The 71907-nt window shown below is 49.8% G+C and overlaps 2 long non-coding RNA genes and 1 other non-coding gene across 7 annotated transcripts; 2 read left to right on the plus strand and 1 right to left on the minus strand.

The window, feature by feature from the left end:
- The first annotated feature begins 3676 nt into the window (after nt 1–3676).
- On the plus strand, nt 3677–21456 carry LOC108348502 (uncharacterized). Of its 5 annotated transcripts, XR_005495872.2 has the most exons (6): nt 4852–6114; nt 10883–11086; nt 11693–11809; nt 12007–12113; nt 16949–17885; nt 18635–21456. It is a non-coding gene; the product is annotated as an uncharacterized LOC108348502 (long non-coding RNA). The 5 variants fall into 5 exon arrangements; XR_005495870.2 differs by having other exon boundaries at nt 3677–6114; nt 16949–21456; XR_005495871.2 differs by having other exon boundaries at nt 4853–5740; nt 16949–21456.
- Nucleotides 21457–50661: 29205 nt separating this feature from the next.
- On the minus strand, nt 50662–56003 carry LOC134482671 (uncharacterized). Its single transcript, XR_010059060.1, has 2 exons — nt 53345–56003; nt 50662–51919 (listed from the first exon to the last, which is right to left on the minus strand). It is a non-coding gene; the product is annotated as an uncharacterized LOC134482671 (long non-coding RNA).
- Nucleotides 55976–56081, plus strand: LOC120098049 (U6 spliceosomal RNA). The gene has a single exon (XR_005495979.1). It is a non-coding gene; the product is annotated as a U6 spliceosomal RNA (small nuclear RNA).
- Nucleotides 56082–71907: the final 15826 nt, after the last annotated feature.

Here is a 71907-nt window from a genome sequence, read left to right on the forward strand (position 1 = left end):
ATGTGTACAGGCCAGCGGGGTGGAGGTAATTCCCTAATGAGGAAATATTCCCTCTTCCCTGGGGTGTCAAGTTGACAGCAAAACTTCATCCTCACCTGGCTCCCTTGTTCCAGAGGCGGCCTCTTCAGAGTCCCAACATCACAGATGAGCTGCATCTCTGAGGCCCCATCCTTCCATTGTTCAGAATGTCCACTCACGCTGTTGCGACATGTGCAGCTTGTTCTTTCTTTCTCCTTGGTACGTAGACTCTTACTAAGTACTTACTCTATATTCCTGCTGATAACCGTTTGCTTTATCTCTAGTCCGGGGCTGTTATAAATCAGTTCACCGTAAACAACCCCCTGTGGATATTTCTTCACAGGCACCCACTTCCACATCTTTTTAGGGTGGAATCACCAAGCCACGTGATCGACAGAATATATTTGTACAGAAAAAAACATTTTCAATAAAAATTAAAGTTATATTGTTAAACAAGGAATGCCTTCATTAACTACTTTTCTATCGCTATGATAAAATTCTAAGACAAAAGCAACTTATAGAAGGATTTACTCGAGCTTATGATTCCAGAAGGATAAGAGCCCATGGTGACAGAAAGGTACAGCAGCTGACGTAATCATCACAGTAGGAAGCTGAGAACTTACCCCCTCAACTACAAGCATGACCCGGAGAGACCAAACTGGAAATGGTGGGTGATCGGAAACTCTCTAAGCCCACCCGAAGTGACATAAGTCCTCCAGTAAGGCCATACCTCCTAAATTTCCCCACATGGCACTACCAACAGCAAATGAGTGTTCAAACTCCACAGACCACGGGAGACATTCCCGAGTAGACCGCCACACTGCCAAACTGTTTTTCCGAAAATAACATTACCGCCGTACACTCTCGCTAGCAGTGCACACGAGCTCGAGACTTTGCACGTCCCCAGCACTGGGCCTTCCAGTCCCTGGTTTCAAGCAATCTGTTTCCCTGCGGCACTGAATGTAGGTTGCTGTCCACTGAGAGTGTAAAACGCGCTTCCTGTGCTTGTGGTCACATGTTGGCTTTTGTGAGGCCTGGACTTTCTTTCGTAAACCTGGCTTATTTATCTTCCAGTTTTAACCTATCAGTAGAAGTATACCAACACTTTGCCTATGACTGGACCAGTCTACCTCTTGACAGGAGAAACCACCTATGTCATACTTTCTTCAGGAGTTGGTACAAAGGGACCATAAGGAATAAGCCAGGCCTCGGGCTCCGGCTCACGGTGCATGCACCTCAAGAGATTTTTCTATCTGCGTGTGACTAGTGCGGCATTTGCTTTCTTAATGGAGTGTTGGAGTGGGTGCTTTCTGTGTCTTGCCCAAGAAAGTTCTGCTCACCCCAGGGCAGTGAGACAAGGGCAGGGTTCTCTTTGCTTGTTTTCTGGAAGCTGTTTTGTTTCTAGGTTTTCTAGTCAGACCCATGATGCACTCATACTGTTTTGTTTTTAAGCTATGGTGGTTGTCTAGCACCATAAACACTGAGGAAACACTCTGGTTCTTTGCAGGATTAGACCTGACTTCGGCCTCGGGCTAAAGATGTCATTTCAGTCCTAAGAAAGGCTCTTTGTACCATCATGGCTTCCGCCCATCCCCAGAGATAAAACCAACTGACCGCAGGCTGCAAATGGCTGGCTTCACACCCACTAGTCAAACGAAATGCTTTCACCTTTTCCCTGGATCCACCCCTTCCCTGGATCCACCCCTTCCCTGGATCCACCCCTTCCCTGGATCCACCCCTTCCCTGGATCCACCGAGAAGCACCAAAGTTTCATTCGCAGTCCAACTCTGATGAGCACAGTGTGTCCAACAGTGGCCCAGGAAGCCACGATATTAGTCCAGCTGGCTGTGTCCCAGGGTCCTCTGACAGCTGGGAAGATAGTATGGCCATGCCGCCAGATACAGACAGCTCCACGGACATCAAGGCCTAATACAGCGGGCTTAGAACTTCCACCACCAAGCTAGCAGGTGCAGAGACACAATGGTGTGGACAGAGTCAATCAATGTAAGGACGTGAGTGGGCCTCTCATGATCTCAAAAGGAAACGCCTTCTGCAAAAGCTGTGGCCCTAAGAACAAATACTGTCAACCTAGCCTGGCAGCTAGGGACCCATGAGCCATCATGTTCCTTCTACCCACACAACACTTGGAGATGGTGGTACACTTAGATTTTCCAAAACCTACTTAATAAGGGTTCTTAACCGCCTCAACCTCCCTTCTAGCCCACCTACTAGAAGTAGGGGGAAAGAAAGGTTAATAGGAAATAAGGGATGTGTGTTAGCATTCTAAGCTCCACCCCCACAGTAACCAGGCAGCAGCCAGCTGTGCCTGCACTCTAAAAGGGGCTGCTTGCCCCCTCCTCTCTTGCTTCCTCTTGCTCTCTTCCCCTCTGTCCCTTCTCTCCCTATTCCCCTCCCCACTTCTCTCCACGTGCTCATGGCCGGCCTCCATTCCTCTACTCCTCCACTCTTCTTCTTCTCTAATCCTCTCTTTTTCTCTGCCCCTACTATCCTCTTAACTCCCCTCCCCATGTCCTGAATAAACTCTATTCTATACTATACCGTCCATCGTGTGGCTGGTCCCTCAGGGGGAAGGGATGTCTCAGCATGGGCCTTCCCCCACACCTCCATTGAACATATCCCCCCTCTCTTTATCTTTTTATAAATACATCATTGTGAACCTGTTCTTTGGGGGCAATTCCAATTTTCATTGTTAGGATATCAGCAGTCCAGTCCAAAACACCAAACATGAATCAGTAGCAGGGGCTCGACTCAGGACAAACCACGAGGCTCCACTAAATGACCATGAGTCTTCGGAAGTGGCAGAAGAGGAGCTGAAATACCACAGGAAGTCCTCTGGTCTGTTTCTCTCTACGAATCCACAACAAGCAAAAGATCAGTGAAGACCAGCGGAGCATGGCAAGGTAAACCACTGAATTAGTGTGCACTCGCCCCCAGTGGGTTATATCCACACTCTTTCCAAGCATCATGTGTCCTCTCAAGCATCTGCTCCAGCAAAACCGATAACCTCTCACAAGAGAGCTTCCAGAAAAGCATCACGTGACACGACTGAGTCCCCAAAGAAACCAGAAAGTCCCACTTCCGATGGCCCTTCTGGCCCCAGGGCTGGTCCACGTTGCACGGGAGGTCTCACCTATACCTCAGTACCCCGAGAGCCCTGCTGGCTCTGCGGGCACACTGACACACCCCCTTGTCACCCGCCTACACTGTAAGGACAAAAACACTTGAATCCTGGAGCTGCTACTTGGGACTCACAGATGAGCAGTGCTTGGGTCTTGAGATCTGACTCCTCAAGAGGGAACAGGGTGTCACAGCCAGTGAGCTGAGTGGGCAAGAGCCACTGGTCCAGAGGGGCCTGGCTACACCCTCGGTCTCCTAAACACAGGGCTCAGAGTTCAACGTTCAATGGTGACCACATTGTACGGAACGGGAGAGCTAGCTGAGTCAAGCCAGGCCACACTGCAGAGGAGAAGGCCTTATGTCACCTCTTTCCTCAAAAAAAAGCATTACCTGAGGTGACCTGTGACATTCTGGGTTCATCTGTGACTTAAGAGTTTTTTTTTAAAAGCCAAGTTTCTTTCCCTGAGTCTCTTTCAAGAGAGTCATCCAAGCGTCGTTTATAACTCAAATGATTCTGGTGTCAATTGTGTGTCTTTAATGAGCCCAGAAATTTTCATAATTATCCTTTTTTTTCCAAAGACATAATTATAGGTTGGAGTACATGCTACAGACAAGACATTTAAATAGAGCTTTTTACACACTTAAGCATTCTGCCTCTCCCTTCAAAAAAACATTTTGAAGAGGGTTCCCAATTATCCTTCCCCTGCCTTTCTTCCTCTGAGTAAACACGGGGAGGTAAGATGGTCATTGTCCCTTGGCAGTGAGTGTCCTATGCTGGCTAGAGTACCCAGCCCAAAACTGTCTCCCCTGTGCCTCTACTGAGCACAGAGACTGGCAGGTGGAGGTGGCAGGGGTGACTTAGAGTTCTGTCCTGTATGGGAAGCCCAGGTTAACCAGAAGCAGTCTTGGTGTCTCTGATGGGGACAAGGCAATGAATGTGTTGAGCTCTGATTGGTGCTGCCATCAGAATCTGTACCCAGTGATAACCCAGGACCTCATTAGTTCCATGGTTTGAGTTTGAACTGGCAGGTTTAAGGGTCTGAGACAGGGGGTTGGGGATTTAGCTCAGTGGTAGAGCGCTTGCCTAGGAAGCGCAAGGCCCTGGGTTCGGTCCCCAACTCCGAAAAAAAAGAACCAAAAAAAAAAAAAAAAAGGGTCTGAGACAGGACAGAGAGACTGAAGACATGGGTCTGACTGAGACAAGGGGTTTGGGCTGTAAAGCACATAAACTGCTCTGACACATCCTGCTTCTCCAAGCTCTCTCTTGCTGACTGACTAAAACTGTCCCCCACCCCATTTCTAGAGCTGCTGGGAATGTGTTTACTTCTAAGCCCAATAACCAGTGTTCTGGGGAGAAGTTTGAGGAAAGAGCAAAGTCACATGGGCCAGCTTCAGAGGAGAGGCTCCAGGGACCTCTGTCCTCCAGCTGGAGTCCAACAGGAAACACAGATGCCTCCGGCACAAGTAGTTGGAAGAAGGTGCCGGCCCAGCTGCCCAAGGTGTGGGGCCAGCCAGAGAGAGGTCCTGTGGGTGGAGAGTGTCCACTCATGTCCAGCAGAGGCTCCGGGGAAAGGGCAAGGCAGTTCAGGCAAGAATTTGACATACCAGCTGCAGGGAGACTGTCCCCATTACAGACCAGCACCCTGCAAAAACCTTCTGGAAAGCTCAGGAAAGGAAAGGGATCCTCTGGCTTGCGAGTTTTACCAAAGACCATTTCACAGTAGCATACTGATTGACAACACATTTTTTGTTGGCTAAAAGCCTTACCCTCGTGTACATCTTGAGTTCCTGGGAGAGAGAGGGTCTGACAATAAGCAAAGAAAAGATATGAGACGATACCAGATTAAGTAGGAGAGAGCGTGATTCTGTGGGGGAAGGCTTCCGTGTGGAGGAATTTTTGAGCTGACCCACCCATGACATCAGCATCTCCCCCAACAAGACCCTAAGGGAGAGGGACAGGCTGGTTTACCCACCCAAGGCTAGAGCAAAGAAGGGCTCTGCAGAGCAGGAAGATGCCAACCATGACGATGGCGGTGAAAACAGGCAGGTCTGCGGCTGTCAGCTCATAGCCCCGGACCCCATCTTGTGAGAACTTGGAAATTCACAACAGCGAGGGCCCAGGAGACGCCTGGCGAGCTCGGTTCTGAATCATTCTATTGTCTGAGCGGAAGTCCAGCCCGGCAAAGTAATGGAAGGACACTCCTCGTCTCAATTTTGTTCATAGATGTCTCCAGCAACCATTTCACATCTCTAACCACACAGGCGTCCGAGCTGGTGGGCGGGCCTTATCCTCACCGAACGTATGAGAAAGGCCACTCCGGTAGTTTCTGTCTCTGCAGCCTCCCCCGCCCTGCCTGTGTGGGTGGACACATCTGTGGACGCAGCACTTCAATAAAAAGCCTTCGCACGGCACACGAGGCCGCCCAGGAGACGCGGCGCGTTTCATCCAACTGCCAAGAATCTTCTTTAAAGTCTCCCCTGCCTTGTTGAGGGGCCAGCCACTCGCTCGGGCCGCTGTTGTTATGGCTGTCTCGCTTCCTGAGACACACTGTCCGGGAACAGACACCCCTGGCAAGCTGCAAAGGTGAGATGGTGGCCCGAGGTTCACCGGCCCTACTCTCCAAACAGCTTTCAAGTGACTCTCTGTGACCGCTCCGTGTGGAGGTGTTTTTCTAGAACGTTCTGTCCAAATGACCCTGGAAACTATCAGGACAATGGGACCAAGAGGCTTTGGGAAGCTAGGGAGGCCCCATCACTCCACATGCCCGGAATTCCCTCCCCCTGCCATGAGACACAGGGACAGCAGCGGTTTCCTTCAGGACGTCCCTCGGTAGCTCTTTCTTCCTTTGCTCTCAGGAAGACAACTGTGCTTAGCTTCAGGATCCAGGCCCTTTACTTGAAAGCAGCTACTGTGAAGACAGTGTTAATGGGGCTTTTAGATTATGTCCTGGCTCAAAGGTGAGAGAATGATTGATTGGTGATGTCTGACTGGAAACAGCATAGACCTTGAAGGCGTGCTGCCATTTTAGCCCCTTCTAGTCAAGGCTGGTAAGTTTGGGGACATCAGGAAGAGACCTTGCTCCACTCTGTAAGTGGTTTCAAACCCAGAATCCTCTGGGGCAGTTCTCCATAGTAAACGAGACAGGTTTAGATCCCTGATAATAAACCAAGGTAAGTGGTAAGCATTTTAATTAAATATAAAGTTTAAAATAAAATAAAAAAAAAACACAAACACTTCAAGTCATTAATGGTCCCCTCAAAAATCACATAAGCATGCCAATTTACTTTTGAAATTCAAGACGATTCAGTTTGGGTGTTTTGTTTTTGAGACAGGGCATCACTCTGCAGCCCAGGCTAGCCTTGAACGTGTGGCAATCCTACCTTAGCCTCCCCAGTGCTGGGGTTACGGGAGTGAGCACCATTGCTGGTGTTATCTGAGCACTTAATTTAATTTAACTTTAACTGGTATATAGGTCCACTTTAAAGGAGGTCAGAGGACCAGGAATTTGAGACCAGCCTTGGCTGTAAAGTTGTTAAGGTGAAGATAGCCTGGGCTAGAGGAGACCCTGTCTCCAGATGGACAATTTAAAGGCATCTGGTGAGTTGTTACTCTGGGGGCCTTACATTCTAAATGCAAACCTCCACTCTTGGGGCTTCAGTTGCAGGAAAAGACAGCACAGGCAGATCCAGCTGACCGGAAAACAAACGTGCATCTCTTTGCTGACTGACAGACTCGATTAGAGCCTCGTCTCTTTAATTGCTAGATTATCAGCAAAGACGGTGGATGATTGCATAGCATGTAAATGCAGAGTGAGATTCTACTCTGAAACATCATCCAGAGATTCAGACCTGAGGAGAGGGCTCAGAGTTCCCTGGGCACGCACAGCTGGGCTTCCTGTCTGCCCAGACCGTGCCCTATCTCCTCACCCTTCCGAATCGGTAGCCCGTCTGAATTGTTGTTAGCTTTTTTCTTCTATTTGGATGATACAGGTATTCTAAATTCGTTCATAGAAAACCAAGCCAGGCATGGTAGTTCATGCTCAAAATCCCAGTACTCAAGAAGCTGAGGCAGGAGGATGCTGTGAGTTTAAGGCTGTGAGATAAGCCTGGAGTATGTGAGTTCCAGGTCAGCCTAGACTATAAAAGAAAGACGGAAAGAAGGAAGAAAGGGAGGAGGGTGGAAGGGAGGGAGGGAAGTAGGTTATAAGTCCATTCTTATCAGAACATCTTGTGGTCCATGACACAGGGCCTCCTTGCTAGCTGCACTGAGATGGACCCTTTGCCATATAAATAGCTATCTTGGGCTATCACCTACATTTTTCCCAAAGATGTTTTAGTTGAAGTAGTGGTTTGAGCTGCTCTTGGGAGGCCCTGTACAAGGACTTACAGCCCCTCTGGGCTGCTTCAGGAGGAAGGGGAGTGAGCACAGGCCTATCCCTGGGCTCTGCAGCGGTCCAGCTGCCTTGCCTGTGTTCTTGACCTCGGCTTAGGGTACACCCACCCCACTCCACCCAAACCATGTCTAACCCCCAGGGGTGTGAGTCTGGAGCCACCCACTGCTCAGCTGCGAGCATTGACGCCTGAAGCCAACACTCAGCTCCCTCTGAGTGCAAAGCTGTTGGACAGCAGACACTCCCATCAAAAGACCAAGGCCTCATAGAACAGGGTGCTTAACTCACTCCCCTTACAATCCCACTTTACCCAAGAAAATCTTAGGATGTCCTGGTTATGTAGGCATGTAAAGTTATCAGCAAAATAAAAGCGTTTGCTGGTAATAAATCACAAGGAAAAATGTAAACGGTTGCTTAATATATTTATATTTGTGTATTTATATTTATATATTTATTTATTATATATAAAACAAGTGGCAAGATTTATATGATATATATATATATATATATATATATATATATATATATATATAGAGAGAGAGAGAGAGAGAGAGAGAGAGATGTACTTCCTCCCTTAAGGAATTAAATCTCGACAAATATTTAATACTGCTGGAGAAAGAATTTTTACATTTCTCTGAGTCAGTCAGAATATTGCTTTAGAATCATCAATGCCAAGGATGTTCCTCCACATAAATATCTACCACGACACGACAGAGAGCGTATGGGGATGATTTGGGTTTTTTTTCAGGAATTCCATCCTAATCCTAAAGACAAACTTTATTTAATGACCTTTTTAATGAAACTCAAGTCAGAAACTTGAGCAGCAACTTTTAAGGTGAACGATCTGACAACAAGACCCAGAGGCAGACTTACACGAGACATAAATTATTGTGGCCCGTCTCGGGGTGAGCTCCACTTAGGGCTGAGCAGGGAGTTCCAAGCCCCTGTCCTCTGGCAGCTTGAATGGGACAAGTTGTCTATGTTACTGAACCAAGGATCAGATAAGGAACGGTCTCAAGCCCCAAATTATTCATTAGATAAGGCTGTGTCCTAAACCAGGAATTTGGGGTAATCCCTGCCCTATGGGAGGAGCGATCAGGAAATGTCTCACGACGTGGGGCACATCACGTGTTGATGATTATAAAATGAACATTCTGAGCAGCTCAGAGAAATAAAAAATGCTTCATGCTGGGCGTGGTGATGCACACTTTAATCTCAGCACCCCAGTGCAGAGGCAGGAGGATCTCTATGAGTCAGAGGCCATCCTGGTCTACATAGAGTTCCAGGCCAGCCATGGCGAGATAGTGAGACCCTGTGTCAAAAACCTCAACCTGGACCCCACCCCCGCCCCAATGGTTCGTCTCTTACTTAATTGTTATCCTCTTATTTCCCATACTTAACACGCTGAGGAATGAAGACGGGAAAACGTCTCTCTTCCCTACAACTAAATTTATAAAAACCTGGATGTACATTAAAACCTCCTCCATTCATAACACACAATAGTATTGTCCCTGTTTCAGTCAGCATCTCCTGGCTGGCATGGCGTGCCAGCATGCAAGGTGCAGAGGGCAGCTATGACACACGCAGGAGGCTGTGATGAAGGCTGACGCAGCGCAGCTGAGCTGACAGGGACATCCAGCACTCTCTGCATCGGGAGGGTCACTTACTGTGTGTTTAAAACCTTTTGCCCTCACCCATTCCCTGCCCAGCCCCACGCTCAGTTATAGCACCCTATATGAGGTTGTGGCCCACAGTTTAAGAAGCTGGCATCTGGGGGTTGGGGATGTAGCTCAGTGGTAGAGCGCTTGCCTAGAAAGCGCAAGGCCCTGGGTTCGGGCCCCAGCTCTGAAAAAAAGAAAAAAATAATAAAATAAAAAAAGAAACTGGCGGGGCTGGGGATTTAGCTCAGTGTAGAGCACTTACCTAGGAAGCGCAAGGCCCTGGGTTCAGTCCCCAGCTCCGAAAAAAAGAACCAAAAAAAAAAAAAAAAAAAAAAAAAAAAAAAAAAAAGAAAGAAACTGGCATCTGAAATAATGTCTGGGTTTGGTGTCTACATATGGGATGGATCCCCAGGTAGGGCAGTCTCTGGATGGCATTTCCCTCAGTCTCTGCTCCACTCTTAGTCCCTGTATATTTCCTCCCATGAGAAAGGACTTCTAAGAAGGACTGAAGCATCCACATTTTGGTCTTCCTTCTTCTTGAGCTTCACACGGTCTATGAATTGTATCATGGGTATTCCAAGCTTTTGGGGTAATACTGGTCCTGTGAAGGCTCATTTCCCCAGTGTAGGGGAATGCCAGGTTGTCGAGGCAGGAGTGGGTGGGTGGGAGGGGGAGCATCCTCATAGAAACAGGGGGAGGAGGGGCTGGGGATTTAGCTCAGTGGTAGAGTCCTTACCTAGGAAGCGCAAGGCCCTGGGTTCGGTCCCCAGCTCCGAAAAAAAGAACCAAAAAAAAAAAAAAAAAAAAAAAAAGAAACAGGGGGAGGAGGGATGGCAGAGGGGGGAAACCAGGAAAGGGGATAACATTTGAAATGTAAATACAAAAAAAATATATCCAATTAAAAAGAAGAAGCTGGGGGTTGGGGATTTAGCTCAGTGGAAGGCCCTGGGTTCAGTCCCCAGCTCTGAAAAAAAAAAAAAAAAGAAGAAGAAGAAGAAGAAGAAGAAGAAGGAGGAGGAGGAGGAGGAGGAGGAGGAGGAGGAGGAGGAGGAGGAGAAGAAGAAGAAGAAGAAGAAGAAGAAGGGAGGAGGAGGAGGAGGAGGAGGAGGAGGAGGAGGAGGAGGAGAAGAAGAAGAAGAAGAAGAAGAAGAAGAAGAAGAAGAAGAAGAAGAAGAAGAAGAAGAAGAAGAAGAGAAGAAGAAGAAGAAAGAAAAGAAAAGAAGAAGAAAAGAAGAAGAAGAAGAAGCTGGAAGTTAGGTCAGCCTGTCTCTCTTGGCTTGCCTGAGAAGTCCTATAGTAGGAATCTCACACCTTAGGATACCCTCCAGGCCTGGGAAAACCAAGACAGCAGTAGGGCCTCTGTCTAAACAACCAAGAAGGCAGAAACACGTAACCCTACCCACACACAGTGTGTTGTCTCTCGGGATGGAACAACTCCCCTACCCCTGTTCCCCTGCAGAAGCCCAAACCTCGTGCTGGTGCCACACACGACTTTCGGGCAAGGGGCAAGCAAACCTGGCAGACTCCAGCCCTGGGTGAGGAGCCCTCTGTCTCACACTCCTCAGCAGAGCCCCGGCCTCTGAGAAACGGGGATATCTGAGAGTGAAATTTATGAGCCCTGCTTCCCCTGGATTCGGCCTTTCGACCCCAGGAACGTTTAATTGCCTTTTCCAGCCTCCCTTTAATAACCGGCTCCGCTCTTGGCCAGTCTTGGCTGAATTGAGAAACATCAGCTGTGCGACGAGAAATGGAAAGCTCGTTACTTGATACTCGGTGCAGCCTGCGCCAAAACCTTCACTCATTCATTTTATCGCCGCAGCGTCTTCCCATACCGAAACCTGTGTCACAGCAGAAGCTGCAAACTTCGAGGGCTGGGGGGTAAGCCTGTATTTCGATAAGAATGCCTGCCCCTAACTCCTGAGTGAGTCACAAAATGACTTGTAATTCTTAGCCCCTTCCAAAGGATTCCAGCCTCTCTTTTCGGGGCTCCCAGCTCCAACCCCTCCCTCTAAAGCAAGCACACAGAGTGAGGTGTAGACATCTGGTTCCTGTTTTTAGAGTCAAAATTGATCTGCTGGGTGACTCTTGGCAAGTCACTTAACCTCTCTGAGCTTAAGCTTCCCTAATCCTGGCTCACCAGACACCTCTTAGGAGGAGGGGCTGGTGGCCAGCTAATGAGCAGGTGTTTGGGGGAGGGATGGCCGAATCCCAGGGGGAGAGGGGACCAAAACGGAGGGAAGCTGGAGGGGTCTTAAGGCATAAGCCAGCAGTAGCTAAGCCTGCAGATTGAAGTGGAGATGGCCATGTGTCCAGCCCGCCTCACTTTCCGCTGATGCAGTCCTGAGCGTTTGGGGCCTTGGCAGTGCACTGGCCTCCAGGTGGCCTTCCTCATGTTGGCTTCACCCTATGAGGAGTTTCTCAGACCCGTGAGAGCCTCATCCCTCTGAGGATCCCCGTCCTTATACATGGCCTTTCCTGTATTAGCCCCGGAGTTTTCCACCACCCCCTCGTTTTGACGGAAACTTGCTGGTGCGAACACACAACTCTTGAGATGCCTCTCCATCCCAGACGAGCCCAGACAGGCATCCAAGCAGCAAATGAGTGAGTCTTTCCCAGTTCCCAGCATTTTTGACTCCTCTCCTCTCTGTTACCATGCTCCAGGAGGACTTGAACTCCCAAGAACAGAATCTTTGCTATTTGACAGAAGCCAGGCCAGAGGGGATTGGGATGGGTTGAGGGGGCTGGAAAAATGAATAAAACCTTTAATGACCTTGCTGACTGCTCTTGTTCCACTGTAGGACACAATCCCAGACAGAGCTGGCAGCCTTCAGAGAACATCTCTCCTTTCTTATCAGCAGAGAAATGAAGAGTCTTCATGGTGGAGGACATGGAGCTCACTTGCATGGTTGGCTCAAACCCTTTGGCAGTTTAGACTGGTCTGATATGTATGTATGCTGCCACCCGGGGCTGATACCACTGAAAACAACCTTAGCTGACCAGCCCTCTCCTTCTCTCTCACAGCCATGAGCAGCGGGGTAGGGTGGATGGATGGGTGGGGACAAGAGCTAAGAGGGAGCTGAAGACTTGGATGGGGCCCACCTTTGAGACAGAGATGATGACCCAAGGGGTTGTGAAGCCCCCAGCTTCTTGCTGCTAAAAGACAGCGGGAGAGCACCACCACCTTGTCTTGCTGATTTCAGAAAGGGCAGGGAGTCAGACGCATCGGTGCTGCCAGGTTAGGTTTCTAGAGGAGCTTGGCACACTTACCAGCCATGTGGCACAGACCCAGAGAGAATTCAGCCAGGTGAGGGTGGCAATGGCTGGCAGAGAGAGCATCTATCCTACTGCCCCCCATGCTGCCCACCTCACTGGCACAGTGACAGCCGGGATGGCTCCTCCAAGGACTCAGTAGGCCAAAGGACCAGACTAATCCCCACTGCCTCCAGTGTATGGGTTGAGCGTCAGCTTCTCACACCTGGAGTCAAGCAGAGGACTGGAACTACAGTCCCTGAAGAGTGATCCTTTGGTCCCTCCTTTGGCTCCTGAGTGGTCCTTTCAGACATGTATAATTGTGGCCCAGCGGCAGCAGAGCAGCAGATCCGTCCATGACAGATTTCTCTACTGTGTCTGGGCCTCTTCACATGCTCACACTGTCCCAGGCATAGCCAAGAGGCCTGGGTTCCAAAGTCATGTCTCCTACAGGCAGGTCTTGGTTATGCAGAGCCAGACCCCAGTAAGGCCAACCTTTCAATGAGGCACAGAGGCTGTGAAAAGCCACAGAGACACACGGAAGTGATACAGTGTCGCTGAAAATGGACAGCCAAGGACCTCACACCCAGTGGATCCCATTTTAGAGAGGAGGGATATCGGAAGCATGCTACGTGTGTGTGGATGAGCCCTGAGCACATTGTGCTAAGAGAAAGCCTATGTGATCCCCTCTCCTGAAGCTCCGAGAGTAGCCAAATTCCTAAGTAGAAAGTAAAATGGTGGGGACAGGACCTGAAGTACGGAGATGAAGACTTGGTGTTGGATGGAGATGGAGTTAAACTTTCCCAAGCTTTGAGGAGTAATAGAAGTGGATGGTGGAGGTGGATGGTGGAGACTGATGGTGGAGGAGCATGGTGGAGGTGGAGGTGGATGGTGGAGGTGGATGGTGGAAACTGATGGTGGAGGTGGATGGTGGAGACTGATGGTGGAGATGGAGGTGGACGGTGGAGATAGATGGTGGAGGAGGATGGTGGAGGAGGATGATAGAGATAGATGGTGGAGGTGGATGGTGGAGGAGCATGGTGGAGGTGGAGGTGGATGGTGGAGGTGGATGGTGGAGGTGGATGGTGGAGACTGATGGTGGAGATGGAGGTGGACGGTGGAGATAGATGGTGGAGGTGGACGGTGGAGGTGGATGGTGGAGACTGATGGTGGAGGTGGATGGTGGAGGAGCATGGTGGAGGTGGAGGTGGACGGTGGAGGTGGATGGTGGAGGAGGATGGTGGAGGAGGATGATAGAGATAGATGGTGGAGGTGGATGGTGGAGGTAGATGGTGGAGACTGATGGTAGAGATGGAGGTGGACGGTGGAGATAGATGGTGGAGGTGGATGGTGGAGGTGGATGGTGGAGGAGGATGGTGGAGGAGGATGATAGAGATAGATGGTGGAGGTGGATGGTGGAGGAGCATGGTGGAGGTGGAGGTGGATGGTGGAGGTGGATGGTGGAGGTGGATGGTGGAGACTGATGGTGGAGATGGAGGTGGACGGTGGAGATAGATGGTGGAGGTGGACGGTGGAGGTGGATGGTGGAGACTGATGGTGGAGGTGGATGGTGGAGGAGCATGGTGGAGGTGGAGGTGGACGGTGGAGGTGGATGGTGGAGGAGGATGGTGGAGGAGGATGATAGAGATAGATGGTGGAGGTGGATGGTGGAGGTAGATGGTGGAGACTGATGGTAGAGATGGAGGTGGACGGTGGAGATAGATGGTGGAGGTGGATGGTGGAGGTGGATGGTGGAGGAGGATGGTGGAGGAGGATGATAGAGATAGATGGTGGAGGTGGATGGTGGAGGAGCATGGTGGAGGTGGAGGTGGATGGTGGAGGTGGATGGTGGAGGTGGATGGTGGAGACTGATGGTGGAGATGGAGGTGGACGGTGGAGATAGATGGTGGAGGTGGACGGTGGAGGTGGATGGTGGAGACTGATGGTGGAGGTGGATGGTGGAGGAGCATGGTGGAGGTGGAGGTGGACGGTGGAGGTGGATGGTGGAGGAGGATGGTGGAGGAGGATGATAGAGATAGATGGTGGAGGTGGATGGTGGAGGTAGATGGTGGAGACTGATGGTAGAGATGGAGGTGGACGGTGGAGATAGATGGTGGAGGTGGATGGTGGAGGTGGATGGTGGAGGAGGATGGTGGAGGAGGATGATAGAGATAGATGGTGGAGGTGGACGGTGGAGGTGGATGGTGGAGACTGATGGTGGAGGTGGATGGTGGAGGTGGATGGTGGAGGAGCACGGTGGAGGTGGATGGTGGAGGTGGATGGTGGAGATGGAGGTGGACGGTGGAGATAGATGGTGGAGGTGGATGGTGGAGGAGGATGGTGGAGGAGGATGATAGAGATAGATGGTGGAGGTGGACGGTGGAGGTGGATGGTGGAGACTGATGGTAGAGATGGAGGTGGACGGTGGAGATAGATGGTGGAGGTGGATGGTGGAGGAGGATGGTGGAGGAGGATGATAGAGATAGATGGTGGAGGTGGACGGTGGAGGTGGATGGTGGAGACTGATGGTGGAGGTGGATGGTGGAGGTGGATGGTGGAGGAGCACGGTGGAGGTGGATGGTGGAGGTGGATGGTGGAGATGGAGGTGGACGGTGGAGATAGATGGTGGAGGTGGATGGTGGAGGAGGATGGTGGAGGAGGATGATAGAGATAGATGGTGGAGGTGGACGGTGGAGGTGGATGGTGGAGACTGATGGTGGAGGTGGATGGTGGAGACTGATGGTGGAGGTGCATGGTGGGGACTGATGGTGGAGATGGAGGTGGACGGTGGAGATAGATGCTGGAGGTGGATGGTGGAGGTGGATGGTGGAGGTGGACATGAAGACCGATGGTGGAGGTGGATAAGGAACTAGAGGTAAAGGGTTGTACACAATATTTAACACCACTGAGCTACACACTTAAAATAGTTAATGTGATAACTTTGTGGGGTTTATTGCAATTAAAAATGGGAAGGAGTTCTGAAGTATTGGTCAGGGAATCCATACACAATAAACCCCCACTCTGGGCAAAGACAGATATCCAGCCATGTGCATGTCCTAAGAACCGAAAGGAGGAGAATCAAGAACAAAAGCAAAGCAGACGCCATTCCATACAAGGCCAACTGGGGCTCCACGGGGCACTGTGCTCCCAGAATGCTAGACCCTAGGGGGAGACGCTGCCTAGAGCAGCAACCCAGTGCCACTGAGGAATTGGGACGTGGGCCCATGTGCTGTTGACCAAGAGAGGAGAGCAACACTGAAGCAAAGCTCTGAAGCATCACTGCCCTCGTGGGGACCACGGTGGCAGGTGCTCAGAACACAGGAACACGGCTGTCATGTGACCCAGACGTCACTGTTGAGTGCGTGCCCAAAGGATATGAAAACCCGACCTTAAGGAGACGTTTAAGGGGATGAGGACGCAACACAGTGGCAGAGCATTGGCCTAGTACATGAGAAGGGACCTGGGTTTGGCCAAGAATGTGGAATCAACCAAGACCTCTATTAAGATGGAGAATGTGTGAAGAACAGAGTGTTAGTCGTGGGAAGAATAGAATCTATCGTTGGAGCGGCACGGGTAAAACTGGAGGGTGTTACACTAACTAAAATAAATAGGTCTCGAAAATCAAGATACTGTGGGGCCAGCAAGGTGGCTCAGCAGGGAAAAACACTTATTCTATGGACCTGAGTCTGGTGACTGGCACCTACTGGGCAGGGAGAACCTACTCCCACGAGTCGTCTTCTGACTTCTACAGCTATGGCATGTGGTGCAATCTCTCTCTCTCTCTCTCTCTCTCTCTCTCTCTCTCTCTCTCTCTCTCTCTCGCATGCCCACCACACACACACACACACACACACTTTTTTTTTTTAACATAGAAAGAAGTGAAGGACGCTCACAAAGGCCTCCAGGTCTTCCACAAGTGAGCAGCATAAACCTCTGTGTGCTGGCTGGTTTTGTGTGTCAACTTGACACGAGCTGGAGTTAGCACAGAGAAAAGAGCCTCTCTTGAGGATTCGCCTCCATGAGACCCAGCTGTAAGGCATTTTCTCAATTAGTGATCAAGCAGGAAGGACCCAGCCCATCGTGGGTGGAGCCATCCCTGGGCTGGTGGTCTTGGGTTCTATAACAGAACAAGCTGAGCAAGTCGGGGAAAGCAAGCCAGTGAGTAACATCCCTCCATGGCCTCTGCACCAGCTCCTGCTTCCTGGCCTGCTTGAGTTCCAGTCCTGACTTCCTTTGGAGATGAACAGCAATGTGGAAGTGTAAGCTGAATAAACCCTTTCCTCCCCAGCTTGCTTCTTGGCCATAATGTTTGTGCAGGAATAGAAACCCTGAGTAAGACACTCTGTAAGACAACATCCCACACCATGGCACTGGAGCCAGAGTTCACAGTCATTTGTCACCTGGCCGCTGACAATGCAAGAAAGGTGTTGGGGTCCTGTTGTTGATGATGATGATGACGTTGTTATTGTTTTTCTGTTTCTAAACCTACAGGACATTCAGTGTCCAGCCAGGCTGTGAATAAGAAAGGGTTCCTCCCTATCTGGGAAACTCGCAGGGATGTTTCCAGAATCTAAGATGATGGAAAAGCCTTTGCAAGAAACCCACATTCCTATAACAGAGGCATCGAAGGCACGGGTAGAGGGTCCTCTGGCTATGAGTCCTGAGAGACAGCAAGCCTCACCCTCTCCCGAGCTAGTTTCTGGGAAGATACTGAAAATCCGACCTTGCCTTGCCGCCGCCGACCACCCAGCCCGTCAGCACATACTTGGCACGTATGTGTTCTTCCCGAGCTTCTTCCAAACCAGAGTTGCTGCCCTCACAACCTGCCAAGCCCTTGCTTCCAGAAATTTCTTCCTTACCCCTTTTGTGGCTATGAAACTGAAATGTTCCAAGTGGGGAAGGATCTCAAAACTGCTCAGTCATCAAGCATACCAGCTGGCCAAAGGCGAGGCTGGGTGTGGAAGTACTTCCCAGATCCTCAGACCTGGGGAGAAGGGGACAGTGAACGCCAATTCCAGTCCTGACCACACGCAAAAAGCCTTTACAAAGCTTAAATCTTCAGTTACTAGATTTTGTCTTGTTCACAGACCTTTTGGCCCCGCCCTCTTTGCACTCCAGTCCTTGGCCAGAGCTGAACCCCCACACAGAGCTTTCTCCATTCTTACTCAGTCAATAGTCATGTGTGTTATCAAGAGGCCTGTCTAGGCCCATGGAGACCTGACATCGGTGCTGGGACTTCAAACTGTGTTGGCAATATAGGGATTCCTTGGGCCAACCTTCGAGGACTTTCTCAAAACGATATCAGCTCTTGGGAGCAGTCATAACCATCCAGTGACCAGACTCTCTAGGCCTTCTTCCAGTCAGCCATTGAAGCTTACACTCAACTCCCGACCTGAAACTGCATTGATCGCCTGGGAAGGAGTGTGAGGTGAGAATTGGAGGGACAAAGTCACCTTTGTGGGTGTGTAGGGGATGGAGTCAGGGTGTTGGGATGACTCATTTGTATGAGGAAGAATTCTAGGTGTTGCTAGATGTGACCTTACCAGGGATAGGAAATTTAACCAGGTTACTGGCTTCCTGATTTCCCCTGCTGGGGCAAAGGTGGATGTGTAGGATTATGTGCACCAGGATATGCAGGCCCCAGGCAGGGGAGGGAGTGGCCCCACTCTTATCTCTCCCAAGATGAGATTTCTGGAGTTGGACATGACTCTACCGCACTCACACGGCGACTGACTCCTTCCAGTTCCACAGTTCCCTGGGCCCACAAGCCGTAAAGCGTGTAACTAGTTATCACAACTAACCATATTAGCAACGTTGACATGTTGCACCTCACTGTGAGATTGTGGGTAGAATTACATGTTTCATATGAAAGACTGTGTCAGGGCAAACTTTGTTTAAACACCCTCCATGCCCTCCATCGTCCCATGCTTCAGACTGAGTAACTTGTTTATCTTAGAAAGAGACAGTCACCAGACCATTTCGAGGACCACAAAATATTTTTTAATTGTGGTAAATTTTAATTGGGACCTACATTTTTGTCTCTCCATAGTTGATAGGTGAAAACTGAAGGTTACTGGAGTATTTGTTCATACACAGATATGTACACAAACATAGTCATCATACATGTACATACTATAGAAACACACATGTGATTCCTCTGTCATATCCTGGACCAAGGTGAAAAGAACCAAGAAATGGCCTTGACAATGAGTAAGGCCAGAAATGATGGATGAAGAGAATCAGACCTCTGTAGCTGAGAGCTGAAATGATGGATGAAAAGAATCAGACCTCTGTAGCTGAGAGCTGAAATGATGGATGAAAAGAATCAGACCTCTGTAGCTGAGAGCTGAAATGATGGATGAACAGAATCAGACCTCTGTAGCTGAGAGCTGATTATCATGTGCCTGAAGCAGCTCTCTAAGGCCAGAAAGAACCTGCTGCCAGTGAGGAATGCACATCTGTGATGGATCACCCAGAGCTAACAGGAGCTCATCCTGCCACGATCCAGAGTCAAGAAGCCTTTTGTAGGCTATCGGGCAACATACTCAAGGTGGGCATCAGCCTTCCACTAGAGGCTGTTCTGGCCTCAAGTAACCAGTCTTTTTTTTTTTTTTTCCTTTTCTTTTTTTCAGAGCTGGGGACCGAACCCAGGGCCTTGCACTTGCTAGGCAAGCGCTCTACCACTGAGCCAAATCTCCAACCCCTCAAGTAACCAGTCTTAAAAAGAAGTCACTAAAGGATTGAAATGGCCCTAAGTAAGATATGTGGGTTCCAGAATAAAGCTCAAGGGTTGAGGGGTACAGGCCCCACCCTACCCCACCATCTGGCATCCTATAACTGTCTGCACACCATCAAGGCCGAAAAGTCAGTCAACACCAACAGACCTAGACAGGAGGCAGAACTAGCAGACAAAGAAACAAAGGCTCATCTGACACTTTTACCTCAGTTCTGGGAGATGCAGGGAGGTGCAGGCTGTTAAGAGGAGACGTGCAAGATGTCCACATGACCTACACTGAACTTCTACATATAAAAATACAAAGTCTTGGACTGGAGAGATGGTTCAGTGGTTAAGAGCGCTGACTGCTCTTCCAGAGGTCCTGAGTTCAATTCCCAGCAACCACATGGTGGCTCACAACCATCTGTAATGAGATCTGATGCCCTCTTCTGGTGTGCATGAAGACAGGGACCGTGTACTCATACAAATAAAATAAATTAATTAATTTAAAAAAATACAAAGTCTTTAAGACACGTGCCAGAGAAGGTGAACAGAATAGAGACAGTTCAGGGCAGGGAACGTACCTCAGTGGCGGCAAACTCACCGACACCTGTGAGGCCTGGGTTCTCTCTCCAGTCCTGGGAAGACAGTGTCAAAGAAAAGATTAGTGAACTTGAAGACACACCAGTGGAAAGTATCAAAAGAAAAACAGGAGAAAGGGCTGTGGGAAAAGGGCAGGAAGCAGAAGGCTGTGGGACGGCTTTAGTGGCTGAGGGGATGCAGCTGTAGTCCCAGAAAGACGACAAAGCAAAACAAACAAACAAGCAACCTCCCCAACCTGAAGTGAGTATTTAAAAGTGTCTGCATTCTACAACGAACTCATTTATAAATTCATAGTAATCCTGATTAAGTTCACACACACACAAATTCCCATAGTGGGAATGGTCAGGTTTAATATGTATAGAAATGTAAAAGGCCTACTCTATACATAAATAACAAAAAAAAAAATACTTCGCAAAAGCACAATGTTGGAAGATTCACGCCACCTAATTTCAAGACATAATTGTACACCAATCAGGCAGTGTGGTGTTTACATAAGGTAGATATACCCAAAAGTGAAGCATAAAAACCCACATGCAGACCTACATATGAACCTCTGACAGACTTTTGATAAAGAAGAAGGCTCTCCCCAGGTCACGTGAGAGCAATCAAACAGCTACAGGTAAATAGCAGTGAGAAACATCATGCTTACCTCACACCATGCAAGAAGATTTGAAACAGATGGCAGCCCCAACAAAAGAACTAACACCGTGAGATCCATGGAAGGCAGTATCAGTTAAAGTCTGACTGACTCTGGGGTTGGGGAGGATTCCTGAAACACAGCACACAGACCGTGAACCATTTTTATGAAGAACTTAGACATCGCCAACAGTTAACATGTTTGCTCACCGAAAGATTTCTTCATGGAAGCAAAGGAGGCAATCCGCCAATTCAGGAGAAAAAAATGTAAGACATCAGACTTCTACTTAGAAATCCTTCCTTCCTTAGAACCCTTGGGATTCGGTAATGAGAAGAGAACCTAGCTTCAAATGACAACAGGTTGGAACCAACATGTCACTAAAGAAACACCAGACGCACAGCAAGATACGAACCGTGCTAGTCATCAGGGAGACAGAAGCTGAAATTGCAACCGGCTGTCACTCCACCAGAATGACCAAAAGTCAAGTGTCCACACGGAGCTTTAATGACCGTGTAAGTGAGGACTGACCCTCCCATGACACTCAGGTTGGGGGACGGTAAGGTGCAGACGCTTTGAGCCGTGGCCGAGCCATTTCCCTGGAAGTTCCATTTTTCCACTTAGACCAGCTACCTATTTCATCCGAAGAGAGATGAAAACTCATTTCCACACAGAGACTCTTCCGAGGATGTTCATTACAGTTTTACCTGGAATAATCCCAAACTGGAACTGAGCCGAGCGCCCATCAACAGTCAAATGGGCGAGCGTTGCGGAAGAGTCACGTAATAGAATATGACTCAAAAGGAACAACGCTGGGTGCGTGCAGCAGCTCGGCGAACGCCGATATAATTACGCTGCCGAGAGAGAAGCCAGATCAAAAAGGTATGTCCTCAGTCCTTCCAGTTATTAAAGATTCTAGAAAACTCAAATGCATCTTTAGAGACGGGAACCAGATGATCATCTGCCTGGGGGATAGTGAGCTGGGAGGAAATTTATTGACGAGAGCCTGAGAGAACTTTGAGAAATAAAGAGTGTAATTGTCTTTTTCGAAAGGTCTTTTTTTTTTTTTCGTGCATTTGTCTGTATGTGTGTAACTCTAATTTTTTCAAAACCTATTTTTAATGATGGTTCGTAAATGCATTAACCTCCCTTATAGCCCATCACCCACCAGAGGTAATGAAAAGGAAAGATATGGTTGGGGTCGGGGGGGGGGGGGGAATGGACCTGTTTAGAAAGGTTCTTTGGAGCAACTCCCATCTGTGTTGTCTGGAAATGGACAGTTCAGTTCACACGTTAGCAGGCAGCAGTGGCTCAATCCATTCACAAACATGGCTACACCAGCAGTTCAGCTGGGCACAGACAGGATAACAAACACGAATCAGCTGTGGTGGTAGCATGACCTAGCGGAGCCAGCCAGGCCTCAGCCTCAGCATAAGTCAGCAGGAGGAACCAACAGGGACATCGGGAGAAGTTCTCAGCTTTGCCTCTCTCAGGGGAGCGAAGATGAGCAAAGACCCACAAGCCAAGCTCTGTCTCTGTCACTTTGTAAAGTCCTATTTATACCCTCTAAACGTCACACGTCCTCCACGGGTCTTGCCTCAGCACATCTCTCTGCCAATCAGCCAGAGTCTCAGAAGCAGCAAGAAGCTGAGGCAGACCGCCGGAAGTTTTCTGGTGCATTTCTCTCTACGGAGTCCCGACAAATGGAGCTCAACTACGAAATGTAAGGCGGGTGGATACATGTGTGTCGTTAGCAAAGAATCCTTCATCACGCGTCCTTTCACATGCTTGCTTTAGCAGAACATCCTCTCTCCTGTGTCTGCTTCAGGAAAACACTCCTTTGTGTGCTTGCCCCAGCAAAACACCACCCAACACAACTGGCTCCCCAGAGAACCCCTAGGTTTCCACTGCATATATGTTTATGTGTATTACTTTAATGCAGATACGCACCAAGGCCAGCAGAGGCCACGGGATCCCCTGGGACTGGTATTATGGGTAGCTGTGAGTTGCCCGGGACAGATGTTGACTAGATCTGGATCCTCTGATGAGCAGTGAAGTGCTCTTAACTAATGAGCGCCAGTGTTTGTTATCTTGGTTGTAGTTGTGGTTTTCACTGGGCTACACATCCACCGAAATTCATCAAACCAAATATACTTTAAATACGAGTATTTAGCGCATATCCACTCCAATAAAGTTGTAAGCAACGATAACTTTCTCAAAGCCCTAAGAAGTAAGGAAGCAGATCGGGTGTCCACCCCCAGCACACCTGCCGGGATCCGACTGGCCAACCCCACTTTCCCATTCACACCGCGCCAACCCAACCGTGGCTGGTCTCAGCGGTTAGCAGCTGGATCTGTGACCCTAACACTTCAGAACTTGACACCAGAGACAAGACCACAGGCTGCTGCAGCAGTGGCCAACGGTCCCACACTCTGACGGGGAGACTCTCTTCCTGTCATTTAACCTACTCGGGGACAGAAAATAACGTGAGAGATAAATAAAAGGAAGGAGAGACAAGGACAAGGGGGCCAGTCTCAGGCATTGCTGACAGCTGTACGGAACGATGCCGGGTTTATGAGGAGTTCAGCACGGTGGTCCGCATCTTGCTCTTTCCAGCACCCCCGCCCCCAATGCATCCACAGCCCTGAGAAACCCTCTTCCTTCATAGTCTCCAACTCCTCCCTGGCACCTCTCCAGAGGGGCTATGATTGGGTTACAGGCAAGTTTCCGAGCTTGCAACTTCCTTTCGCTCATAAATCAGCTCCCGCACACTCAGTTTCTCCTTCTTGTTCTGTAGTATTAATAGCCCCAGGTCCTGGGAGCATTCGAGAACTGTTCCAATTTTGGTTTGAAAATCAATTTAGAAGCTAGTGATTGGCTTTGTTCAGACTTCCGATTCCCCCGGGGAAGGCTACTTCCTACAAACTGACCAAGCCGGGGGCAAGGGGCTTCTCTGAAAACTCCGAATACCTTGGTTGCAGTGTTTTTCTTCCACTCTCTGCCCCCCAAAATTTAAAAGTTAACTTGGGAGAGAAGAAAAATAGAAAAGTTGGTTTTTTTGTAAAGAGTTCGTATCAAGGTAGGTCAGATTCCATTACAAAAACAAAAGGATAAATAAGAAATTCGGTGGCATTCGTTCAGAAGTTTGTTTTAGAAACATCTTTCTCCTAAATTAGTCCTGCTTCCTCTATAGCTGCTGGCCTCCTGCAGGGAAAGTGAGGCAGTGTCAGGTCTCAGCAGATGCTAACAAGGGGGCGGCTCCCCAGCAGGTGGGAGCAGAGAGTGCTGGCTAATAGGTCCACAGGCCTGCCCCCAGCATCAGCCAGCCCCATAGGCTTTAAAGATAAAAAAACAAAGGGGCCCTTGGGTGGAGGCCAAAACGGATCCTCACCTACACAAAACACTCACAAGTCAGGAAAGACACAGCCAAGGGCAGCAGAGCCGGATTTCTAGGGAGCCTCCATCGTGGAGAATATGGCTACCATAGAGTCCACTGGTACTCCATTAATAACCAACCTCCCAGGTCCAGGCCAAAGCTAGCCTGGTATCCCAGGCTCGTCCACGTGGGCACTCAGGGCATCCACGTGTCTCCCGACTGAGCCTCAAACCAGTCCATAGTACCTCAGCCACAGGATCCCTCCCCGCCTCAGGTAAACAGGGACTCTGATCTACCAGGGGTGGGTGAGCATTTCCCTGCTGCCCCCCCCCACCCCCCACCCCCGCTCTGAGATACTTAGCATTTCAAGAGGTCAATAAATACCTGCATCTGGAGAGGGAGGTTATTAATCTATTCATTAGTGAGAAACAATGTGTCTTTTGAACCTGATATGTCTAATTGTGGAAGGGAACAAAGCTGGACAGTTACAGAGGCAGGCAAAGGAAACTCTCTCTGCTTCTGTGACACGGAGGTTCTGGGTGGCTGAGACACCCGGCCTCCCCTCCTAGCTCCCTGAGTGGAAACAGGATCTACACTGGGATAAATGACAGCAACAGGAAACTCCCATCAACTGAGTCCTCTGCGTCACCACACGCTAGAGAGATGTGCACATGCTCAGTTGGACTTAACTCTCACCAGCATTGAGTGGCTTTAGAATTGAGTGCTTTAAGCTCCATTCTAAAAGCAGGGGGCCGGGGGTGGGAGGGGGGGGACTGGGAAATGATGGATGGTTTGCTTGGAGGGAGCCGGCCAGTGAGCTGCAAAGACAAAACTCTATTCTACAGGAGACAAAACCTATGCCCTTATCCTCCGCTAGGTCCAGCCTGGCTTTCCTGTTGACAGTAGCTAGAGCCAAGGCACGGACTCGAGCAGCCTCAAGCTGACAGCTCTGTGCAAGAACTAAAGAGAGCTTGAACAGTAGGTCATCTCCACCCTATGTCGGTGAATCTGGGTGCTGCCAGGTAACTGGCTAACAGGGACTTGGGGTGTGGGCTGGGCTGGCTTTGATGGTAGTCCCCTTAAACAAGTGAGAAAGGCAATACTCAAAGTTAAATGGATCCAAAGTTAGGGAACAACAACGTAGGGAATCCAGACTGGAGGACGGCCCAGGGTCCGACGTGGCTGAAGAGTTCACCAGCAAAACCTCTTACGACAGTTTACTATACCTTGTAGCGTGGTGACCACAAGTTGCCAGGACATCCAGCACTCTGCTCCATGAAGGAGGGTTTACAAAGTGCCCACAGTCCCTTTGAGATAAGAGGCTCCCAGTCTCTAGGCTTGGGTTTACCACTATGGAGTCCAGAGTTCAATCACCACTCAAAGCAGTTGGCAGCGTGTGCCCCCCCAGGCACAATAGGGAGACAAAGGATGGCATGTCCTTCTTCCTGGAACTTGGAGCTCTACTGGCCAGGGTCACAGACGCTCATAGACACTTGGAGAAGAGCAGAAACCTTCTTCATGATACTGTTAATAAGAGCTCTGGCTGGCTAGAGTCCTATTAAGTGCTGGGGCAGGCTTGGCCATTCTATAGGCAAGTCAGTGTTTCAATGAATTGGGGGCCCCTGGAAATGGCCCCCAACTAGTGGCTAGTGATCAGCGTGGTAATAAATATCCCCAGCCCCTTCACACTTAGACAATAACTCCAAGTTAGGGTCTCTACCTTCTTCCTGAAGTCCCCAATGGGATTCATAACCGTTACCCATACGGGAGCTGCCTGACTGTACCCTTACTTAATCCCCTTCCTGAGATAAAACTCCCACAACACTTTTTTTTTTTTTTGATTCTTTTTTTTTTCGGAGCTGGGGACCGAACCCAGGGCCTTGCACTTCCTAGGTAAGCGCTCTACCACTGAGCTAAATCCCCAGCCCCTCCCACAACACTTCTTGGTCTCCATTCCATGTCTCAGAGCCAGTCCAGGCCCTGTGTAGATAGACGGTCCCCTCACTCCCAGCACCCCCAGACATCTCTTTTGTGCCTCCAGTCCTAGAATGCAGGGCAAAAGTAAAAAATGTGGGCAAGAGGCTTTGATCTGGACCTCCAATAGGCACCTTATAGGCTGTTATCCCTGAACCATGAACAGGCCTCTCACGGCCTCCGGATTGACGACGAGAAACAAGTCACAGTGTGGCACGTGGCTGTGCGTGACAAGGACTCAGCAGCGCACCAAGCTCACAGAGTTCACTCAAGGGTGTCTGCTGTTACTGACCCTTTCTCCCCTTTAGAATGACCAGGCACTTGTTTTCTCTCTGTCCCAGACCTATGGTGTCATGTGCTATGAGCACTTCCTCCCTGCCTTCCCCAGGGCTGCCCCTCCACGTGGATCTGTTGCAGAGACTCGCTGTGTTTGACTTCTGAGGTGCTTATTCATTCCTGCAGGAAAGCAAGGGGCCCCACTAACTGCCCTGTGTGCCCAGCTCAGGGGCAGAGCCCCTAACAAACTCTCTGCCTCTTCAACCTTCTTCAGCAATTGCTTGCTGCTTGAGGCAGGCTTTCACTGAGCACAGCAACCGTGATTTACGTCCTGGGTTCTGAGTTTCCCTTTCACACATTCATGTCTGTCTCTCCCTATACCGGGATTCGTACTGCCTCTGGGATGGCGCCCTGTTTCGTTCCTTTACACCAGGCCCAGAATGCTTAGTCAACGGATGTCGGTTGACTGAAATAACCTGAGCAGGGTCTGTCAGCAACTGGCAGCTGACCTCTGAACTCATGTCGCTCACAGATGACAATAGCCAGCCTACACAGGGCTGATTTCGAAGAGAGGTTATTTCAGGATTTAGAGGGAAAGAGAGTATCACTCCTTCGCCTAACTAGATAGATTTAATGGCTGTCAGGTTACATTTTACTTGGCTGTGTATATAAATAGCTCATATCCCATTTTCAAACCACCAGTCAGTGTAGAGGCTCCTGAGTTCAGTTCTTCCAGCCGTGAGGGCGACATCTTGGCTCCTTGGAAGCACCACTGTTTATTAGCTGAGATTTTTAAACGCGTGGTCAGGCATGAACTCACCCGTCACCCCTGACTGCCGTGCAGGGTTAAGATACCTTGGAGTGTGTCTGGAAGCCATGTTGGCCTCAGGCAGCTCCCTCACTGCCTCTTGCACCGGACGCTACAGCCTACAGAGAGGGACTGTCTTCACACCCCAGAGCTTTAGTGGAAGAACTTGGTGGTGAGAACAGCTCCATTGCAAGGTCCGTGGCTTGAATTCCTCGGGTGATGTCGGCGCTATCCCTTAGCACAGCCCAAATGTGTGTGCTTAGGCTTGCCTGAGGGTGAGCTCTGCCATGGCTGCATGGTGACTTCGGCTTGTAGCCTAGGTCTGTCTGTACTTCCGGGTACAGCCTTGAGGAATGTCCCACGCTGAACGGTAGGGCTGAAATGCACTTCGGTACAAAAGGATTCTAACCCTGCAAGTTCCACCCTCTAACTGCTGTAAACTCTGAAGATTGGGAGCACCAGGCAGGAGGAGGAAGAGGTGGGGCCGGCCCGAGGTACAACAAGAAGAGAGAACGTGGAGATGAGAGACATGAAGTGATCGGGAGCCAGCCCCTGCTCTGACGACAGCAGCAGGGCACCCATCGTATGGAACTGTATCCACTGTGTTCTTAACTGAGACAGAACTTTAAGGGGCTCTCAGAACACCCCTCAAGCCAGGCCCTACCGTCTGCACTCTTCTCATCCAGGCTCCCACAGAACAGCCCGCTGAGCGAGAGGACTCGATGACTTCTCTAGTCCGAAGTTCAAATGTTACTGTAATCTTCCACAACAACATGGCAAGGTCTGTCACAGCAACAGTCTACTCTCTGGTACCAATTTCTGCCTTAGTTAGGTTTCCATTGCTCTGATAAAACTCCAAAAGCAACTTGGGGAGGAAAGGGTTTATTTGTCTTGGATGTCCCAAGGCACCTGGATGACCACTGAGGGAAGACAGGGCAAGAACTCAAGGCAGGAACCTAGAGGCAAGAGATGATGCAGAGGCCATAGAGGAGTGCTGCTTACTGCCTCGTTCCCCATGGCTTGCTCAGCCTGCTTTCTTATAGCACCTAGGACCACCTGTGGGGGAACCACCTGTGGGGGAAATCACCTGTGGGAGGGACCACCTGTTGGGGAACTCACCTGTGAGAGGGACCACCTGTAGGGAAATCACCTGTGGGAGGGACCACCTGTTGGGGAAATCACCTGTGAGAGGGATCACCTGTGGGAGAACCACACAGTGAGCTGGGCCCTCCCAGTTCACTCAATAATCAAGAAAATGAAATACAGGCTTGCCATAGACGTTGCATTTTCTCAACTGAGAGTCCCTCTTTCAAAATGACTCTAAGTCTGTGACTCTTAAGTCTGTGACGAGCTGACATACATAAAGCTAGCCAGCACACACTCCTGAGGAAAGGAGCTAGATTTGATTTACCTTTATGCCTCTGGCACCTAACATCACACCTTGGACTGGGTTCAAGGTGATAACATGTTTGCAGAGAAAGTCAACCCACTGTCTCTCCTTCATGAATGTTCCGAGAACATCACTGTTTTGGGAACAAATGAAGGTGCTTTACCAACTGAACAGCTTCTCAATGGCGGGGACTTCCCAGCCTGTCTGTCACTCATTCAGACATGTTTCTGTGTTAGCCTTGCTATACACCAGATGCCAAGCAGCTCTTAGGAGAACTTAGGGGAGAGTATCGGTGAGATGTGGACAAGTGAGAGGAGGCCACCAAAATCCCAGGCGTGGAAGAGGTCAGGGCAAGATCCAGATTATGGAAGAGGACATTGACTAGAACTCAGGGTACAAATGGTGAGACAAAAGTTCAAGTGTGGGGGTTGGGGATTGAGCTCAGTGGTAGAGCGCTTGCCTAGCAAGCGCAAGGCCCTGGGTTCAGTTCTCAGCTCTGAAAAAAAAAAAAAAGTTCAAGTGTGGAAGACACAAGAGGTCATCGGGTGCCATTTCTAAGTTCCAAACATGTGATGCTCACTAGAAAGACTCCTTTCCCCAAATGGTAACGCTTTCCCAGACCCCTGCTCACAGGATAAATATTCCTTATTTTGAGAGACCCATTTATGGTAACTTTATTTCCCCCCCTTCTGGATGATAAAGATATGGCTGTTCACCCACTGACCTCCTCCCCCTCTTCTCCATGGCCCCTCCCCTCCATGCCTTCCGTCTTCCAAAATGAACCAGGTAGGAAACAGAAGGGTTTTCTTTTCTAGTCCCAGGTCCCTGGCCATCTCAGCTGGGCTCTGAAGGATGGTGCCGGGCCCCTAGACTCTTGAGTGTCAGAACTTGACTGGAAATCAAGTCTTTGCCCCACTCTTCCCAGAAACTTTGTACCATGGTTGTCAAGACTGAACACAACACCCAAGGAGCCTGTAGCTACCAGAGTGACTGGAAATGGGTTTCAATCCTCAGGCCTGCTGAGCTCTTCCTGAGCATGAAGTCTTCATGTGAAAGATACCTGAAGATGGTGTCACCAGATATTCCACTGGAAAAAAACCACACCACTACCTCCTGGTCTAAAGTGCACAGATACTCAAACTGGCCTCCAATGAAGGGGAATACTTTCCTCTCTGAGGCTCGGTGCGCTTAGGCGTAGGGTCTTTCCAGACCTCTGAGGTGAGGACTTTGCCCTTACATCACAGTTAGGCACTACAAGACAGAGAGAGGTGGGGAGGGTTCCAGAGAAGGAATGGCTATCCTGGATATCTGTAGAAGGATCACACGTCATAGGAGCTCATCCCTGTCACCAGGTCATAGGACATGATGAACACCACGTTATCAAGGGGGTCAGCCACCCAGGTGGAGTTTATACCAAGCAGTGATGACCTACAGGAGTCTGGAGGCACTGTGTATCCCAAGATGCATGTCCATGTCCACAGGCAGGGAAAAATAGCCCTACTCTATTCTGGGCCTATTAAAGTCCAGTAAGGGACAAAACAGAAGGCCCTGAAGGAGGTCAAGTCTCACAATTGGCTTCCAGGCCAGCAGAAGTGGGGCAGTGTGGGAGGCAGGGTGTGAGGATGGGTTACAGTGTTTCAAAGACAACAAGCAAGTGGGTTTAAGAAAAGTCTACCTGCAAATGGCCTTTATAACCCCACCTCCCACTGTAACAGGGGCCCATTCCATACCGAGTCACACAAGTCACACAGATACTAGTACTTCTTTGCCTCATATTCACAGGCAAGTCAGAAACAAAGCTGAGGCAGGAGAATTATGGATTTCTCACTATTCCTTGGTTGACATTCCAGCCAAGCCTGCCATGGTTAGCCATGTAAGCAACAAAGACCACTGTGATGGTTTGAATATGCTCCACCCAGGGAGTGGCACCATTAGGAGGTGTGGCCCTGTTGGAGTGGGTGTGGCCTTGTTGGAATAGGTGTGGCCTTGTTGGAGTAGGTGTGGCCTTGTTGGAGTAGGTGTGTCACTGTGGGTCTGGGCTATAAGACCCTCATCCTAGCTGCCTGGAAGGCAGTATTCTGAGAGCAGCTTTCAGATGAAGATATAGAACTCTCAGCTCCTCCTGCACCAGGCCTGCCTGGATGCTGCCATGTTCCTGCCTTGATGATAATGGACTGAACCTCTGAACCTGTAAGCCAGGCCCAATTAAATGTTGTCCTTTATAAGAGTTGCCTTGGTCGTGGTATCTGTTCACAGCAGTAAAACCCTAACGAAGAGAGACCAGCCACATTCAAATTGTATTCCACAGTGCTGCATGGGAACCCACAGAGACAAGGCTTCCAGATTCGCAGGGGCATTTCAAGGGCACAAGATCAGTGTGCTTGATGGTGGTCCTACCTGTCTGGAAGGAGGCTCATACCTGCACATCACCCAGCCTGACAAGACAGCTTCCACGTAAAGAACAACCTGTCAGCCACAGGACTCTCTATGGCTGATAGAGGGGAAGGGTTCCTAGATAATTCTGGTCTGTGAGGAACAGCCAAAGGCAATTTCTGACCCAGCGTGGCCATGTCCCAGGGAGCCAGATCACATCACTAAACTCGCTTCTGCCTATTTTTCCAATCCTCTTCCTCTTACACACTTAACAATCCTAGTGTATGCTTTCCTTTTCTTTTTTTTTTTTTAATCTTAAAATAGCATCTTAGTTGGGGTTTTATCTCTGTGAAGAGACACCATGACCACAGCAACTCTTATAAAGGACAACATTTCATTGGGGCTGGCTTATAGGTATATTCAGTCCATTATCATCATGGCGGAAAGCATGGCAGTGTCCAGGCAGACATGGTACTAGAGAAGCTGAGTTCTACGTCAGGATTCTCAGGTAGAAGGAGACTGCATGCCGCACTGGGTGTAGCTTGAGCCTAGGAGACCTCAAAGCCCTCCCCCACAGTGACACATTTCCTCCAAAGAGGCCACACCCACTCTAACAAGGCCACATCTCCTAATAATGCCACATCCTACGGGACAAGCATTCAAACGCGTACGTTTTTAAGGGTCATACCTGTTCAAACCATCACAGATAGTTCCACGAGTGTGTGCTAATTGTTCAGAGTAATGAGTTTTATTGTGACGTTTTCAGATATGGCTATAATGGCCAGATATGGCTACTGTGATCATATTGACATCTGTGCTGGCTGGCTTTATGTCAACTTGACATAATCTACAGTCATCAGAGAGGAGGGAGCCTCAACTGAGAAAATGCCTTCAAGAGACCAGGTTGTAGGCAAGCCTACAGAATCTTTTTTTTGGGGGGGGGGTTCTTTTTTTTCCGGAGCTGGGGATCGAACCCAGGGCCTTGCGCTTCCTAGGCAATCGCTCTACCACTGAGCTAAATCCCCAACCCCTCAGAATGTTTTCTTAATCTAGTGATTGAGCATGGGAGGGCTCACTCCACTGTGGGCGGTGCCAGCCTGGGTAGTGGTGGTCCTGGGCTCTATAAGAGCACAGGCTGAGCAAGCCACAAGGAATAACCCAGTCGGCAGCACCCCTCCATGGCCTCTGCATCAGCTCCTGCCTCCGGGTTCCAGCCCTGCTTGAGTTCCTGTCCTGACTTCCTCCAACAATCAACAGTGATGTGGACGTGTAGGCTAACAAACCATTTCCTCCCCGGTTTGCTTCGGGTCATGGAGTTGCATCCTAGCAACAGTGACCTTAACTAAGACAACATCCTTGTATCCCCTGTGCGTGCTCCCTCTATCCCCTTTCACATCCATAATTGTCCCCTTTGAGTCCCTTTCATCTCTCTGTCTTCCACACACGAGACAGAAACATGGCAAGACTTGCCTTTGCTGAGTCTGACTTATTTCTCATAGGATGATGTCCCCCAGTTTTGTCTACTTCTCAATAAACGAATTTCTTCTTCATCGCTGATTAAAATCCCACAATATATGTACACTGCATTCTCTTCAACCATTCACTGGTTGATGGGCAGCTGGATAAACCTATAGCTTGGTGACTGTGCCTTGCACTCTGATCAGCGTACTGGCTGATTCCTTTGTGTCTGTACCCAGAGGCCGCCTAGATGATCACCCTATAGTTCTATTTTTAGCTCTTTTGGAAAACACTCCACAATGCTTTCCATAGGCACTGCACTTACGTATGTCACCACCAACAATGTCACGTGCATACTGCACGCGCCTTCTGTAATGTGCACTCTCGAGTCAGGAGTGGAGAGATCTAGGCAAGAGCTCTGCTCTGTGAATCAGTACTGACCCTGGAGCTCTGCTTTTCACCAGGGTGAGGTTTTTGTCTCCTGAGGGACACATCTGGCAATGCCCGGGAACATTATGATGATTATGACGTGGAGAGGGGAACAACACTACTGGGGGAATGGGGGCTGGGAATGTTGCTGAACACCTCACAGAACACAGGACAGCCACAAAGAAGAACCGGTCTCAAACACCAGTAAGGCTAAGGCCGAGAGAGACCTTGCAATGGATGCCGAGCTTCTATGAGAAATTGCCAGAGGCCCAGTCTGACCCGAGTCTAAGATGTGGCAAAAGAGAGTTGGGAAAGCAAGAAGTTAAATTAGGACAAGATCTTAGATCTGAATTGTATTCAGCAGGAAGCGAGGAGTTAGAAGAAAACTCCAAATCACTGAGAGGCCCAACAGGGTTGACTCTTGAGGTCTCTGACTCTGACGAGTCAGTTTGACTAAAATGCAGTACATAGGAGGAGAGAAGCACGGCGAAGCATGTCCCGTCATGTACACAGTGGGCATACCTGATGCTACTTCAACAAGACAGCAAGCTGCCCCTCTCGGAGAGCAGCGGAGGACGTGGGCCCATAGCTGGCGGTGAGCAGCTCCCTGGGAAGCCAGTGCAATGGGACAACACAGCCATCCAGAGGTTCCTAGGGACGAGGGGCTGGAATATTCACAGGGACTTGGAAGATGAAAGACCTTGCAGAAACAGGGAGAGGAGCGCTGCCCCAGACCAGGGAGGAGCTGGGAGCACCAAGATAGGGCCAGAGCAGACACACGGGTATTGAAGCAGCAAAACTGCAATGAGGACGGGGAGGGAGAAGGCTGAGGTAGCTCACCATGTTCTTCCAGAGAGAGCTGGGCTGGGGTTTGAACTTGGGTCTGCTGGCTATGAACCTCAGGCCTTCCCTGCCTATAGCATCAGGCCACCACAGGATCACACAGACCCGTGACAGGCTCCTTGCCTGCACACAGGAGGCTGGAGGCAGTTGTTCCAGACAGGGGATGACAATGTACAGTCACCAGAACAGGGGATTCTGGTGTCACACACGGAAGCTCACACACACACACATACAAATGAAAGCTACAGGCCCCTGGGGCTGCTGTGCCTGCTTTTGCTTCAGCTTTACACTAAGCAAATAAATACCACTTAACCCTCGCTGGGACGCTCACCCCTGGAAGCTTGACACTCACCAGTGGCGCCTCAGCAGAGCTGAGCTGAGCTGGGTGCAGGCCTGAGCTCCTCCAAGACTCATTTCCTGAGCTGCAGGTGTACGGAGTAGAATCAGAAAGGATGTTCGACCATCCCAGTGGCCAGGGGAACACATTTAAAAGTGAGTACAAGACATTATCTTCCCACAGCAGATTGGCAAAGAATGAAGTACGGCAGCAGGGCTGGGCAGACGGCCGCAAAGGTAGGTGGGTCACAAGGGCCATGTGAAGCACAGTTGGAGGAACAGAGAGGTCTACCTCTCAATCCACAGGTTGCTGTGTGTGTTTCACAATCGGTGTACCTTGAGCATTTAAGACCTCAAAGCCCTGCCTCCACAGAGGCACACTTTCTTTAACAAGGCCTAGCCTCCTCCAATAAGGCCACACCTCCTCCGATAAGGCCACACCTCCTCCGATAAGGCCACACCTCCTCCGATAAGGCCACACCTCCTCCGATAAGGCCACACCTCCTCCGATAAGGCCACACCTCCTCCGATAAGGCCACACCTCCTCCGATAAGGCCACACCTCCTCCGATAAGGCCACACCTCCTCCGATAAGGCCACACCTCCTCCGATAAGGCCACACCTCCTCCAATAAGGCCACACCTCCTCCAATAAGGCCACACCTCCTCCGATAAGGCCACACCTCCTCCAATAAGGCCACACCTCCTCCAATAAGGCCACACCTCCTCCAATAAGGCCACACCTCCTAATAGTGCCACTCCTTAAGGGGTCAAGCATTCAAACACATCAATCTATGGAGGCCAGTCCTATTCAAATCGCAACACCCTTCCAGCTGACCCCATAATCATCAGCCCAATCTCACATATGAAGGATCTATGGCACAAGCAGAGTAAATATCTTAGATATGTAGCCAATAATTTTGATAGGGAAATCTGCCTCTCCACCCTGCACATTGGGCATCACTGTGGCAGCACATTTAATCATACTGTGAGCCCTGAGACTGTGGCTTACTGGGGAAACCCGTTTTTTAGTTGCGGTGTGGCTCAGCCTTGGCACACGCCTTGAATCCAAGAGCTCTCTGCTGGAATGTTGTAAACAGGATTTTAAAAAGTCAACCATGGGTCAAGCAACCGGTTGACAGGAAGTGAGCATAGGATTATTAAGAAAAACCAGAGAGTAAGAGGGAGTCAGGTGGACGGAGAGGGAGGAGCGGGAGCTAGAAAGGATAGACGGTCAGTTCAAAGGACTCTGTTGATGGAGTGAGCGAGGAGCATGCATGGTGGGATGGCGGCTGAGGAGGAAGGTCAGCTGGGGCCTTCCTCTGGCTCTGAGCTAGCCGGCTTTCACCACAGCATCTGGCCCCTGAGTCTTCACTGGTAAAACTGAATGATTGAGATTTTGTTTAAAAACAAGAAAAAACAAAAAAAAAAAAACAAAAAACAAATAGCAGGTTGAGGCTGCCAATGAGTAATAAAGGCACCGAGGCTGGAACGATGGGACCACGTCTTTGACAACTATGGCAACAGTGGTCACAGGAGTGCTTGCTGTAGAGACGGAGCAGTGGGCATGAGCCTGTGGGAAGTGTTGTGTCTGAGCATCGCTTCGTCATCATGGTGAGGAGGCTTTGATATGGTTTTGAGAGACCTCAGAAGGGGAAACTGAGTAGAGTGTACAGGGACATCCCATCCATGTATGTCTCCATGGTAAGTCTCCACGGTTAGTCTCCACGTATGTCTCCATGGTAAGTCTCCACATATGTCTCCATGGTAAGTCTCCACATATGTCTCCATGGTAAGTCTTCACATATGTCTCTATGTATGTCTCCACGTATGTCTCCATGGTAAGTCTCCATGTATGTCTCCACATATGTCTCCACGTATGTCTCCATGGTAAGTCTCCACATATGTCTCCACGTATGTCTCCATGGTAAGTCTCCATATATGTCTCCATGTATGTCTCCATGGTAAGTCTCCATGGTAAGTCTCCATGGTATGTCTCCATGGTATGTCTCCATGGTAAGTCTCCATGGTATGTCTCCATGGTATGTCTTCATGGTAGGTCTCCATGGTGTGTCTCCATGGTATGTCTTATAACCACACAGGAATCTTGGAAAAGTTTTAATTTTTATAGTATTCCCCAGAGTTAAGTCTTTAGATGCAGGATCCTGCTGGGTGAGCCAAAGTTAAATTTCATACATATGGACCACAAGTGTGTTCTGATTAAAATATGCGCAATTAAAGCCAGAGGAATGAGCGGAGGCCTCCGTACCAATCACAACTATGGGCCAAAGCCACTTGTATTTCTATACTTAACTGTTCTTAGTTCCAGAACCCCAGTTTCAACACCCAACACCCACACACATATATGCACACACACACTCACACCACATACCACACACACATACCACACACATACACACATACCACACACGCTCATACATATGCTCACACACTCACACATATGCTCACACACTCACACACACTACACACATACCACATACACTCACACATATACACACACCACACACAGTCACACCACATATATACACCACACACACACCACATGCACACCACACACACACACAGATGTATATATCATACATACCACACACAGATACACAGCATACATACCACATACACACACCACACACATACACATACATGCACTCACACACAGCATGCAGCACATACACACTATGCGTGCACCAGACACATACACCTCACATGCACACACACACACACCTATCTCCCATGAACACAGCATGTCTGTGACTCATCACAAAGGAAGGATCTCTTCAGGCAACAGAACAGAAAGGAAGCCTCCAAGGGCAGATACATTCTCAGCTTGGAGCAGGGGTGGAGCATCCTTCTGGGTAGTGATGACTTTTAAAAGCAAAGAGTCAAATCTGGATCCCATCCTGATGACCGGTCAGCACAAGTAGACCGACATCCACTGACAGCTTCAGACGCAGGACAAAGCTTTCACAGGAGTGTGTAACAGAGGGCATGCTCTGAACCTTCAGTAGAAGCCCAAGATTGGACACTGGTAGGCTTGCAAGATCTACCATGTAGTGTGGAGAGACTTCAACCCTTCGGCTTCTCAGTGGCTGGACACTAGCAAGGCACCAAAAGAAGCTTCCAGCATCAGGCTCTCCCAAGTCACTTACTCAGACCCAGCTCACTTGAGTCCCAGCTTGTTTCTTGTCCTTCCAGCATATGGCCACCTGCCTGTCTTCAGGCTCCTCTCATTATTGTCTTGACAGAAAGCAGGGCAGGGCAGGGGCTGTAACCCGCCATGTCTGTTACTGTCCCCACGGCATGTGTATCTGGTATGTGACAGCCACTGGATGAACATTTGTCAGAAGAGCAGAGCTCGAAGATTAGCCTCTAAGAGTGTGACCTCGCACTTGTGTTTCGGCTCAGTGACCACAGCGTGCAGGACACATTGGTCATTGGACAGAAACTCTTCCTTCTCCCACCAAAGCCCAGGAGGGACCCCATCCCTTCTCAGCCTCTCAGCCTGTGCTTTTCCTGCAGACACTGTAGTTCATGGAGTGGGGACAGACACACTGTCAGGGACAAGTCCAAACAGGCTCAGTCTGGTCTTACAGATGAGCAGGTCTCTCTTCAAGGCCTGTATGAGAACTAAGGCCTTTGGTAAAGTCTCTGAAGAGTAGAACAGACAACCAGACATGAAGCCCTCGTGCCAAAACTTGTAGAGCTCATGCCAGAAAAGGCCAAGGCTGAAACTCCCTGGAAAGATGCTGGACCACAAAGTGGTTACCGGGGCAACCAGATTCTGTCTCTAGATAGATAGATGATTGATAGATAGATAGATAGATAGATAGATACATACATACATACATACATACATACATACATACATAGATGATTGATAGATCAAAACAAAAAGATGCAAAATCAAACATAAACAACGACAAAGTCTTCCACGAATGCTCAACTTTCCCAAGCCTTCTACTTTTGAAAACACCTCTCACCCCACAAATCAAGGCCTCAGCTCGTTCCCTACAGGGGAAGAGTCCACTACAAGGTAATCCATTTTTGATGGCGACTTTAAAATCTAACTGGCCAGAGCCATCTGCCAGATAGGGTCCTTTTACCTAGGACCTGGTAGTGACAGGCTCGATTGAGAGCTCACTGCACCTGCTCTCCGCCCTGCCTGCCCAACGCACAGCCTCTGAAAAGGTGCCCCAGTGTCCTGAGTATCACTGGGTGGCCCCGCTGGGTGTGCTCTGTGGAGAGTGATGCTGTCCCAGCCAGAGAGGGTGTGACTGTGACGAGGGACAGGAAAGCTGCTCCTCTGAAAAGGCAGACCCAACACCTATGGCTGCACTTGCGAAGTATCACACACTGCTTGGTTAGTGACAACAGACACTCCCAGCTTCGCTCTGCTGAAGGCCGGAAGACTGAGAGCGAGTTATCTGTGGGGACTTGAATACTCTAGAGCCCGGAAAGGACAGCCTTTGGCTCCTCCGTTCTGATTGTTTGCTGCCAATAGCAGGCTTTGGCCTCCCTTGGTCTGCTCCAGCCTCTGTCCTCAGCACCATTTGGCCTTCTTCCTGTCTCTGTGACCTCTCCTATAAGGATATCAGGAAAAGTAGCCCGCTCCCTCCCACACAGTATGACCTCTTAAAGTAACTTATCACGGCCTCAGTGGCTTCATTCCATGTAAGATGTATCCTGGCGGCCTAGGAGTTAGGCTTTTAAAGTTTCTGCTTTGGGGGTGGGGTGGGGAGACAGAGGAAAGACAGCAGACCTCCCCAAAAAAAATGCCACAGAGAGCCCGAGACAAGGCCTGTGGAACCTCACCCTTAGCGGCAAGCATGCTCCAGCTGGGTAACGAACTATCAACCTGTTCGTCACAGATCTTGAAAACTTGGACGGGAAGAGGCAGGGTGGTCAGCATGAATAGGGGCTAGCGTGTCCTGCGTGGTGTGCTAGCCTGGACAGTTCTGGGAATTTCCACCGTCCAGCATGGGAGGAGGCCAGTATCGATACTTGGCAATACAAGGTTGGCCTTCAGGTCAAGCTTATTTTGACTTAGAGGAAATTAGTGTCCTTAAGAAACGGCAAAGGCCAAAACAATGGCTGCAGGTTTGTAGTGGTTATAAACATGTCCCCTGCCTAAGGTCACACTTTTATTTCTATGAACTGTACAGGATGGGACCTCAGAAGACATGAGCCAATGTGGCAAATGGGATCAGAAAGGAGAGGAAGAGGCCAAGTGCACATGCCTGCTGGGAATGAGGATAAACCTAGAGAAAACAGAGCTAGTCCGGATCTCCGCCCCCCCACCCCAAAAATAAAAAAAAATAAAAAAATAAAAAAACTCCCTGTAGAGAAAGAATATTAATAAAATAAAACTCCAAAATTTGATCCTGGAGCAATAACAGAATCCCCGTGCCAAACTTCACAGGCGCACAGAGGATGTGCAGAGCCCGATCGATCTGCGGACAGCAGCTCTCGGAGGGACTCTTGAGAGCTCACAGTGTTCAGGCCAAAACGTCCTGGAAACCGGGTCCTCTGGAAAACGCAGACTAACTTTATGAATTGCACATGTGGCCACAGGGCCAGCTCTGCAGCGCCGCGCCGGGAGAAAGGCTCGGCGTTAAAATCCGTCCCCCATGCCGAAGACCACCGGGGCGGATGCGAAGCACACCAAGGGTCCCGAAAACTCACCCGGTGCTCCAAAGGGCTTTCTTGGCAAACTCGGGAAAATAGAATCCAGCTGAGACCTCCTGGGATTAGATGTGATAGACAAAAAAAAAAAAAAAAAAATTGCTGGAGGGGACCTGCCTGGAGAACGGTTTCCCCAGGGTGAGCAACGGACCCTTTCCTAGCTACTCCATGTGTTTGTTCTTCCTTTCCACCATCTTGGACACGGGTCAGCATGGTGCTTAGCTCATGGAGTCTTGCGAAGATGAAAGGATTTAACAGAAGTGCTTGGGCAGCACCTGTCTTGTCAGACAGAATGGTCGCACGTCCTCACCTGCAGGAAGCACTCTTCAGGCCAGCTGAAGCCTGGGACCCCTCCCCACTTGGGCCGTTCGAATCTTGCAACCCCCTACCCCCCAAATCCAATTTTACTTTTCTATCCCTGATTCCCTTCCTTTTTTTTTTTTTTTTTCTTGCTCGACAACCTATTCCACAATCTGGAGCACTTCCCACCCGCTGTCACATGATCTAAGAACAGGAAAAGCCCTCCAAGGTCCCTCAGCTTCCGCCTCTGCCCCAAGGCAGAGCTCTGTTCGCACCGACCCCGACAGATGGATGTCATTTCAATACAGGAAATATTTATTGTGCATCCAGGCCGGGCCAAGCCCTGTGCTCAGGACTGCTAGAAGCACATACAGAAGTGGGGATGGTCAAGCTCCTTCTGTCCACTAGGAATGGAGCTGAACGCTCCAGCAGGGGGCAGTTTGGCAAATCACAGACAGAACTTCTTTGTGAAACCTCTTTGGTGGTGGTGGGGGGGGCTTCTTAGGACTTTCGACTGATTTGATGAGCTCTCTCCCCCGCCCCCCGATCTCTTCATCCTACAGCTAGCTTGCTTTGATGTTAACCACACTTGGGTCCCATGTCTGATTACTGGTCCCTGTGGTAAAACCAACCATCACACACTATGCTCATCAGTCACTGCCCTACGCCCAGATTCTCCTAGCGACTACAAGGTAACTTCCGGCTCATTACGAAAAGCTGAAAGCACTTCTCCCATTGGCACCTCTCCCACCTTCTACAAGGTGGCTCAGGCCCACTCCTCCCCACGACAAAGCTTCCACCTGCCATCCCATTGTAGTCACGAGAGTTCTGAGCGTAGCCTGTGCCCCAGAATGCTTCTGCCATATAGGCAGAGTATCACAGAAAAGCCTTGGCTATGGTTGCGAGATTGGAAATTCCTCAGTGGGGTAACGGGTTGAGTTGTAAAGCAGCAGTAGATGCACGACGCTGACTTCCCATCATGCACTGCCCGGAAGCCAAGCTCGCACCACCCTCACAGCTGCCTTCCATCCCTGAGGGGTTCAGGAGACATCTAGACCTGTCCTGTCTGCTCCTGGCTCTCAGTTGTGCCCTTAGGAGACTGCAGCTCTCGAGGCTTTCCATGGTAGACTCCAGGCCAGCGCCGCCTCTAACCATGTCACCACCATCCCAAAGATATCACCAAAGCCTCCTAGCTGCGACAGAACAAAGTTCCCTCTGATGACTGTGAGGGCTCTTGCCCAGTCAGGTCTGGCTGCAGAATTCCTAAACTGCCCAAGTACTCAGTCTGGGGCCTTCTAAGTTACCTTCTGAGGTAACATTCTGTCTTCAGGCAGAACCTCCTCACCTACTGGCTTAGAGGCCCTCTGTCTTCAGCTCCTATGCCACCCACTTGGGAGAGTAGAGACTAGCCTGCCTTCTAGGTACCTCTCAGTCCTTCCCCAAGCTCCTCAGCCAACATTTTGTAACATAAACAATATTGATAAATTGTCATTGCCGTTTAAGTTGTTGCAAGCAGATTCTGGGGAAAAGGTGTGACCTCTTGTCCTAGACTCCAGTATGTTTATTTCAAATATTCTCCATAACCCTTTTCCTGGGACAGGCTGGTCCCCTAACACTGTGCCAAGGAAAAAAGAACTGCAAACAGCTAACATATTAAAAAAGACATTTTGTCCGGGGCTGGAGAGATGGCTCTGTGGTTAAGAGCACTGACTGCTCTTCCAGAGGTCCTGAGTTCAATTCCCAGCAGCCACATGGTGGCTCACAACCATCTGTAATGGATCTGATGCCCTCTTCTGGTGTGTCTGAGGAGAGTGACAGTATACACACATACATAAAATAAAAAAGTAAATCTTTTTTTTTAAATCTTGTCCTTGAAGACAGAAGGAAAACCATTCACAACAGAAGCTACTGCTGTCTGTCAGGAGATATAAAAATGTCATGGGACTGAGTGGAAGTTGAGTCATGGGGGAGCTCCTCCACCAGGATTGCCCTGCCCCGCCCCACTCCACCTAGCCCCGCCCTCTCATCTGGCCTCCCCAATCCTTTCTGCAGTGTATTTGTAAGCAACCCTAGCTGCTGCCTGCTGCTTACTCTTTGACCTGGAAGCCACACCCAAGGGGACACTGCTCCGCCAGGACTCAGGCTGGCTGCCTCAACAAGGCTACCCCAGCTAACCTCTGCTGGGTGTTTGTGAGCCCCTAATTTGATGACGTCACCTTGGTATTGTTCTCTTCATTGGGCTACCCCAATCCTTGAGCTCCCTGAGCTCTTGTTGGCTGGTGCTTAGTCCTTCCTTGAAGGACGCCATCAGCTCTGATTGATTGATGCTTTGATATCTGCCTCCCAAAATGGTCAGGGCTTATCTTTCAGTTTAATGGAAACCACGGCTTTGATCCCTGTGCTGACATTCCTAGAGAGAGGTGAATAAGTACACTCCAGATAGCGCGTCAAGGGTGGATTGCAGAAATGATTCCATTCAGGTCTGGCTTTGAGATGAGTGAGTCCCCGGGCAGCATGGTATGGATGACACTCCTGAATGCCACATATATAGATGGAGTCTCTTCTTCAGTAACCCATCACCTCCTATGTATTTTGGCACTTTCCTAGACCACATACAACTGAGGCAAGATTTCGTGCGGCTGCAGAAAGGAAGGGGGCAACTGGACTCTCATCCAGGCATCTAATGACTCTTCCACCTCCTCTTCCTACAGTCCCAGTCCTGTGAGGATCCCTTTGGGTGATCACAGCTGTCCTGTTTTCAAGATGGTGAAGACTGTGTCATACCTGCGGGGACAGAGTGCCACAGCGGCCTCATCCGAGCCCGAAATTCTGTACAGAGATCAGGACGCAACATAGTAAGAGAAGTGGCTTCCAGCTATATTCCGTGATTTCTAGACTAGTATATTCTGACTCTAAGAAGACCTCACATCCTGTGAATCAGAGCCCCGTCCTTCAGGACCTTGCGACAGAGTCTCTGGTAAGTCTCTGCACCCTTCACAGAGCTCAGTCACTTCCGGTTGACTCGGGAGAGAGTGAACTGCTCACTCTTTGACAGTAGCCTATTGCTTGCTTCCTAAGCTAGGACTGGAAGTGTTCTAGAGCACGTCCTTAACACTGGCTGAGGCATCGGGTCACCCTATAGCCATCACTGGCGGTGCTGGCGGAGATGACATGTGCTGAGAAGAGAAATCTATCGTTAGAAATGCATCTAGGCCAGAGACCACAAATGTCGGTCATGATCTTGGTACCAGAGGCCAACGCAGCCATTCTGCCACTGGGTGTCTGTCAGGGGTTTAGTGTTGGCCTCTCCTATAGGCAGATTAGACACCCAGGTAGACGGCAAGCCTAGATAACACTCAGAATGAGAAGTCCACCTGCCAAGCCCCTGCATGGCCCTGCCAACTAGATCCATGTTCATGGGTCCCCACATGAGCCTGGGTGGCCGCCAAGTGACAGTTACCCAGTGAGTTACTTTGTCCACCTGATCACTAAGGTCCCCTATACTAACTGATGTCCTTAAGACATTCACACAGCACACACTTACAGCTTGTACGCTCATTCAGACTTTGTGACTAATGTGACCCCTGGTTACCCACATCTCCAAGCAGCTAGAAAACCATCAGCGATTCCTACGAGGCTCCGTGGCCCTATGGTTCCATCTAGCTCTCGCTTCACCTGACCAGACAATGAAAGGCTCTGCTCACAGTTCTGTTCACGAAGTCCAATCTAGACACAGAAACTGCATAGTGATACAGGCAGAATCGTTACTGTGGGGTTGGTGTGCCAACCAGTAAAAGTTCATGAGAATCCTAGAAGTCCAGGTATACCAAATAACAAGGAGGCTGTTACCTCAGGCTGTTAGGGCACATGAGGGGAAGTCCTTTCCTTCCTGCCAGGCTGGGATTAAAAGCCCAGAGGGGCATGGCCCTGCTCCGATGACCGCCAGGAGCACGTGAATGTCAAGGAAGCAAGCTGGGACCGCACCACCTGTGGTATCAGGAGAAGGCACCCCGGAAGGGTCCATTATGCAGACTATGCCTGCCCTATAACCACTGGAGAGAAGGCTAGAGGGGGGTGGTACCTAAGAAGGAGCATTCCACTTGGAAACTTCTAGAAAAGATTCCTGACGGCAGGAGAGAGATGACAGCCGCTGGGTACTAAAGTGCTCAAGTTCTTCCTCTCTGCTGAATCAGGCACTGAGGGAAAGTGTCCCCCACGTGCTCTGGGACCTAAGCTTCGCAAGTGTGAGCGGACCAGGCTCGCAGAAAACAGAGAGAGACAAATCCCCTTTCTTTCCAGTCCCTCTACTGGCAAGATGTACATGTGCCGGATGGCGAGGGGACCATTTGCCAAAGCCCACCTCTGAAGCAGACCGGTAAGGATAGTCTGAAGTGCTACCTAGCAATGGCCGACCCAGGGAAGGGGGTGTGCTAGGCGATGACATCAGAGGGAAGCCAGGAAACACACCAGTATGTGACAGCACAGGGCTGTCCAAGCAGAGTCCAGTCAACAAACCTGCTGATCAAAAGACAAGACCAGCACAATCCGGAAAAGGTACCTGTAAGAGACAGAAGATAATGCTTTCTTCCCACCACACCAAGACAAGCTTAACCCAAGCCTAGGGGCTGGGTGTTCTCAGTCCTGTTGAGTTCTAAGCAAACCACCCTTAGAGAATCTCCCAGTGTGCCTGACATTGGGCTGAGTAGTTTCTCTCATTTGCTGAGACCCTGGCTAGGGCATAGAGACCCACACTGCTTATGAACAACCAGGTCTATGTGGGAGACCGTGCTTCACTGACTCGCCCCTAAAGACACTCAGCTCCAGGATGTTCCTCTCTTGCTGCCCTTGGCTGGTTGCTGAGAACTCTATGCATGGAGAGTTCCTTCTAATCATCTGCAGCAGACATTGACCCTGAGCTGTCCTCATTACAACTCTGGCCTCTTGGATGCGGACGAGGTTTCCCAGCCTGGTGTTTAAGCAATCTTGCATGCATGTATCGGTGCTGGAAAGGGCAGCCAAGGAGAACTGGTCTGTGACCAAAGTTGTTTCTGTCATAACCAGGGTCCCTTTGACCTTTGTTTTTGGTAAGCTAGACTTTTATAAAGAGAAACAGGGGAGCAAACAGCTACTCTGGGATCTGCGGCATTTGAGGTTGAGGAAAACATTGGTCACATCCGGTCCCTTAGCTGTCAGACTCCAAGTTGTGGCCTTGATTTCGTAACATCTCAGTTCAGGGTCACAGAGCGAACACTGTCTTGGTCAAGGAACATTCTGAGAGCTTCAGAGCCTTCTCCAGGAATCTTGAGACCCTACTTAACCTGCTCATAAATGCCTTCTTCTTTGCCTCTTCTCTCTGCTAACAAGTCGAATCTCAAGTCCCTGGCTTTGATGGCCATGACCCTTTCCAGACCATAGACCACACACTGGGTAGCACGGGCCTGCCGTGTACGGAGAATTGACTTAGGAATTCCCAAGTTGAGGACGAAAGTCTTACCTATGCATTTACCTCGCAATGAGGCTGGAAAGAATTGCTGGCCCTAGAGCTGGGTCTAAACAGGAAGGTGTGGAGGATGGGCGGGACTTATGCAGGTACCTTTGCAGTCCCTTCGAGAAGAACAGCATGCTGGCTTCCTACCTCCACCGTCACAGCCGGTCCCGAGCCCTCTACCGCCTCCTCCCGCCTGCTTTTTCCCTTGGTTCCTCTCCTGATCTCTGAGGATGGAGGTCATCTTGTCACTGGGTAAGGACACACGCGGAGTAATTCCTGCCCACTCTCCTCTCAACTACGGACTAGCTGAAACAGTGAGACTGTAGGAATCCTAAGTAGGCACTTTTGGAAGACATGAATAATCACAAAGGCAAGAGTTGAGAATGGCTCCTGCCAGGGCGAGCACAGGAAGTGGGTGGAAGTGGGAAGGACTCTATTAATTCCCTCCGTCCTTGAGTGAGTTATGACTCTCCACTTCCTACTCAAGTGTCTGGATGCTGCGCTTCAGTCATGACTAAGGCTCTCTGGTGGGCACACACACTGCCTCCTGTGTCCACACAGCCTTCCTAACTCCAAACTGCCCCTTGTCGCCCACACTACACGCAGAGCAGCCCTGCACGCGGCCTTCAGTCACTTTACTTACTTCCTGTTGCCACCACATCCTGGTCCAGCCTTTAAGCTGAGGCCTTCTGCCCATGCATTTGTGTCACTCTCCCTATACTCAGCCCACTCGATCCTAAGCCCTCCGGTCTCAGAGCAAAGCCAGCTCCTTGGGGAGGCTCTCCCAGGCCAGACGACCTCTCTTCATCCATGAGTCTCCTTGCTCAAGCCCCTCACACAAGGCCACAGCCACCACTGAGTTGAACGCCAGCAACATCTCCATGAATCCTGGCACAAACACGGAGAAAGAATGCTCTGCTGTACCATATTCTGCTCCTGAGGGTCCCCAGCCTGCTGACTTCATTGACCAAGACACCAATCTTTCCAGTCACAGTATCGACAACCTAAGAGCAGGCCCCACACCCCGGGTCTCCTATGGAGCCCAGGTTGCCACACACTCAGGGAAAGGAACATCTGTAGGTTTCCACCTTCCCAGAAGCTGTCTAGTTAAAGACACCAATGTTCAAGGTTTGTGGGGGGGACTTCAAGAAGGACTCCAAGTTGGCGGGAAGGAATCTGCAGGGCCTCTCGAGAGAAGCTGGAAGTTGGGACACCAACTTTTAAGTCCTTGCTGTGAGAGAGGTGAAGAACTAGGACCATACCCAGCATCCATCAGCTCGCCCCGCTTCCTGGGCAGCCGTGAATAGAGCCTCCAGCTGCAGCTCCTACCGTGTGCAGCCTCCCCGGTACTGATACCTTCATCCAGACTCCAGCAAGCCCTAGCAGAAAGGGCTTTTCCCAGCACTGTTTACATTCTTGTCGTTTTCTTTTTAACCATGTTTAGGCTTGTGGGGAAAAAAACAAAACAAAACACATTTCAAACATTTACAAGCCATCCTAGGCCCCTGTGGATTTCACATAAACTATCCTATAAACCGGTGAACTTCAGAGTCTCCAACTCCACAAAAATCATAAACCCTCAAAGCTCTAAGCCCATGAAGATTCTCTGCTCCAACATTCTTGCTTTCCGGCCAGAAAAACACCCAGGCTTGGGAGGGAAAAGGCCCTGCCTAGGCACCCTGCAGTTGGGTACAGAGCCGATCTTTACCACACAACCCTGAATCCCAACCCCGTTCAAAACATTGTAGCCCATGGACACATCGCCTTTGCCAGCATGTGGTTCTGGTTTTTTAAAAGGACTGATTTGAGGTTTGGAGATATTAATGTGACTGGGATTTTGGCAAAGGAATGTGTGCTAAGTGTACATGCCTGGCCAGCAGCCATGCCCCAGCGCCAGGCCGGCTGCCTGTAGCATGAGAATGCTCTGGGACTTGATGTGAGGGGTGCACCCACTACCCAAGGCCCCGGAATCGCTGGATTCGTGGGGCTCCACATGAAGTCAAAGCCATCTACCAGGAGCCACTCTAACAGGAGATGTGAGATGACCTTGCCTTCAGAGAGTCCCTGTGAACCCAGAAATGGAGATCCTAGCAAAGGCCTCCCACCTCAGCCCCAGAGGGTGCTAAAAGCGAAGTTCTAGTATGAGCCAGGAAGGCACCAAACAGACCCTAAGCCATCTGGGCCAACATCTTTCCTTCCACTGTAACAGGCCCAGGCAGGAAATTAAGCAAAGCTCTTTCTGAACTTCTACAAAGGAATTTCCTGGAGGGTCCTGGAGGCCGATGCTCCCAGGAATCGGGTTACAACAAAAGCTGCAGGCCCTGGGGTTCCCTCCACAACACCTGTTCTGCAGAGCACCTTGTAATCCTGTGCTGGCCTGTGGTGACAGGGAGGGCTAAAGGCTGGCTCTACCCCACAGGAAGCCAGGGGATGCCTTCCTAGCTGTGGACACAGGGCAGCCATCTATTCACTTGTCCTCATCTCTGTGTCTTAAGGCCCGGGAGGCCCCTCTGCACAGGTCTTGAGCTGTGTCCTCTCTAAAGCTGGGAGGCAGCTGATTGGTCAGCAAGACAATGGCCACCTGACCCTAATAGTCTCCCCCAAACCAAAGGCCTGAGGCATGACATCTTCCATCAGTCATTGATTGACGACATCTCTAAGTCTGGTGTCAAGACTTGAGGATGCTGCATACCGACCGGAGGTATGAGAGACGTCAACCCACAGTAACCTGATGCCCAGCCTGAAACTCGCAGAAAAACCAATAAAACCCAAATAAAATCTCTAATCTAGTTCATACTATGTACCAACATTTTCCAATCTTTTTGTCTCTCCCTAGCCTCCCTCCATCCCTCCGTCTGCCTCTTTCTATGTAGCCCAGGCTTCCCCATTAAATAATATTTCTTCCCAGTAAGAAATCACTCTGCATACTTAGAAATTAATAAAGGAAAAGGTTTTAAAAAAAAGGGAAAAAGAAACAGAAAAGTGCATGGCTGATAGCAACTAATGCCCAAGGAAGAGCCAACCGCGAATAGATTTTTCCCAACATGCATACCTAAGTCCTTTCGTGTGCTGGCCCCAGGTTACACTTCGAACAATTTAAACACAGACAGGAGACTGCAAGTCTGGCCACTTGGGCAGATGGGAGATTTACACAGCAAGGATAGTGCCAGAATTATTTTAGGTACAGCAGTGCCACTCTCTGTGAATAGTGTTCACCCAGGTTCACCTCGCCCACCTGTCAGGATTATGTTTTTCCTGATAAACATGCGGGAGGCTTAATGGCAGACCCAGATCTTAAGGGTAGCTGAGACCCTGCACTGGGCTCTTGAGCTGTCCAGCAAGGCATGTTTTGGGAGATTAGGCCTAATGGCTGGTCGGTCCTGATGAATAAATATTTATACCCTGGCATTGTAAACCTTGTGTGTCTCTAACAGGCTGGCTAGCACGCTACTAGTCTACGGGTATGCTTTGGTAGCACTCCCTTAGCTAAATTCTGCTTTGTGTGACTTAATGTCCCCTAAGCAAATCAACTCTTATTAAATCCTGTGGAGTGTGTACTCTAGTACTATTTCTTCTACATCAGCCCTTATTCCCAACCCTCCAGCCTCACTCTCCTGAGCACTGGAATTACAGATCTGTGGGGGCTGTGCATGTGAGTGTGGGGACACGGGAACCACAGATGTGTATGGAGCTCAGAGGGTAATTTTTGGGGTCCAGCTCTCCTATTGTAGGATCCTGGGATTGGTCAGCTTGTCTCAGTCCTTGGACCCGCTGAGCCATTTTGCTGGCCCCATGCCTGGCTTTCTTAGTCTCTTTAAGTTGCAAAATATCCTTTCCAAAGTTGTTTATCTCCAGATTTTTGTGAGGCACCGCTGGCAAATAAAAATTGCATTTAAGATACCCAGAGTGATATTATTCACAGAGAATATGAAGTGATTCTAACATCAAACGAATTCATCACCTCATAGTTACCGTGTGTGTGTGTGTGTGTGTGTGTGTGTGTGTGTGTGTGTGTGTATGAAATGCAGGCATATGTTTTATGTGTGTGTATGTATGTATGTGTGTGTGTTTGTATTGGGTGTGTGTGTAATATATATGAAAGTGTATGGGTGTGGTGCTGAATGTTACAGGCATGTGCATGTGTGCATACTTAGTGCATGTGTAGCATTCATGCATTTATCTGCATATATATACAATTATGTACATGTGTGCATATATGTGTATGCATGTGTGTGTATATGTGTATTTGTGCATGTGTGTGTGTGTGTGTGTGTGTGTGTGTGTGTGTACATCTTGTGAGAGAGATAAGAACACTTAAGATCTACTCACTCACCAAGTTCCCAGCATACACTTGGGTATTTAATTATAATTATAAGGTTTCGAGAGCTTATTTCCTCTGTAAAACTGAAACTTTACACCCTTTCACCAGCCTTTCCCAGCCCTCCCATTCCCCCAGCTCCTGGCAACAACCATTCCACTCTTAAAGATTCTACACAAAAACGAGGTGGTGCGGATGGAATATGTCTTCCTGGGCCTGGCTTAGTTCACTCAGCACCGTGTCTCGCGGTCCCCTGTGCTGCAGTACATCGTTTTCTCGCTTTGTATCTACCACACTTCTTCAGCCGCCTATGGGTGCTACAGTCTGACCGCTGGCAAGATTCAAAGCAACTGCCTGTCCTCCAAACAGGATGGAGACTGCAATTAGAAGCTCCATTTTACAGTCAAGAAAACAGAAGCCTCTACCATAGATATGCAGAGACTGAGCTGGCAGCAGGTATCCAGTCAGAAGTCACGATTAGGCAGCTGCCCAGATACCCCAGTGTACAGGGCGTCTCCTAGCTGAGTGAAGATTCAGTCAATTCGACCTGAGTCCCTGAAACACAAGCCAGACTGGACACTTCCTCAATGTGCACTGACCTGGAGAACACAGCCACCCTTCCCTGTAGCCTGTAGATCCTTTGGAGGAATTAGAGTCCGTCCTATTCCCACCTCAAGGGCCCAGAACGTAATCCTCAGAGGCTTAGCAAGAGAGGATTCTCTCCTCCCTCTACAAACTTGCTTCTATCAAGACGCAAACCAAACCCAAACCCCCAACATCACTTTTCCCCCATGTGGAGGTGGGCATCACTAAGACCAGCATGGTAGCACCCGTCGGGCAAATCCCTCAGCTTTCCCTGGGCCCCTCCCGGCCTAAGCTTCCAACCAGCCCCTTCTGGGTCCTGAAAGCAAAGGAGCGGTTCCTTCTCACAGCTCTCCTCTCCGCTCCACAGCATGGAGACAGAGAACGGGCTGCAACATCGTCTCTTCCCTTTCTAATGTCTTTGCTCTCTGAAGTGCTACAACTCACAGCTGGGCCCGAGGCTGCCCAGATGAGCTGATGTTCACCTCACTGAGGCGAGGAGGTGGGAGGAGGCAGCTCTCTACCCGGCAAACATCAGGGCCCTTGCCGTGACAAGGCAGGGTGAATCCAACTCACAAGTCGCACAGACAACATGTGTCAGGCTTTTGTTCTCAATGGTTGATGTGTCTGACTAGGAAACAAACAAACAAAAGCCTCTTTCTCATTTCACACATACGCAGCCAACTTTGAGCCAGTTCCTAGCGTCCAGTGAACATGGCCACAGCTGAGGCGCTCCAGGGTATGTTCACGCTCAGTGAATGATCATGTGAACGAAATAACACAACGTGGTAGCCGACAGCTAATAAACCTGTGAAAAATGACAACGGAAAACTCAGTTGACTGGCTATCGGGGCCCCTCGGAGAAAGGGGGAAGCCAGCTGTGGCTTCCCATCTGTAAACTCCAACCACCACCAGAAGACACAAAGAGAAATTGTCCGTGAGTCCTGACTCTTGGAGCCGTCTCAATACTCCTGTTGCCCGTTAATTGGATGAAAGCCGGTTTCAGACCCGGTGTGTACCTGAGCAGAGCCTCTGTCTGCGTTAGAATGGGGGTGGATGGGAGATGATCGAGATACCCCCACAGACTCCACGCAGGCCACGGTAAACCAGAGCTGGTAACGGTCTCACTATTGACTCACACCAAAGTGGCCTTTCTGTGGGGAAGATGAGCAGGAAGTCAGTCTTCCTCTCTTGAATAGTCTCCCGTGACATGCCCTTCACGTCGCATGAAGAGTAGGGCTTTGCAGTCCACAGACCTGGTGCTGGCTCCCGGCTTCAGCGAGCATTATTAGCTCAGCGGTCTGGAAGAGGAAGTCTGGCCCGATGGAGTTTTGATGTTTAAGCTGCTTGGCAGGGCTGTGGTAAAGACCAGAGACATGCATAGGCCTCTGGGATGGTGGCAGTTACAGGCACACGGAACAAATACTGGCTACATCATGGATGTCAGAAGGTCGCAGAGCCATCGGAAAGGCTAGTCAGATATCTCCCGCAATCTCGCCTGCTCTGGGACGGCAGCCATTGCTGCCCCAGCTCCCCGTAGCTCTCACAGTCTGATGCTCTAGGGCCTGAAGCTCCAGGATATCTCAAGTCACCTTACATCTACTTCTCTTCCAGATGCCAGGCTCTCACATCAGAACTTCCGACACGGCAACACCGTGCGGAGGGAGGCTGGTCCTGATGCAGACGACTTCTTTTCTCATCTGCCGCTTGTTGAAGCCCTTTGTTTGCAGAAGCCTATCAGAACACCTTGGCCCTCCATAGCATGGTAACCAGATACTAATCCATCCGCCTCTTCCATGTCTGTGTTATCCAGCTCCCTGGACCTTAATTTCCGCATCTGGAAAATGGGATAATAATCCCACTGGCAAACATATGAGATAGAAGGGTTAGGATTATTAAATGAGATCATTATCTTGGACACGTGATAATTTAGTAAATGCTGGTTACTACCTGAGAACTTTCGTGACCTCGTGGACTTGCAGTCTTCTAACTAGAAAGTTCCCAAGGCCCAAACTTGCATGGTCCCACAGGAAGAACATGGATCCTGCGTGAGTAATTGCTGCTCCACAGACATTGACTGTGTAAGACTAGACCTTCTCTGGGGTCAGCCTTCAACAGTGAGCTGATGTTTGTCCTGACCTCTCTGAGAGTGATGAGGGGTAGGTAGCAGAGGGCAAGTCACCCCCCTTGTAAGTATGCAGAAGGGTGAGGCCCAGATAGACAGGCTGCAATGGGAAATGACCTTCTGTGCAGAAACAATGCCACTCAGCCACACCGTCACCCTGAAAGGCGTACCAGGCAGGTTTCCACCTGTCTTCTACATTCTACAGGGGCAGCCAGGCCCTGTGCTAAAGGGGTCACCATGGAAGAGCCTAGAAACTCAGTTCCCACCTCTTTCTAACCTCTGCAAGTTTAGCTCCATGGTGGGCAGGACCACAAATGCAGGACACAGGCTTCCTCCCCCTCCTCCTCTTCCACTTCCTCCTCCTCCCCTTCTCCTCTTCTTCCTCCTCTTCTTCCTCCTCTTCTTCCTCCTCTTCCTTCTCCTCCCCCTCTTCCTCACCCTCTCCCTCCTCCTCTTCTTACTCCTCTTCCTCCTCCCCTCTTCCTCCTCTTCCTCTTCCTCCACCCCCTTTTCTTCTTCTTCCTCCCCCTCTTCTTCCCCTCTTCTTCCTCCTCTTCCTCCCTCTTCTTCCTCCTCTTCTTCCTCCTCCTCCTCCCCCTCTTCTTCCTCCTCTTCTTCCTCCTCCTCCTCCCCCTCTTCTTCTTCTTCCTCCTCCTCCCCCTCTTCTTCTTCCTCCTCCTCCCCCTCTTCTTCCTCCTCCTCCCCCTCTTCTTCCTCTTCTTCCTCCTCCTCCTCCTCCTCCTCCTCTTCCTCCTCCTCCTCCTCTTCCTCCTCCTCCTCCTCAGGCTGCAGCTGTTCTCACTGTGTCCCCACTGCCCATCAGGAAACAACTCAGAGCATAATTGAGCAGCTGTGGCTGTAAAAAGAACCCAGTTCAGAATGAGGCATGGAGTCCAGCAAGTGTGTGCTGGGCGGGGGGGGGGGGGGGCCCTGACACACGTGATGGGCTGAGCCCACTCAGCAAGCCCAGACCTCTCAGTGCATTCTCTGGACCCCTCTTCCTGTTTGTGTGCCATACAGGGTCAGGAAGTGTAGGGCCATCTTCTCCCTTGATTCCCTTTCAGTGGTCATGGCTATGTGTTCTCGGGAGTCCGTGGGTCCCCTGACCTCCTTGCTCCATTCGATGTGCTCGTCAGAAGCCATATTCGAACCAGCACCTACCATCTACGGTCCACCTTCCGTTTGGACCTGCTCGTCACAGGGTTTTAGGACACCGTAACCTTGTTTGACCAGATCACTCCCGCACATGTGTTGCTTTGGATTCTAGTGCAGAATTCAGCATGACATTTTTCCCTCCGATTCCTCTTCCAAGCCAACAGAGTTAAGGGCTATTTCCCAAAAAAACAACACATTATTAATAAGTGAACGAGAGCCAAGAAAACAATACAGCCAGCATATTTGGTCCACGCGGCTTGTTTAGAATGCAAATTGCAAATACAGTTAATTCACTAGGCTCTTGGGGGAAACTTTCAGACTTCTCATACCAACAGAGCCAAGAAAGCCACCAAAGTGAGGTCTGCTCACTGGCCAAGGTCTACCCCACACAGGACAGTGCCAGATCCCCAAAGGTGGAGGGCTCATTCTCAGAACCCTGATGAGGCCCCCTCACCCTACCCACTGGCCAGCCACACTCCTTCACCCCATGGTCTGCCTTAGCCTTAAGAGTGGCCATCCGGCCATGGTCAACAGTATCCAAGAAGCTTCTCTGTGGTCAGGGACAGGTCAGCTGTGAGAAAACAAGGTACCACTGTGACAACCTCCATGAACACAGGGCAGAACCGGCCCCTGAGTACATCCAGGTCCAAACTGACTTGATTTATGAAAGCCAAACGAAGTTTCCAGCAGGTCTGGCACGTCTACAGCCGTGGAGAAAAAGCCTTAATTATACTGCCTCTGCTCATTAAACAGATAAGATCTTAGCAGAGGCAAGCTATGTTTTGTCTTCTTGAAGAGAAAAATGTAAATCCATCTGGCTCCATATTTTACAGTAGTCATCAATGTCCCAGGGCCATGCGAAATGCCTGGTGGTTTCGCCTTCTTGAGGCTGGGGGCGGGGCTGCGGGAACGGGCGCGGGAACATCAACAGGAGCTCCAAGGCTGACAGCACAGTGTTGATGGTGATGGATTCGAGCATTCCTGTTTCTACAGAACCCCGGAGCACGACAGGCCTGGCCTGGAGACTGGACCAGGTAATAAAGCATACAGAGTCAGCAGAGGAGACAGACAGCCCTGGAATTTACCACAGAAGTGCCTCCTGCGGAAGACGGACGGACGTGGTCGGCCACCAGACGGAGTCTCCCACAATCCCTTGCGGCCTCGGCCGCTCATTGCGCAGAGCGAGAAACTGCTCTCTACATAGCGCACAGCACAGTGTAGGCCCAGGGGTTCCCTCCTTTCATACTCTCAGGAACTATGATCAGCTGTGGACTCATCCTTAGCCCTAGACCTTCCCTTCCTTCAGTTCTTCTAGGGTCTCATCCACCCACACCTTTTCTCCATCTCTTAAAAATCTGTTTCTCTGAGCCATTACCACCATCCCCCAGCACCCCCTCCCGCACTCCCCAATCTTCGATTTTTAAATCCAATTGCCAAGTTGACATCTGATACTTAAGTGCCTAAGAGCACCACAAGAGTGTTGAACAGGGGCCCAAGCGTGGACATTCTTGTCTTGTTTCCGGTCTGAAAACCAAGGGACCCCAAGTAATTCTTTAATTTAGATATTTATGCTCTACACATTATAAAAACAATCCAAGTGTAAATGTTAATCTTCGCGTTAAATCTACCTTAAGTTCTTAAATATGCCGGCTCGTCTATGAGCTTCATTTGGTTTTTTTTCTTGAGTAGCTGTCTTCTGTTTCTTGCAATGTCTGACAATTTTTATTGTATTCCCGACGAGATCCCTATTTTTCTAGTAGCCTAAATAATACTGTCATTCTTTAAAGGGCACTGCCACTTGCTCTAGAAAATAGCTAGTGTCACTGCCACATGCCCGTAGTCCTGCTTAATTTTTATTCTTGTTGAAGCGGGCCCACTCTTGTTTCCTGAGTCCCAGACTACAGTTCTTGTCCCAGGACAAACACATAGTCTTAAGACATAGTCTTTCCATTACATTTGCTGAACATTTCCAATGTTAAAATAGGTGAGTTAACTCGATTCTTCCTTGACCATCTCCCAGTTCCTTCAGATTCTTAGATAGCTCCATCAGGATCCCAAACCCAGGGTATCCACCTGCCTTGGGAATCTCACCTTAATCAACAAACAGCCCCTGTCCCTCAGCCGAGGACCACAAGGACTCCCACTTAAATCCCCACAGTTCCCTCCTCTCCAACACTCCGTCCCACAGCATCCTTATACTCTGACTTCCGGTCTGACTTCCGGCTCATCGGGCTCACTGTGATGCACTCCCGTGGAGTGCCTCACATAAGAGCAGTGAGACTTGAAGTTTTCACAGACTGGCATTGCCCTGGCTGGGCTGCAGCTCTTGATGCTCGAAAATAACTTTCTTTTCACGGTCTTAGGATCGCCGCGCTAAGTTGGCGGTTAAACGGTAGCCTTGCCAAACACCTTGCGCCTGAAGGAACATACCGAAAGCCGCGTACTGTTCTTATGCCTGTTGGTGTGTGAACATCATTTTGGGGGAGTCCCCTATTTCCCCAGCCCTAGCTGGTTGTTTAATCCGATAGCTTGGCTAAGAGGCTGGCGCTATTTAAGATGTCTGAGTCTTTGCCAGACAGTTTAAAACTGTCAATCCGGCTGAACTTTCTAATCATCGCTGTTAAAAGACGTCGAAAGGTGCTCGCTTCGGCAGCACACATATTCTAAAATTGGAACGATACGGGGATTAGCACGGCCCCTGCGCAAGGGCGGCACGCAAATTCGTGAGGCGTTCCATACCTTTTGTAAAATGAATATTTTAGAAAGAAGGTGAAAGACCATGAGGAGGGTAATACACCTGAAGGAGTGTGCTTCATGTTTTCGAGAACATGCTACTTTGGGTTCCTGAACAAGATACAGAGGAACCCCTGCATCTTGTTTCGGGTGCTTATGGGAAGTTGAGATAGGGATCTGGCTCCTGTATAAGGTGAATAATGGGTGTGGGCCCTGTTCCTTTAAAACCAAGCCATTTGAGGGCAAGACTCGCCATTGTGGGCATCTCGATTACACGAGGCTAGGATAGTAAGAGCAATTGAGACATCTGAAATCACATGATTACCATTCTAAAATTCAGCCTGCTGCGTGTATAAATATGGCGTTGGTGGAACGACCTAGCAAGAGCACTCAGCCCGGGAGCGAAATGACACAGCTTCAACCACGTGCAGCGAACCTCCATGTTCACCTCCATGACCTATCATAAAGTCCAGGTCACGCTCTGCAGGCCTGGCTACACCCGAGAGCCTCTCAAAAATGAAGCACCCCCCCCCCCCGCTACCTCCCATTCCCCACCCCCGACCCTGCTACCAGCAGCTATTTTTAAGCAGGGATTCTAATGATCTGATTTGTCTGCTAAAGTGTGAACAGCATTTTCACTAAAGTACTTGGTTGTTTTGTAAGAAAACAGGACTTTGTCCATGTATCCAGTGACAAACATTTGCTTTACTGACACCTGCCTGGCATACCTCTGGACAGTGTTTCAATGTATACTCTAAAATGTGCTACAAGTATCGATTGCACTTAGCAGGCTTACTCAAAGGGCATAACCCTGTAACTGCAGTGACAAAACAGACAGCTAAGAACGAGTTTTTACATGTGCACATGGTGACATCGGCTCCGAGGTTGTCAGTGATTGTGCAATGCTAGAAGGTTCAGGCATCCCGCTCTGTTGTTCTCCTTCTGGCCTTGATTCTAGGCCTCTCCCTGAACCTGGAGGCCGGTCAGCCAGTGAGGTCCACAGATGCCTCACTCTGTTCCCCACAGCGCTGGCATTACAGCATGTGAGCGGACACATTCAGCTTTTGATGTGGGTGCTGGTCCCCAGGCTCATGCACAAGCACTCTTACCCTCTGAGTCATCTCGACAGCCCTATGGTAGTAGAAAGGGCACAGGTGGGGTCAGCTGAACCCGCCTTGTGCCCCAAGTCCATGTGATGATGAAACAAATGCCAACTGGCACAAGGGCCGTGAGCAACTGTACTGCATAGAAATTGGGTTGTTGGGTTTTGTTTTAGGGTCATCTATTTTTATTTTATAATGTATGAGTACTATGTCTGCACATGTCTGTCTGCCACGTGCGTGCAATGCTCTCAGTTTCTAGGTGCTGAGTTACAAGCAGTTGTGAGCTGCCGTGCACATGCTAGAAACCAACTGAACCCTGGTCCTCTGCAAGAGGTACAAATGCTCCTAATGTCTGCTTCTTCTTTCCAACCCCGAGAAACTGGTTTTGAAAAGACATCTCTCACACTCCAACTCTACTCCTAAGAGATGCCCTCTCTTCCCTCAGTACCAAGGCAGAACAGAACTTGACCTCCTTTTGTAGGCCCACGGGAAGCAGACCACACTCCAGCAGGAGCTCTCCCATGAGGCCTGGATTGGCAGGTCACAGAACACATGTTTCTCTGTTTATGGGCATGGTATTGCTCAACCTCCAGGATAACAGGCATTGAAAACTGGAGCAGAGCCCAACATCTGACGCCTTGGCTACTGTGTACGCCATTGCTCTGGAGGATGGCTCTAGGGTGAGAGCTTCCGACTCCATCGGCTCTATATGCTGAGCTATTGATCGGATTAATGGTGGCTGATTCCTAAAGGCTTGTGTGACAGAAATTTTCCAGAACTTTGCTGGGAGTTTGGTCTCACTTCTGAGAAAGTCAGCCATGTTAACAGGTCCATTTCTGTACTATGGACAATGGGGACGGACACTATGATCGAGGCAGTAATTTAGAGATGATTTGCCCCCACCGCTTAAGACTTCATGTTACCCCGGACCACTTAGTCAGAAGTGATCTTTCACAGAAATGTGAAACTATACTCTTTCCACAGAACGATGCACTTAGGTCTCTGGACAGCCCTGTCCCTCCCTTCCGAGCTAAGCCCATTTAGAGCTGAGACTACCTTGTTGGGATAACCTACCCCCACACATATTGTATCACCTGGCTGTGAAATCGTGCCCCTATATTTCCAGTTGTTAATTGTTGTGCCGGGACCACGATAGTCTCTTCCCAACCTCAAGTAGAGATACGGGTAGCTTGAAGTCAGTCGCCTGGCAAAATACAAACAGAATTTCTATCTCTCCTCCAGAGAGCCTGTCATTCAACATGTGCCAACACACAATCGATTGAAGATCAAGTGGCTGGCATGAAAGGGTCCCGCACTGAAACTCCGCTTGGCAAGGTGACCCTTAGGGCCCCTCGAATAGCAAGGGGTTTGAAACATCTCTAGTCCAATGTGAGGAGAAAAGGCCCCTGCTCAATAAGTACAGTCTTGGAAGCTGGCTATTCGGCTCAGAGCCCTAGTTTACCGTCCACTTGGAATTAGGTTCTGATCTAGAACATGAGAGTTCCCCACAAGCTCCCCTGCAGACAAGGAGCAATCTGGATGCTCTGTTCCTGAACCATCTATCTGGAAGGCAGGATTCAAGAGACTGAAGGAAGGTGTCTCTCGATACCAGCCCCTGGCATCCAGTCCCCATGGGGAACAGATATACACAGGACCACTGGGACAGAAGGGTAGGTACTGGAATCTGGAGATACACAGGTAGAAGCAATTAGCAGTTATCACCAAAGAAGGCTACAACAGCAGTGGCCTTCATTGCCCAAGGGACGCCTGGCTTCCTCCCCAGAACAAGAAATTTGTAGAACTGTAGTTTTCTTGCTCTGCACAAACAGCTTTGGCTACTTACTACCTTTTTTCTTTTACTTTTCCTGTCTCCTCCCCCCGCTGGCTACTTAGTTTCAAGGCGCAGGACCCAGGTCTGGCATACAGAGACAACTCAAAAGGCATCTGAACCAGCTAACAATGAAAAAAGCCCACTGAGAGCTCAGATTCCAATCCCCTTGGAGACTCTAAAAGATGCCCCCAAACAAATCTCCCACCCAGACACCACCAACTCCCAGATCATCCTTTTCCTTTCCCCAAAGCTTTCCTAGCGCAGGTGCAGGTTAGCCCAGCCTGGCCTCTGCTTGGGTCGGTCTTGCTTCTTCGGGGAGAGCCGGAGCTCTCAGACAGCAAGGACTAATCTCCGGTTTGGTCCTGAGTCCTTCCATGGGGTCTAGGTCAACATTCCTGAGCTACACGTGTCACAAGGGCCCCATGAAATCGTGACAGTTGGCCACTGGCCAAGATCTCACTCACTGGACCACTTCAGCCCAAGCAAGGGCTTGACACCCTGTGGTGGTTTGAATGAAAACGGTCCCCACAGAATCATAAGGAGTGGCATTGTTGGAGGTGTGGCCTTGTTGGAGGAGGTGTGTCACTAGGACGTGGTCTTTGGGGTTCCAAATGCACAAGTTGCCATTTGATGTGGATGTAGGACTCTCAGCTCCTCTATCTAGCACCTGCCTGCATGCCGCCATACTTCCCACCATGACGAAAACTTCAGGAGACATTTCTGGGGTTTTTTTTTCTACATTTGGCAGCATTGGCCCTCCACCCCCTTTGTGTCCCAGGTCAACAGAATACCAATCTCAACCCCAATGAGGAAGACGTATGACCCAGGGGCCAAGCACAAACAATACCACCATTACTCAGGTGATGCTAGAGCTGGTCCCTCCCTTACCTTGTTAGTAGAAAGCAAAATGAGCTAAGGAAGCACAGAGCCATGAGCAAGGTACCCCACAGAATCACGGAAGCAGCAGAAGGCACTGGACTCCGCCCTCCCCCACCCCACCCCACCCCATCGCTGCTCTAACCTGGCCTCAAAAAACAGCTCACACTCTGGGAGGAACATATTCCCCCCCTTGTCACTGAATCAGGAGTCGTACGCAGACAATGCCAGGAAATCTAGAACTTAAAATATAAACTTAAGATATACATTCTAGCTCCTTGTAGGGCTTATAGCATCTGTGTAGATATTAAAACGGAGCAAGCAAAGCACTCAAGTCTTCGCTGTCGCAGAACAGACAGTATCTCTTCTCTCCTGCCATCCTATTAGGCTAAAACTCTCAATCCAGAAGACTTGGTGTTGGGGACTGATTCCAATCGTGGCTCCGTAGGAACAGACTTGTGTGTTCAAATCAAATATTCCCAGGCTATCGTCCTCGTATAAGACGCATCCGTTTTAGTCAGCACCTGCTGCCTTTTAACCAAATACCACAGGCATTTGTTTCCTCAAAGTGACAGACCCCAGTGGTCCAAGATCACAAAGCTAGCTGTGTTCTAGGAAAGGTTCTTCCTCTATAGACGGCCATCTTCTCTGGGGGTGCTCACATGGCCGTTGTTAGCATGGGCACATGGATTGGGGTAGAAAAAAGTGGGGGCCAAAAATTAAAGAGCGCCAACCCTATTGAAAGAGGACTCTGGGGTTGGGGATTTAGCTCAGTGGTAGAGCAATTGCCTAGCAAGCCCCAGGCCCTGGGTTCGGTCCCCAGCTCCGGAAAAAAAAAAAAAAGAAGAAAAGAAAAGAAAAAAAAAGAGAGAGGACTCTGATCATCTTTAACCTTAATTATATCCCAAAAGCCCATCTCCAGGTACAGCCACACTGAGGGCTAAGTTTTCAACGGGACAATTTGGTCCAGGAAAGCACCTGTGGGAAGTTTCACTGTGCCTCAAGTTCAAAGTTCTCCCAGTCCAGGCATCTTTGTGTGATTAGACTGCATAACCGACTTTGAAGGAACCTGTAAAAATAATCTATCCATATCCTCCTGGTTCCCTCTGCTCTGTCAACTCCCTCCACAGGCACCACTAAACCGCAGAGATAATCGCCCATCCGAGGCCGGCAGTCCTCCCACATAACCTGAAGGCACGACCGTGGGTTTGTCACAACAGATCATCTCTTGAACTCTGACAGCCAGCAGGGAGAACGTTTGTTTTCCTCAAGCCCGACAGAGTTCCAGAAAGAGCTCAGCTCAAAATAGACGCTATTGAAGCCAAGACACACAGAGGCACACAGCCTATCAATGTCTCCCCAATGGCCCCTCCCCATCCTCCAACCCCCTGAGAGCCACCGCTGGAAGCTTTGTAATCCAAGGCCATTAAGTATTCATGGGGCTGGCAACCACAAATAGAAAGTGAGTTGGCTCATTCCTTTTCAAATTAGGATAATGGCATTATCTGGGAAATGGTGATCTGAAAAGGAGTTCGGAATATCGGTTTGAATGTGCTTCCCACTCTTCTGTTCAGGCAAGTCCCTCTGTCCTTCCCAGTTGAGGTCTGGGGACCCCCGTGTTCCGTGCCACATTCCCAAAGAGACACACGTAAGTCACCTTTGACTTTGAGCACTTGTATTCTGCTTCTAAGCCGGAAACTGCTTCTTTAGCTCTTCAGTCAATCCCCTCATACATACATACATACACACACACACACACACACACACACACACACACACACACACACGTATCTGACACATACCCGACATACACACACCCCTAACACACACATCGGACACATACATACCTGACACACACCCCTCACACAGACACACACACACACACACCCCTGACATACACCAGCATATACCAGACATTGGCACATACACACCCTTCACACTGACACACATATGTACACATACATACCCCTAACTTACACACAACTCACACACACATCCAGCACATACATACCTGACACACACCCCTCACACAGATACACATATACCCCTAATACACACACACACACACACACACACACACACACACACACACACACACACCCCTGACATTAGGACACACATACCCATGACACTGACACATACACACAAACCTAAGTCATACACAACTGATACACATACATGTACCTGACACACACAGAACACACATAGACCTCACACACACTCACAAACACACACACAACTGACTCACACACACCTGATACACACACACCCCAAGAAGCTCTTTGAAGTTTTACATCTCAGATGTCCTTAACTGCATCGCTTCTCAGCACTCTGTCTCCCCCTCACCTGATGTACGGACCACCTGGGAAAATAGCCTGTTTCCTTCTTACCTGGGAAAATAGCCTGTTTCCTTCTTACCTGGGAAAATATGCCTGTTTCCCTAACAGGTCTCCTGCCTACAGTTTTCCATAATAGCACTCCATTCCTTCTTCAGAGAAATCCTTCTTTAGACACCGCACATCCTTCCCCAGCCCTGCAGGAAACCTTGGGTGGCCCCTCAGCCCTCCAGATAAAGCCCACTCGGTGCAGAATGGTGGACAAGGCTCTCTGACCTCGTCACCCGCAATGACGGTGCGACCGTGTGGCCGCTGAAAAAGACCGTCCGGCTACGTGAGATGCCACTGACTCTAACACACCTCTTCAGCGCTAGCCTTGGTGTGACCAGCAGTCATCCAGGAAGAAGGGACCAGATGAGAAACCACACTCAGGCCCTGGTCTCGAGCAGAAACGCAAACGCCATGGCTCCAAGAACATCTTTACCCCTGGATTTGACACTGAGTCTGTCCCAAGTCCTACCAGTGCTTGGGTAAAGAGCACAAACACCACACACCATGCTCTGCCCAGTGAATGTCACAGAGGAACAGATGAGAGACTTGTCACATGGCTGCCCTCACGGAGCTAAGCTGAAAGCTTCCTCATAGCAGTCTTGAAATGACTCACCCTGGGGACAGTCTTCTCTCCAGAGCAGGGGCGGGCTGGGGGAGCTGGAGGGGGTGGAGGGGCTGGGGGGGGCCACTCCATTCATGTGTGATCACAATTGTCAGCTTACGCAACAGGAGAACCACCACTCGGACAGTTAGGCTTAACTGAGGAGAGGGAAGGAGACAAGGTGAGCAGGACGGATTAGTTCTGGGAAATTAGGCATTTGCTGGGTCACTGCGGGGCTCTCAGCTTCGCATTTGCCCTCTCAGAGCTGGAAGTCGGCCTGGAACCTTCCTAAAATAAGAACCACCACAGCCCCAGTTGTGAAGAGCCATCCTTGCGGTGCCAGCCAGACAGGAGCTATGTGGAGACGGAGCTTACAGAGCAAAGGAGGCAAGAACATGGCTGGATCATGGCTGGGAAAGCCACAGTGTGCCCAGGCACTCCCAGGTCCCTTCCCAGGAAACCCACCCCCCACCACCACCACAAAAGGAGACACCAGCAGAGACAGCTAGAGCTTCAAATGGGGAAGATTCACTCCCCCATTCATCTCCCATTCCTTCCTAAAGAAAACCATGGCCCCAAGCCATGGAGAAGCCCATGCTCAGTACAGCAGGCCATCTGGTCACCCAGACAGTGAATAAGGAAACTAGCCAAGGCCCTGACTGGAGGCTCCATGCAGGAAGTTCAGGCCCCATACTAGGAGCTAAAAGGTGCACAGCCCTCACACACCCCAAGCCGTCTAGCCTGGTCCTTGGCACATAGACTAGACACCACTATGGAGGTGGTACACCTGCAGGCCGGGCCCAGCCAGAACCAAGCTTGCTAGACAGTTAAGTTGTTGCTGGAACCTTCCCTTCCTGGTCCAACTTACCCTTCTTCCACCTGCAGGCCCAGTCAGGGCAGAGAAATGTCAGGCTTCCGACACTCTACCAGCTGGCTCTGAAGTGGGTACGTTTCCTTTTGCTGTGATAAACACCACAGCCAAAAGCAATTACAGAAGCATTTATTTGGGCTTCTGGTTCCAGAGGGATAGGTATTCACTGTGGTGGGGAAGCACAGTAGCAAGCAGCAGGTACCGGGCTGGGATGGGAAGTTGAATAGTCATACTCTCAACCACAGCAGAAAGCACAGAGAGTGAACTGAACCAATGTGGGGCAAGGCTATAAACATCTAAGCCCCACCCCCAGTATTTTACTCCATCCAAGCCCCGCCCCCAGTAATGCACTTCCTCCCGCAACATCGTCACACCTCCATCAAATGTAACCAACAACCAGGGACCAAGTGTTTGGCAACAGTGAGCCCACAATGGACATCTCTCATGTAAGACATCTCAGGTCCCCTCTCGAAGTCCTAAGCTTTGAACGCTCATGTCAAGCCTCTGCCCAGGCTGCCTGTACTTTGGCCATGCTTGACAGCAAGCCTCACTGTGGATTTTCCTCCAGGGTCTCCTCCTGAGCCACATAAGTCTGTGTATCTACAGGGACAAGCTGGGTGTGGGAGTACCTTCTGGTTTCAACATGCTAAACATGGACAGAAAGACAGTTGCTTCTGTTCAACCCCAGCAACCTGCAACATTCTACCTGAGTCATCTGTTCCTTGGGGTGGGCATGTAGTTCCTGGTCTTCTTGGATGGACAAATCCCCCTGGTACAAGTGAGGTGCATCGCCCCCTGACCCCCTGGACTCCCAGAAAGTTACTTCCTGTGGGTAAAGCAATCAGATTATGAGCCCCTTGGCACCCATCACTGGTGGCACCTTGCCTGTTCCTCCCAGGACGTTCGCATAGTGCCTTATAACTTCCTACTGCCCGTTCCTAAACTCTTTCCAGTTTACCTAGACTAGTGGGGTCTGCTCAGCCCAGGACAGAGAAGGCCAGAAGGTTGGGTAGTTAAAAGCCCAAACTATTACGGTCAGAAGTTGAGTTCTGGTGCCCCAGGTCCCTTACCCTGGCGTGACAATTCCAGACTCATTTTTCCTGTCCTCAGTTCTCCTCAAGCCCAAGGCATGCAGTCAGCCCAAGGCATCCATTGCACACAGTCAGTCTGCTGACCTGCATAGGTTTCCTTCCCTTCCCTCTTTTCTATTCTTGCTTGACTTTATCATCAGTGGCCCTTGGGACACAAGCCAGGTCTGTGTCACTCAGAGCCCCAGACCTCCACTGCAACACTAATGATACGCTGCTACCCATTCTGTCCCTGGCTATCCCTCAAGAGGCAGACAGGGAGAAGCAGGACACTATGGACCTCTGAGGCACTAGCCTGACCACAGGTGCTGGATTCTTGGCATTCGGGGCCCGGCCTTTGCCTTCAGATTCCAGCCCAGGTGTTTGGCTGACTCTCCAACCCAGGAGGGTTTTTTTCTTTTCTTTTCTTCCTTGAAGCCGGGCTGCTTCAAATCTGTTCTAACATCAGGGATTCTGGCACCGGGTAACCCTCAGGTCTGCTGCAGCCTTCAAGTTCTACAAAATGACCTCATCGCCAAAACAAGGCAGATAATATAGAATCTCTTCCTTAGAAGTCGGGCTGAGTGTGCGTTCTCATTTTGGGGTCTGCGAAGACCCGCAGCCTAATTAACCTAACCCCAGCTGCAGCTTCCTGGCCCCGGCGAGGTGGACATATATCGCCGTCCTCACACATGCGCTCATCTGGATCCCGGTGGCCTCGGGGGACCAAGGCACGCAAGATGAAATTCCGCAAATCTCCATTACTAAGTCTACAATATGTTTGAATTCCATCCTCCATCTTGGTCATGATGCCTCTGAAGTCCCTCCAAAGCAAGAGGGAGGGAAGAGGGATAGGATGTCTCTGGTGTTTGTTCCACACCCACCAGTCTCCTTTCTGTCATCTTCCTGGAACTGCCCTGCCCCTGGAAGAATTGTCACAGAGCCTGTCTGTCAGCTGGTGACAGGCAGAAATCCACCTGACTGTGTCCCCGGGCTGTCTTGAGTTAGCTCATAAGAGCTCCTGCCCCCTGGTCCAGGATTCTCCTTGGCTCACAGCCAACCCCCTTCCTCCCTGTGTTCCTCACACTTGATGCCAAGCTAGAGCAGGACCAGGGCAATCTGTGCGTGTCTGTTGCAAAGGGATAACCAGCCAAATCTGGAAGATCGGTCTGCAGTCAAAGAACCTGGCGGGCCAGCATGGGACTGAAGAGTAAGCAGCAAAAAGGATGTGCCCATGCCTAGCACCAGGTCCCGAGTAGCCGCCATGTCCAGTTCCTTCATCCCACCACACACACAAAGTCAGACCCCAGGCTCAGGGCATCAGTCTGCCTCTCCGACTACGACAGGATGCATAGATTTAATGCATAGGTCTGGGTACCACTCTATCTCATTCAGTGAACGCGCCAAAGTGTGGCTCATGGGAAGGTAGAAGAGTCAGGAAGCTTGCTCTGCAAGCACACACACTCACACTCACTCTCACTCTCTCTTACACACACGCACACACACACACATACACACTCATTCTCTCCCCTCTCCTCCTTTCCCCCTCTCCCTTTCTCTTTCCCCCTCCCCCTCTTTCCCCTCTCCTTCTTTCCCCTCTCCCTTCCTCTTTACCTCCCTTCCTTTCTCCCTGCCATCCTTTCTCCCTGTCCTCTCTTTCACTCCCTCTCCCTCTCTTCTTCTCCCTCTCTTCCTCTCCTCCCTTTTCCCCCCTACCTCTTTCCTTCTCTTTCTCCCTCCCTCCCTCCCTCTCCCAGGCCTTTTCTCCAAGTTCATAATACTGGCTCATCGCTCTCCCGCACCATGATAGGCCAGGGCCTACACTGACTTGCGAGCCCAGTCTTTAACACACGCCCTTGCTCACCAGAACCTGGAAGCCAGGGACCTGTCAAGAATACGGTGTGGACACTTTAGGAGTTCATGTACGCACCTGTGGACATCCACAGGATGACACGGAGGAAAGCCTGCATTGCAGAGTAAGAGGTGAGTGCGACGGACAGACAAACGGCTTGTTAGCACCTGAGCATCCACCCTGGGAACCAGACCTGGTAAATTCACTGCCCTCCACTCCCCTCAAGCTTCTACCAAAACAAAACAAAAAACAAAAAAAGTGGGTGGGGGCCTGGTAAGAACAGGCAGGCCCCACAGCTCGCCCCAGAGTAGCTTGACCACTTTCTTCTCAGAGTGTAGACTTTCTACATCATGAGTCATCCTAAAATGAGTATGAGGTGGGTCACTGGCTTATTGACAACCTGTGGGACGAAGCCATTGATGTGGCTGTGGTGCCTGGGAACAAGGTCGCCTCTCAACAGGGAGCCTTGGCCTCCTGGGTCTGCACTCAAGAGCATTGGTGGCCTTGTGTCCCACTTCCTCCTCCCCAGACTCTCAGGGACACTCATTGCTCCCACATTGTGTCACTTCCATACGCTTACCCTTGCCCGTGTCCTCCTGTGTGGCCTCTCCCTGGAGAAACCCCTCCTTCAAGAACTTTGTCCGCTCTCGATTCCGTGATGCTCTGCCCTCTCACGCACTCAGACCCTAAAATGGCTCTAACTGGGCCAAGTCTCTCCCTTCTCTCCCTGTCTGCTGGATCCCTGGTCTTGAACATGGGACAATGAAGAACTCCGAGCATGCGGTCTACCCTGCTGGCCCCACGGACACCACCACAGGACGCATTGTGGGCCAGAGCGGGGCCCCCTTACAATTCCCACACAGAGCTGCCACCTCTCCTTCTCGAGGTAGCAGAGCAGTTTACCCGCCTGATCCACGTGAACGGTGCTGCTCACACCTCTGACCTGTTGGCCACAGGCAGAAAAAGGAAGATGGCTAACCTTTGGCAGGGCCAAGGAGAAACAAAGGTCCTAGTAATTCTAACTATGGTCACCTTCTCTACCATCTGACATAGCCAAGAAGGTACCAAAAATATATACTACCTTCTCCACACATAAACAAGCTTCAAAAAAAAAGCATGAAACTGAACGTTGTGGTCTGCAATGACCTCCTCTACCTCGTAGCCATGCACTTCAGAAACAGAGTCACAGACAAATCGAGGGAACATTCACTTCTCACAAAAAAGGTGGGTCACCGCCACAGCACTGTCACAACAGCATCTATCACACAGTCGTCACTGAGCTGCAACTGTACCCATTCCCTCCCATTAAGACGACCCTGTTATCCTAGCTTAGTGTCGCTCATTTGCTTTGGTGCGCTTTGGGCTTTCTGATCTCCATTAAATCTGAGTCCGAAGCAAACCATAGGCATTTCAAAAGACCTGGCTACATTTAACCTGTGCAAAGCCACAGCATGGTAGCCCCCGGTTGGCTTTGCCAACTTCTTGATGCTGGGGGTTTAAAATGTCACCATTCTAACTCCTCTGGATCAGGGAACCACGTGCAGTGGTCACAGCTCTCCAATGACTCATGGGCCCTGCCCAATGGCTCCTACGGGGCCAGCAGAGGGAATTCCTGTGAGCATTATTTGCGAATTCTGGAAAGCAGGGCAGAAAGTCAAAGCCTGGCTTTGTGCTCATTTCGGGAATAGCCACACCCGCCCTGGGCTCACACCCACTGCTGCATCCTCAGTGCGCCCACAGTGGAGGGGACTTGGCACTGGAGGCCCTTCTAAGCATATGCAAGAGCTGCAGGCTCTGGTGAAGGTGGGATGGGAAACGGACCAGCCCCTCATGGGACGAGTCAGACAGAAGCAGCGGTGGCCAACTGAAGCAATCCTAATTCCCTAACAGTCATGACGGCAATGTCTTCCCAGAAGTCCTGCTGCACAAGGGCTGGGCACACTGTACAATGGCTGACACTCAGCACTGAGCATAGCTAACATTTGACAAGTCTGGGGGGCGGGGGAAGGTCACGGTAATTCTAACTGTGGTCACTTCCTCCAACTCTTACAGGGATGAGAACCCTGACTTAAGATTTATATGGTCCCTCAGGTACTTATTGCAAAGGGAACTGGTTTCTAGAAAGGGGTCCTGAAGCCTGACCTGCTAGCTAAAGGGATGGGACAAGCCCATGGTCACTTCTAGATCCTTGAGCTGCCTACGACTTTTCCAGCCCTGAGACTAGCCTTCCACAGTCACACCAGGGTCTTCAGGTAGACTCTTATTATTCTTTTGGAGTGGCTGACACCCCACCCCCGGGCAACAAGCACCATGCCAACAGAGAAGCATCAGGTTCAGCTGACCTGATGTCAGCTGTTCTAGGTCAATGAACATCCAAGATCCAACATGAGGTTGAGTGCTGGGGAAGGGAAGTGAAAAGAGAGAGATCTCAGCCAGGAAACGGAATTAAACAGCTCCAGGACTTACAAGCTCTTGATGCTAAAAGGCTTTAGCTTTTCAAAGCAACGCAGCCAAGAGGGGCTGCCCAAACCCCCACACCGTTGCCATGGTAACGTGTGGATAAGCAGCTAGTACCATACCGCAGGCACTTGGAAACACGTCTTTGTGTCGGGGCCAAGGAATCTTCAGCAAAGGGTGACTCAAAAGGGTTTTAGTGTCTCTGAGAGGCTCTGCTGCTCTCTGTCCCTTGTGCCCGCCCTGATGGCTCTCCCCCTCAGCCTTCCCAACTGTCCTCAACTCCTGTTCTGTCACACAGTCCAATTCTGTTTCTGCTTCTCAGAGCTCCCTAGTGAGGTCAGGCTTTACTCTTATTTTAATAAAATGCATGCCAAAAATCGTTTGCCCAGCCCGAGATCTCTTCCTCATCATCTAACGTTTCTCTCCTTGTAAATATATGTACATGGTGCCATCAGAAAGCCTGAGAACTAGGGTATGAAAATCGCCATGGCCAGCCTCCTATTGTTTCCTCACTTCCTTCCATTTTTCTGTCTCTGATTATTATTTTTTTTTAAAAACGAATCGTTCTATCTATAGCTTGCACAGTGGTGTTTTCAGTTAGCATATAGTGAGCATTCTCTCATGTCATCTGGTGGTGACAGGATTCCTCAGAAACATGACTGCTAACGACAAGACTATCCATCATGCGAATGGGCCATGACAGAGCTAACTCTTACCACATTGCTGGGAACGTCATGTGTTTCCAATCTCTTCCTATTAGGACGACACAATAATGAATACCTGAGTATCTAGGTCCGTGTGCCGGTCCACGACTCGTCCTCGGGATACATTCATAGAGGCTCAACTGTTCGGGCCTCACAATGGCTATTCTTCCAATCCTTAATGAAAAGCATTTTAGAAAACTGGCCCAGCGTGCCCGCCCAGCACCTGAGCATCAAAGTAGTCATTCCACGATATCCTTTACATGCCTGGACCCTATCGTACTCAAAACTATCCCATCGTGAATTATGAAAAATGATACATTTATTGTGAACATTTTAATGTTAATACAGTTTGGCATTTTCCTTTTTTTTTTTTTTACATTTTCTTTTGTGGTTCGATTGTTCGTGTCCTTTGACCTCTTCTGTTCTATTTTTTAAACTATAAGAGTAATAAAGAGGAGTGGGAGTGTATTGACATGCCCTCAGACGGTCTTGAGGCTCCAGGATAGCAACTCCGACATTCCCCCTCCCATCTGGAAGACATTTGGATGAATCTTAATGTAGCAACGATTCCCACACTTTCATGGTGAGTGAGTCCCTTCCATTCCACATGCCTAACCGGAGCTTGGAGTTCCCATAAATGCCCTCCTAGAGGTTGTAAAGCCTCTGGACGCAGCATGACAGGCACTGATATAAAGACACTGTTGTTTAGTGAATGGACCGTCTGGTGTGTTTACCAGGTGACTGTCACCAGGCCCTGGGAACTGGGACTAACGCACCACTTCCCTATATCCAGTCAGAGACACTCTTACACTTCATTCTCTTCTGTACAGTTTTCATTTCTCCTATGGAGAGCGCCATCATAGGGGCAACAAGACCTCAGGCTACACGTTAGCTCTGTACACCAATGCCCCTGCACCCTCATTCTGGACTTCATGTTAAAGACGTTCTTTTCCACTGTGTGAGTGCGGGCATGTGTCAGTGTGAGAGCATGTGTATGTGCATCTGTGTGAGCATGTGCGTGTGCGTCCGTATGAGCATATGTGTGTATGTCTGTGTGAGAGCACATGCATGTACGTCCGTGTAAGAGCATGTGCACATGAGTGTCAAGAGATAGCTGAAGCCAGACGTGCTGCATCTCCGTGGACCTGGAGTTACCCACAGTATTGAGTTTCCCAATATGGGTGTTAAGAGCCAAACTCGGGACCTCAAAAGTGATCTTAACCACTGAGCATCCCCCCTCCCCAGCCCCGCATCTCTTGTTAATGAGTAGATAACCTCTGCAAAGTTTCTCCCAAAAACTTTCAGAACTTTCCCGCATCTTCCCGTAAGTTGAAAACAAACTGATATAAAAGTAATGGCTAACATCGGAGCCCTCGCCCCGCCCCAGGTACTGTTCTCAGTCCCAACAAACGCAGGCTTGGAGGATTGCATGGGGTTGGGTCATTATCATCTCCCTCCTGTGCATGAGAAAAACTGAGGCCTGGCTTTAGTAACCTGACCCGGTAAGTAGTTAGCTGGGGCCTGGTGATTTAACTACCATCCCTCTCTACAGGCTGTGTGTAGCGCTGTCTCACAAACCCAGGCACACTCCTCTGAGGGCTCATGACTACAGCAGACATTTCTGTGGACTCAAATAATCTTTACTGGCTTGGGAACTGTGACAGTTTTTCCCAGTATCCATCCTGTGTCTTGATTCTACTTCTCCCTGGGTACTTTATGCTTTCAGACAATTAAAATGAGCTCTTCTGTATGAAGTACTTCTCCAATTAACTGGTTCGTTATTGGAATAAAAGAGAATTGTGGCATAAGAAGCATTTATGTTGCTTGACAACTTACAGACCTCTTTTTATTTAAGCTGATACTTCTCTTGATGATTTTGAGGTTTTGGAAGGTAAATATATTACTTTGAAATACTAGGGAGACCCGTTTGTTTGTTTGTTTGTTTGTTTGTTTGTTTGTTGTTTGTTGTTTTCTACCACATGTCTTCTGCTCCTGGTTCTGTGCTTTTATGCATGGAAGGACATGGCAGAGGAAATCTATGGGGACACATTCACACTACACTGGTGGTTTAATAAACCAACCAGCCA

This window comes from Rattus norvegicus, chromosome 17, assembly GCF_036323735.1.
Source record: "Rattus norvegicus strain BN/NHsdMcwi chromosome 17, GRCr8, whole genome shotgun sequence".
NCBI lineage: Eukaryota > Metazoa > Chordata > Mammalia > Rodentia > Muridae > Rattus > Rattus norvegicus.